This window comes from Oryctolagus cuniculus, chromosome 15, assembly GCF_051225735.1.
Source record: "Oryctolagus cuniculus isolate XC-2025 breed Fujian yellow rabbit chromosome 15, ASM5122573v1, whole genome shotgun sequence".
NCBI lineage: Eukaryota > Metazoa > Chordata > Mammalia > Lagomorpha > Leporidae > Oryctolagus > Oryctolagus cuniculus.
Genome location: NC_142881.1, coordinates 79573122 through 79642411, shown reverse-complemented (window position 1 = coordinate 79642411; position 69290 = coordinate 79573122). Strand labels below are relative to the sequence as shown.

The 69290-nt window shown below is 56.2% G+C and overlaps 2 protein-coding genes across 8 annotated transcripts; one reads left to right on the top strand and one right to left on the bottom strand.

Annotated features, from left to right (window-relative positions):
• Positions 1-32067: 32067 nt before the first annotated feature.
• GPRIN2 (G protein regulated inducer of neurite outgrowth 2) lies at positions 32068-48543 on the bottom strand. 5 transcript variants are annotated; one of them, XM_051823751.3, is made up of 3 exons: positions 41801-42027; positions 40829-41001; positions 32068-36507 (listed from the first exon to the last, which is right to left on the bottom strand). In XM_051823751.3, exon 3 carries the CDS (start codon positions 36499-36501, stop codon positions 35122-35124), a length of 1380 nt encoding a protein of 459 aa, XP_051679711.2. In that variant the 5' UTR covers positions 36502-36507; positions 40829-41001; positions 41801-42027; the 3' UTR covers positions 32068-35121. The 5 variants fall into 5 exon arrangements, with proteins under 5 accessions (XP_051679711.2, XP_089170258.1, XP_008268117.3 ...); XM_089314132.1 differs by having other exon boundaries at positions 40885-41001; XM_008269895.5 differs by lacking the exons at positions 40829-41001; positions 41801-42027 and adding an exon at positions 46760-48543.
• A 5469-nt stretch (positions 48544-54012) lies between these two features.
• SYT15 (synaptotagmin-15) lies at positions 54013-63090 on the top strand. Of its 3 annotated transcripts, none has more exons than XM_008269894.5 (8): positions 54013-54177; positions 55006-55216; positions 56879-56980; positions 58180-58475; positions 59741-59911; positions 60448-60568; positions 61275-61454; positions 62220-63090. In XM_008269894.5, the coding sequence occupies exons 2-8, from the start codon at positions 55195-55197 to the stop codon at positions 62360-62362; spliced, it is 1035 nt and encodes a 344-aa protein (XP_008268116.3). In that variant the 5' UTR covers positions 54013-54177; positions 55006-55194; the 3' UTR covers positions 62363-63090. The 3 variants fall into 3 exon arrangements, 2 of the variants coding, with proteins under 2 accessions (XP_008268116.3, XP_069914111.2); XR_016221048.1 differs by having other exon boundaries at positions 54045-54177; positions 56838-56980; positions 58180-58429; XM_070058010.2 differs by having other exon boundaries at positions 54045-54177; positions 56838-56980.
• The last annotated feature ends 6200 nt before the right edge of the window (positions 63091-69290 follow it).

The following is a 69290-nucleotide window of genomic DNA, read 5'->3' as shown; positions in this document are numbered from 1 at the left end:
GGGGGCAGCTTAGCTCACTGCACCCCAACACCAGCTCCAGGCACACAGCTTTCTAATTGGTTATCTGACAGACAAGCTCAGTCCTTGGAAGAGATGAACCAAAAGCCACAAGGAGAAGTAGACATTTAGCTTGTGGGTAGGACACCTGCATCCCACATCAGAGGGCTGCTGTTTGAGTCTAAACTCTGGCTCCTGAACCCAGCTTCCTGCCAATGCAGACCCTCGGAGGCAGCAGGGATGGCTCAAGTCATCAGTTCCTGCCATTGACATGGGAGGCCTGGAGTTCATTTCTGGCTCCTGGCTCCTGGCTCCTGCCCTGGCCCCAGCCTTTGCAGGTGTTTGGAGAGTGACATAGCAGATGGAAGCGCGCTCTCTCCCCCACCCCCCATTACATATGCACAAGCTCACACACACAGTCACCGCTGCACTCACACCCATTTGCAGAGTCACATTTGCCAAAAATGCACAAAACTGATTAGAACCCAAAGTGCTTACATGGTTGATTCCTCCAGCGCCGCACTGGCTCAAAGCTGAAATATCTCGTGTGGGAAATCGTCAAAAGTAACCCTGACCTGTTAGCAGTGTGACGCACTGCGTAGTTATAAAAAGTGATCCAAAATCCACGTAAGAACTAATGGAGAAACTGCTGGGGGGGGGGGGTGGTATTAAGCACTGTTGTTAGGGAGAAGAGAGAGCCAAGAGACAGGGGCTGCAGTGTCCCCCATGGAGACGGATCCAGAGGAGCAGACAAAGCCCACACTCCAAGGGTCTCGGACATGAAGATGCTGCTACAGCCTGTGCTGGGCTCATTAGAACTGTGGAAGGATTGTGAAACCAAAGAGCTGCCCTGTGCATTAGCATCATATTGGCAAAACATTTTCATAAATTGTTCCATTTTCTTTAGCGTTTTAAACCCAATGAGTTGTTATCAGTAAACATTGCAGACAGAAAAATCGCCGCAAAGTCTCTCATGTCACATTAGAGCTGATGTCCTTTGCTAAAGTCTTATCTTTATGACGATGCACAAAATAAAAATGCACTCACTGCGATGCTGCTCACAGTCCCAAAAGACAATCCCAAATGTACCATTTTTTTTTTTCTGATGGAATTCTGGCTTTCAGGATTTCAATCTTTTTGGATTGGGATTTGGGGAGATGTTATACTTGAAGGGTTTTGCTCTTTCCAGTCTCCGCACTGGCCATTGTGTTTTTGTGATTATGATGGGCAGCAGTCACGAAGCCCCCACTCACATAAAGACACGCCGTCTGCCCCCCTTGCCACTGAGAAAAAGGCACAGAGATGGGTGGTCCTATTCAACCTGAGGGAGCGACAGGTGCCCCATTCAAGGGCTCCGCCCGGAACTCACTGAGTAACCACAGAGGGCAGCTCTGTAGCACACTCTGGTGATGAAGCATGTCATGTGTGTCTACCATATCATAACTCAGCACACCCCAGGAAGCAAGGAGCCCGTGGCAGACAGAAGTGCTGGATGGAGCCTCTGACAGACCCTGGCGGGAGAATCACAGCCCAGACTCCTCAGAGATTCTAGCAAAACCACACCCTCATCTGCAAATACCCACTCTCCTTTTGAGAAATAGATTCCGCCTGGTGACTTGGCCAAACCAAGTGGCCACAGGTGAGTAGCTGAGCTGCTCGCCGTGGAGTCGGTGTCAGCTGAGTCTCATAGCAAAGGTGGGGCTGGGCAGCACGCCGGGACATGAGGCAGTGATGCAAATGAGGTCAGGGGAGCAGATTCCACAGCCACAGGCAAATTGCAGAGCAGCCACACTGATCCCGCCCCATGGCTGCCTCTCCCTTGACCTGTACTGCAAACTGCAGAGCGAAACACGCCGACCTGGGTACGCTTGGGGCCGGAAGTGGCTGCTGCAGCTTGCACTTCATGCATGGATCACCTCAAAAGTCAGTGGGACAGAAGAAAGCCCCCCACCGAGGCAGAACTGGCAAGTGCACATCTGATATCTGCTCTGCCAGGATGGGGATGAGAGCAAACCACCCCTAAGTAGCCAGCAAAGAAATCAAGAGGAACACCTGCTGAGACCCATGAGCAGAGAGTGCAGTGCTGTCCCCCAGCTCAGTTTGGCTTGGGGTCCTTTCATCTTAGCTTCTGGAGCAACATCACACAGCCCCTTTTATTCTTTTTTTAAGATTTATTTATTCATTTGAAAGTCAGAGTTACAGAGAGGCAGAGAGTGACAGAGAGGTCTTCTATCCGCTGGTTCACTACCCAGATGGCTGCAATGGCCGGAGCTGGGCTAATCCAAAGCCAGGAGTCAGGAACTTCTTCCAGGTCTCCCACGCAGGTGCAGGGGCCCAAGCACTTGGGCCATCTTCTACTGCTTTCCAAGGCCATAGTAGAGAGCTGGATACAAAGTGGAGCAGCCGAGACTCGAACCTGTGCCCATATGAGATGCTGGCACCAAAGGCTGGGGCTTTACCTGCTACGCTACAGCGCCGGCCCCAGCCCTTTGTCCTTTACATATACTTTCTTTTTTGTGTCTGTTCCCAGAAATGTCCTTAAAATTAATCAGTCATCTTCTTTCCCACATACCCTGTCTCTGAAGATGTTTGTAGGCAATCACGCTCTAAAAACAGTCATCTCCAGCCTGCGACAAAACGACTCCTGCTTACCTAATGCCCGCGTGCTCAGGCCAAACCAGTATGTGTGCAGTGTGTAATGATAAAGGAATGCTGGCTCTCGTGGAAGACATAAATGCTGATGAATATCTGACCACTTTAAGATTCTTTAGAAGTCACTGAGAATAGGTCACCCGTAGTCTGTTCTGAATAAACCTCATATTAACGTTTTCTGTTGTGGTTGATCCTGAGTATTTTCATGAACAGTGCCCTGGGTGGAGGCAGGCGCTACTCCAGTGTGTGGACAGTGGTTAGCCTGATGATACCTGCTTGGGAAAAGACTAGAGATGCTATAGCTCTCACAGGAGACCCAGGGTTGTATCAGGGCCATTGAAAAGTTCAAGGAAGGGGCCAGTGTTGTGGTGGAGCAGGTTAAGTCACCACCTGCAATGCTGGCATCCCCTATGAGTGTAGGTTCAAGTCCCGGCTGCTCCATTTACAATCCAGCTCCCTGCTAATGCACCTGGGACAGCAGCAGAAGTTAGCCCAAGTACTTGGGCCCCTGCCACCCATGTGGGAGACCCAGAAGAAGCTCCTGGCTCCCTGCTTCAGCCTGGCCCAGCTCCAGCTGTTTTTGGCCATTTGGGGAGTGAACCAATGGATGGAAGATCTCTCTCTCTCTCTCTCCCTCTCTCTCTCTCTCTCCACCCCCATAACTCTGCCTTTGAAATAAGTTTTTAAAAATGAGTAGATAAATAGTTCAAGAAAATGCTTATGCTAAAAAAAATCTGTGCATGGATTTCAATTTTTTTCTTGGTACCGAAAAAATAAACCCTTTAATTCCAAAAAATCCCACAAATGTGTTTAGATGCTCTCACACTTCCAGAATCAGACAGAGCGAGGATGTGTGAGTCCCGAGGAATGAAATCCACCACAAAGGCATGAGGCAGACACAAGGATCCCCTCCACGGGAATCACTCGGCCTCTCTCCCCAGACACGAGGCTTGCTCAACGGGTCCATGGAGTGAGAGATGGGGGGTTTATGGAGATGATGGTGGGCTCCAAAGATGACCTCATCCCTGCCCTGCTAAGCCCCCATTCTAACAATGGTCTCCTGAGTCCCCAGTGTGGCACCATTCCCCAGGGAGACCCACAGCACGTGTTGGCAAGCCTGGCACACAGCACCTTTCACTTCATGATGCCAGTGATGATCTGACACTTACTCTGCATAGACCAGGCATTAGGGAAGCCTAGTAGAGAAGAGCAGGGCATTGGAGCCCAAGGGGAGGGAAAAGATGTCCAAGCCGGGAGCAGATGAGGCAGGCGGGGCCATGGAGCCTCACAGAGTACACCTGCAGGGTGGAGGCAGGAGCTCCCAAGCCCAGGTCCTGTCTGAGCCGAGACAGTGGGGACGGCAGCCCTGGGCAGGGTGGGTGCTGGGGCTGGCTTGGGAAGTCACAGCCAGAACAGGGCAAAAGGATGCAATGGGGCAGGGGCTCAGTGGCCTCAGTGGGTGTTAGAGCCTAAGAACCGTGAAGAGACAGTCTACACAGCAAAAGAGAACAATGGGGTGTGGGTGCCAGAGGGGCTGCTGGAGTCGGGGTGGGGGATGGGGGCCTTGGCTGTGGGAATCAGGCATAGGCAGGGGCCTCAGCAGAGCAGACACAAGGGAAACAGGACACAGTTTTCTCCAAGGTGGAAAAGGCCACAAAAGGCAGAAGAATGAGCCCGGGGGCTTTGCCTCAGAATGGAAAGTCCTGGCCTGACTGTGTTGTTTTCAAGATAAACACACAAATGTTGATGTAATTGTGTGTATACATCCTTGCTATGTCAACCAAGGAAACCCAGGAGCAGTGACACCCCAGAAGCAACGAACACCCCCAGGGCCTTCATCCTGGCCTCTAAATCCCACTCTCCTTGCAAAGAATCCAAGGCTCTTTGAGAGCACGGTAGATCCTGGGCCAGGGGCAGGGCAAGCCCGGCAGGAGTGGGGGCCTGGGAAGGGAGGGAGGCTCTTAGAGTGGTGGGTGCAGCAGGAAGTCCACGTCCAGCTCGAAGATGACCTGACACAGCACAAGCATCAGAAGAAGTAACGGCAGCAATGGCTGAGAACCCACAGAGGAATCCAGAGTCCGTTCTCATACAAGTAGGTGAAGGAGGAAAGGGTAAGTCTGATGAGAAACAGAATGTTTGCATGACTTCGGGGTCTCTCCCCCAGAAAAGACTGATTTGGCAAAGAGAGGAGTTACTTTAGTGGGGAGAAGCCTGGTGGGCAGCACTTTAACCAACTGAACAGAGCAAACGCCGTTGCTAATCCTACGCGTTGAAATGACGCGCTGCCAACAGGTTGCAAGGACACGCCGCTGCTTCTGTGATAATCCTGCTGAAAGGGTTGGAGATGAATCCAACCCCGGAAACCTCAGGCTCACCGGAAGTGAGGGAGCACACCAGAGGGTTACCAGCCAAAGCCAGGAAAGACTGGAGAGATGTTCCAGGTTGAGGAGGCAACACAACTGTACATGAGCATCAGAGAACCAGAATGAGAGGGGCTTTTGATGCAGCAGGTTAAGTGGCTGCTTGCAATGCCAGTGTCCCACGTGAGCACTTGTTCAAGTCCCAGCTGCTCCGCTTCCAATCCAGCTCCCTGCTAATGTGCCCAGGAAAGCAGCAGAGAATGCTGTAAGCATGTGGGCCCCTGCCACCCATGTGGAAGACTCAGATGGTGTTTCAGGCTCCTGGCTACAGCCTGGCCCAGACCTGGCTGTTGCAGCCATTTGGGGAGTTCACCAGTGAGATAGATGATAGATAGATAGATAGATAGATAGATAGATAGATAGGAGAAAGCCAAGCCAGAATGAACTCTGTGGGAGGCTGAAGCAGCCCAGGGCAGCCTGTGGATGCATAGAATAAGTAGCAACACTAACTACCTGAATCATGATGGACACATCTGGGTTAAGGAGGAGAACGGTTTTTTTCTGCGAGAAATACACAATCCAAACAGGCTTTGGAAGGGATTTTGTTCACATGTTATTTGCAAATGGTGCAGAAAAAGTTGTTCTTTGTCCTCGCAAATTTTTGTAAGTTTTGTATTGTTTAATGATTTATTTTGATGTTTTGAGTAATGTTTAATTTATCTGAGAGGCAGATAGACAGTGAGACAGAGGGAGACAAAGAGCTCTCTTTCACTCACTGGTTCACACTCCAAATGCCCACAAAGGCTGGGGCAGGATAGGGTCAGAACCAGGAGCTGGGAACTCAGTCCGGGTCTCCCACAGAAGTGGCAGGAACTCAGGGATGCAAGCCACCACCACTGCCTCCTGGGATCTGCACTAGGAGAAAGCTGGAGTCAGGAGCCAGACTGAGACCCAAGCCCAGATAATCCAATATGGGACACAGACGCTCCATCCAAACCAAACGCCTGACTCTAGATCACTTTAAAAGAGTAACAAAAAGTTTTTTCACCTTCATGGAATAGAACAGAAACAAAAGTTGAAGGTAGGAACTTTTGGGGGCTGGCGCTGTGGCACAGAGGGTTAAGCCACCACCTGGAGCACCGACATCCCCTATGGGCACCAGTTCAATTCCCTGCTGTTCTGCATCTAATCCAGCTCCCTGTTTATGTGCCTGGGAAAGCAGCAGAAGATGGCCCAAGTGCTTGTGCCCCTGCACTCACATGGGAGACCTGGAGGAAGCTTCCGGCTCCTGGCTTCAGCCTGGCTCAGCCCTGGGCATTGCGGGCCATTTGGAGAGTGAACCAGCAGATGGAAAATCTCTCTCTCTGCCTTTGCCTCTCCCTCTCTGCAACTCTGCTTTAAATAAATAAATAAATCTTAGGAAAAAAAAAAGGATTCAAGGTCAAGTGTTTGCATCCTTCTCTAAATTTCAATCCACTAAAAATAATTAGAAAGTATAATTTTCCAAAGAAAATAGTCAATAAAAGTGCATCCCATGGCTCAGAAGGTCGAGAAACCTGGTAGCAAGCCTTCCAACCTCAGTTTTATCACCCATGAAATCAAGCCAAGATTGGATCATGCCCACTCTGAGCTGGCTAAGGGCAAAGGCTTAGGGGCTAGGTCATAATCCCAAGCCTTTTTCAATGCCACAGGGAAAGGCAGTGCGGGCGAGACACCCCAGGAAGTCAGTGTGGGGAGGCAGAGCAGGACAGGCCCCCTCGTGAGGCCTGCAACGTCACTGGGAGGGCGCACCTGCTTTGTCGCCCTGACCCTGAGCCATCGCTTGCTGTTTGTTAGCATTGGCTCTCCGCCTGGGCCATAAAGAGGCCGGGCTGTGCAGTAACCCACGCTGGCCACGGAGATGTCAGCTGGGCAGCCAGCGCTTTCCCTGCCCCCACCTCAGACAGCTGGCCCTGCCCGGGGGACTTCCTTATAGCCTTCTCCCTTCCCTGCTCAATAAGGCCTGGCCTGCTCTCTACTCTACCTCAAGGAAGTTGCCCTCTGCCACCAAAGCTCCACCCCCAGGGTCAAGTCCACAACCTTGGATCTGACCTGCCCAGAGCAGTGTTTGCCCTCCTTAACAGACAGCAAAGGAAAGACAAGGACAAAGGCACGCCATTCCCCACCAGGGCCTCCCAGCCCTCTGTGGAAGACACCTGCCTCTCAGCCTGGACCCTCCCAGCCCTGTCCCTGCCTCCTGGAATGACAGAGACTCACGCACACCATCCCTCGCCCCTCCATCCATGTACCAGTGACTGCATGTACTGCACACTGCGTACAGAGTCCTTCCCGCCCCCAGACATGTTCCAATGGATGCAGATGGAGTAGTGAGTAAAACATGGACCCAGTCAGCAGATACCTTGAACAGAGAATTCATTCAGGGCAGCTGTTTGTTGCGGTGCTGAAGATGCCACCAGGAGGGTCCTGGGTTCAAGTCCTGGCTCCACTCCTGATTCCAGCTTCCTGCCAATACACACCCTAGGAGGCAGCAGATGGTGACTCAGGGGGTGAGTTTACGCCACCCCCCTGGGAGACCCAGAGGCGCTCTCGGCTCCCAGTTTCAACCTGGCCCTCTCCCCGCTGTCAGGGACTTTTGGGAAGTGAACGATGGGTGGGAGATTGCTCTCTCGATCTTGCTGTCTCATTCTCTCTCTCTTCTCCTTTCAAATAAGATCAACCTATTAATTAATTTTATTTTTTAAAGGATTTTATTTTTATTTATTTGAAAGACAGAGTTACAAAGAGAGGCAGAGAAGAGAGAGGTCTCCCATCCGCTGGTTCAGTTCCCAAATGACTGCAATGCCCAGAGCTGTGCCAATTTGAAGCCAGGAGCCAGGAGCTTCCTCTGGGTCTCCCACGTGGTGCAGGGGCCCAAGGACTTGAGCCATCTTCTACTGCTTTCCCAAGCCATAGCAGAGAGCTGGATTGGAAGCGGAGCAGCCAGGACTGGAACAGGTGCCCATACGGATGCCGGCACTGCAGGCCAGGGCTTTAACCCGCTGTGCCACAGTGCCGGCCTCTCCTATTGAATTTAATAAAGAAAATGCCCCATCTTCCATCATCAAGGCCAAACCTCTCAAGCAGTTTCACTCTGGAATAGATTCGGTTCCTGGACCCTCCCAGCTCTGGTTGTGTAGGCTTTGAGGACACACAGACACATACTCACTAATCCCCTTTCCGTATCTGTACACACACAGGGCATCTCACAGGAGCTGGCTCCCAGGGCCAGACGAGACAATGACGGTGCCTTACAGTTGAAGTAACAATTCCATCATACAGAATCCTTCCCCTAAAAGGTACAGCAGCCAGAACCTCGTGCATTCTTGATCCAGTTCTCACACGTTACCCACGTAAAGCCTTACGCAAGTATGACTGTCACGCCTTCCACATTCATCACGTAAACTCCACTTCGAACAGCCGCCTGTTATCTTCTTCATTCCGCTCATTGTAACTCGCTCTCGAATTTTACGGAGACAGTACTCAGCTGCACTTGGGATTCTTACCTAATCCAAATCTCATTTTAATGAAGTGAATTGATTCATTCACAGTTATAATGATTATTGATATGTTTGGGTTTACCCTAGTGGTCTCATTTTATGCATCCTATGTATGATGCATACTGTTTTGTGTAGTTTATTTTCCTATCTTTTGTTGTATCGATGTGCCTGTTTGTTCCTTTTTTTCTCTAAAGTGTGAAAATATACGTATCACATTTATTTTTCTAGGGTTTTTTTGCTGTCAATAAGAAATTTACTTGTTTTAAAAAATCCGAATGCTGGCATTGCATTATTCTTATATTTGCTTTTTAGGATTATTGATTTACTTGAAAGGCAGTGTGACAGAAAGAGAGGTGAGAGACAGAGGGAGGTCTTCCATCTACTGGTTCCCTCCCCAGTGCATTAGCAGGAAGTTAATTGGATATAGGATGCAGGCGTCAAAGCCACCCAGTGTACCACAAATTTGTTATTTTTGAGAAATAATACAGAATGATTCTTTGCTAACTTGACCCTGATCTCCCAAGGGGACATCTTGCAAAGCTGTAGCACACAGCACAGCCAGGATGCCAACAATAACACAGTCAGGACCAAAAACCTTCACCGCCTCTGTCGTCCGTTTACAGCCGAGCCCGCTTCTCTCCCACTCCGTCCCCTCCGTAACCCTGGCAACTATGTCCGACTTGTCTCCCGTTACGTCGCTTGGAAAAGAACACAGAGATGGAATCACACCATACACAGCTTTGAGGAGCCTCTTTCATTCAACACAGTCCTTTGGGCATTCATCAATACTTTCCTGCATGTACTGCACGCACGGCTGTCCCATTAGGTATTTAACCACACACTTGCTGAAGGGCCTCCAGGTATTTTCCAACAGTTTGAAGCTATTGTGAATACAGGTTCTATGAAGCTGGGGAATAAACTTGTGTATAAGTGCCCGGAAGCACAACACGTTTTGTTCCTAGGCTTTGTTGTTGTCATTTTTAAAAAAAATTTTATTGATTTATTTGAAGCAGAGTTACAGAGAGAGAGAGAGAGAGAGAGAGAGAGAGAGAGAGAGGTTTCCCATCAGATGGTTCACTCCCCATATGGCCACAACAGCCGGAGCTGGGCTGATCCGAAGCCAGGAGCCAGGAGCTTCTTCTGGGTCTCCCACATGGGTGCAGGGGTCCAAGGACTTGAGCCATCTTCTACTGCTTTCCCAGGCCATAGCAGAGAGCTGGATGGGAAGTGGAGCAGCCTGGACTAGAACCAGTGTCCACATGGGATGCCAGCACCGCAGGCAGCGGCTTTACTGGCTATGCCACAAGGCCAGCCAAATATTGTTGTTATGTTAAAGAAATGGCTCCCTGCTTTCCGGGGGACTGCCCCGTGTCACGCCCCCACCAGCCTGGCAGGAGTCGCCGTTTCTCTGCGTCCTTGTTAGCATTCGATATTGCCATGGCTAATGTTTCCTTAGCATTTGTTCTCACTCAGATTTGTTACACAGAGGTAGCAGGGAGAACGAGGGAAATAACACTGTGGGAAACAAAGCTGCCAACCAACCCCGGCTCTAGGCAGGCAAGAAAATGCACCAAGGATGCCTGAGTCCTTTTCAGGTTCAGTTTTAGTTTTTCTGCTTTGGTTTGGTTTGTTAAAGATTCATTTATTTATTTGGGAGGCAGAGACACAGAGAGAGAAGGAGAGAGACTCTCCTCCACCCACTGGTTCACTCCCCAAAAGGCTGAGCTGGGCTGATCCCAAGCCAGGAGCCTCCTCTGGGTCTCCCATGCGGTGCAGGAGCCCAAGCACTTGGGCCATTCTCCCCAGCTCTCCCAGGCCACCAGCAGGGAGCTGGATTGGAAGTGGAGCAGGCAGGACTCAACCCGGAGCCCATATGGGATGTCGGCACAACAGGTGGAGGCTTAGCCCACTACATACACCACAGCGCTGGCCCCACTCAGGTTCAGTTTTTACATGGCCACACTCTCCTTTGTCAGGTTTTACAGAATTGACTAAAACACGCTTGAAGCGCCTTGGGGTGCGTGCACGCTCAGAAATTAAGGAGCTGCATTTTTGGTCATTCCAGATACGATCTACAGGAAAACAACTGGATCTTAAACAATGTGTTTACGTTGGATGTCAGAAATGCAGCCAGGAAAACCTGATTCATGCCAAGGTTAGAACAAAGTTTCATCGTCAGTCTGATTTGTCAGGAAACTGACTCCATGTTTTAGTTCAGCTTACAAAGTATTTTCATAGCAGCACAGAGAAAGAAACTTCCATTCCCTGAATGGGGAAAGCACTTCCAGGTCAGAGTGACTTGCGTCAGTGTTTCTCTTAATTAACTGTGAGTCCTCACTTCAAAAAAGATATGCAGGCCCAGTGCTGCGGCATAGTGGGTAAAGCTGCCAGGTGGCCACCTGCAGTGCCAGCATCCCACATGGGTGCTGGTTTGGGTACTGGCTGCTCCACTTCTGATCCAGTTCCCTGCTAATGGCCTGGGAAGGCAGTGGAAGATGGCCCAAGTGCTTGGGTCCCTGCTAGCCACTGGGGAGACCCGGATGAAGCTCCTGGCTCCTGGCTTTGGCCTGGCCCAGCCCTGGCCTTTGTGGCCATCTGGGGAATGAGCCAGTGGTTAGAAGATCTCTCACTCTGTCTCTCCCTGTATCTCTCTAACTCTGCCTTTCAAATAAATAAATAAATCTTAAAAAAGACTTGTATTTCTGAATTCATGACTTTTTCTTTCTTGACTAGGAGGGCTTGTTATTATCTCCATTTTTATTTTCTCCATTCACTTCCCCCAATGTTAAAATTCCAATCTGGGGGCCAGCACTGTGGTGCAGCAGGTAAAGCCCCAGCCTGCAGTGCCAGCATCCCATATGGGCAATGGTTCGAGTCCCAGCTGCTCCACTTCCCATCCAGCTCTCTACTATGGCCTGAGAGAGCAGTGGAAGATGGCCCAAGTCCTTGGACCCCTGCACCCACATGGGAAACCCAGAGGAAGCTCCTGGCTCCTGGTTTCAGATCAGCTCAGCTCTGGCTGTTGCGGTCATTTGCGGAGTGAGCCAGCAGATGCAAGATCTCTCTCTCTCTCTCTCTCTCTCTCTGGCTCTACCTCTCTCTGTAACTCTGTCTTTCAAATAAATAAAATAAATCTTTAAAAAAGTAAATAAAATAAAATAAAATTCCAATCTGGAATCTTAGTTCTAGTTTGTTACAATTATATGTAATATAGCTAATACATTTTACTGATGATTTCTTCACACCATTTTTTTGTACGGCATGTCTTTGTCTTGGATTCATGTTTCATTTTTGCTGAAGTACATCCTCTGGTAATTCTTTCAGACAGGATTTACCTTCCAGGGTGTCCTGGGATTCCACACCTTCCGAGACAATGTTGCATGATGATATCTGGGACTGTGGGAAACAGGCTACGAGTCTGGGCTGCCCCTGGATTCAATCTCACCCTCACTTGTCCACAGTGTTGGACCAGCATCCCTACTGCCAGCCAGAGGCCTTGGTAGACATGTGGTACTGTTCCAAGACAGGATCAGGCAGAGGCAAGGAAAGTGACTCCCTGGCTCAGCCCCGCCCACGTGCTGGGGCAATGCCCAGCAACTACAGGAAGCGCAGCAGCCGCAAGCTCAGAGCTCGGGTGGGCAAGTGTCCCGTGGGGAGCATAACGGCAGCACCGCCTTTACCTGGAGGTGCCTTTCCCCTCTACCCGCCCGCGAGCAAGCATCTGGAAAACACCAGTGCATTAAGCAAATTAGGAACCCGAACACTGCTGCTCTCAGGGCTCCTTCTTCCCCTTTGTGTTTGAGAGCTCTGGATTTCCCTTCCGATGCCTATAGCTCTGGTTTCTGGCACTGTGGTCCTGTATCCAGCATGGGTCACCCTCACCCATGGCCATAGACACCGGACTCACTCCATTCCTCCAAGCCTGCATTGCCCAGTCACACAGTCTCCTCTCAATGTCCTCACCCCCAGCTGCATACCAGGGCTTCCTGAGCCCAGTGCTGTCACACATACGCCTTAGAGGCTGCTGCTGCTCCAGCCACTGCCTGTCCATTCCGCCTCCCAAGGCCATGGCCTATCTTGTCCAGCCCCGACCACCCCAGCTGGCAATAGCCCCAGATCCACAGGCTAGCTCAGCACCCAAACATTGGCCATGGAGCCACCTCACTTTTTCCCTGAAATCCACAAACAATCCCTGACATACATGGCTCTAACACACCTGTGTGCCCTACAAACCCGTCCGTTTATTTTGCAACCGCAGAACACGGCTGTCCTGGTGTTTCCAGGATGCATTACAGGGGTGGGGTGGGAGGAATCGGGGGCTGCACAGAGGCAAGGGCTGGGTGGAGGACTGGGTCTGGCTTATGTAGGAGCTTCCTGAGCCGCCTTCTGCTTCTGGGGCTTCCCAGGCCGCTTCTAAAGCAGAGACTTTCCTAGCTCACTTCAAATGCCCTGTGGATGTTTGTTGGGCTGAACACGGTTTGCCTGTTTCCATGCCAACACTCATTTCCAAGGTCATTTGTGATCACTGAGCTGTGTTTACTTCCCTCCCCTCCCCCCCCAGGCTCCAGGACAAGCTGGATTGCTCATGTCCACTGTCATGTCCTGAAGAATCCTCCCCCCACAACTGTGACAGAACCCAGAGCCGGGTCTGAAGGTCACACCATGACCAGTGTTTTCTGGCAGGTGCCTCCGCCCCACCCTTGCATAGCTGATTGGTCCCTTGAGGTCACATGACTTCACCTTGGCCAATCAGGCCCCAGCCCAGGAGTCTTCCATGGAGCTGGAAAGATTCTGTTCTTGCCAGTGACTGGTGGCCGATTCCCTGCCCTGGGGAAGCCGGCTGAGCCGAGCCACCACATCTAGGTGTCCGTTCGTGCATCGAAAACCACCCTGAGCTTAATAGAAGCAGCATCCCAACTCCAAGAAGAAGGAAGGGGAGTGAGAGGGATATTCCCTGGGAAGGGGCTGGCGGGAGAGACATGGAGCACCCTTCAAGGATGAGTCTCCCACTAGCCCCAAATGGGAGTCCAGGGGAGCGTGGTGTGCCCTCCTGGGTAGGGCGCACGCCTGTGAGTCCAGATGTGCCACATGCCACAGAGGCACCCACGCCCCTGGGAGCCTCTCCCCCTGCCTACCAGGGTGCACACAGCCTTGAGGGAGATGATTCCCAGGCTGGGGATGGGCAGACTCTTCCAGTGGGAGGCTTCATGGAGCACAGGGCTCTCCAAGGACAGCGGAGTGGAACTTGGAAGCAGCCGGCAGTGGCATCCCGGCAAACGGTGCTCGTGGTGGCCGCCCCTGCCCTCCCCAACCCCCCGGCCGCCACACACACACACCCAGCCCTGAGACCCAGGGCCCTCATTTCTCGGCATCTTCCTGCACCAGCTCGTAGCACCGTGCAGTCTAGGATACAGCCAGCCAGTCCTCAAAGAGCACAAACGCATTGTGCAAAGGCTAGAACAGGGGGCATGGCAGACCGGCACATGAGCCCAGGACCCACGGGGCGACTTCGCTCCCTTCCTGGTTAGATAGCAGCTGACTTCCCCTGCGGAGGAGAAGAGATGAGGCCAGGGAGGAGGCCACAGAATGTGGGTCTAAGCTGGGGCTGGGCAGAGCTGGATTAAATCCCAGTTTTGCCTTGGTCTCTTTTTCCATGAAATGAAGATAAGGCTGAGGGGTCAGTGGCTGACCGGATGCAGTGTTCTGCAGTCAGGGTCACACAGCAGGTACATGGGCCGCGCTGTTGGTGCCTTCACCTCACCAACTGCAAGGCTCTCCAGGGTTGCACCAGGGCCAACACCCATGCACAGAGGGCCCCATGTCACAGCCGGGGGACAGCTGTTCAAGGAATGACCATGCTGCAGGCCAGGGGACTCCAGTGAGAAGGAGGCATCACACTTTCGGAGATGACAGCTGGTGGAGCACTTGGGACCAGGCCAGAGGTGGAGGTGGGATGCATTCCAGTGGCTGCAGCTCCCAGAGAAAGGGGGTGCCCCTTGTGGCATCAGGAGTTGGGGGGTAGGGGCCGCCGCTGTGGAGGAACAGGTAAAGCCACCACCTGTGACACCAGCATCCCATATGGGCACCCATTCATGTCCCAGCTGCACCACTTCCAATACATCTCCCTGATAATGGCCTGGGAAAAGCAGCAGAAGATGGCCCAAGTGTTTGGGCCCTTATTACCCATGTGGGAGACCCGGATGAATCTCCTGGCTCCTGGATTCAGCCTGGCCCAGCACTGGCCATTGGGACCATCTGGGGAGTGAACCAGCAGATGAAAGACCTTTCTCTCTCTCTCTCTCTCTCTCTGCCTCTGCCTCTCTATAACTCTGCTTTTCAAATAAATAAATCTTTTTTAAAAAATGTCTAAATGTTTATTTTGCAGTGTAAAATAAATGTGGCACCTTTTCCCAAAGATAAATGTGTTACTTGTTTGAAGTGCAATGTAGCACATTTATTTTAAGTACAATATGTATCCTATAAAATTTCATACACAGTATCAACCACAAAGATGTGCAGAGGTATTTTTCAAGCAATAGAAAACTGATGGGAAGGAGAGCATCGCAGAGTGTGTGTCACAGTGAGTGGTGGTCCCACATACTCACAGCTCACCCCCAGCGTCTTCGGAAGAGCCCTCAGCTGTGGGAGAAAGGGGATGACTGAGCCCTGAACTACTGAGCAAGCTCAGAGTATGGGTTCCAGTGTCCGAGCAGAAAGAATCCTGCAATGAAGAGTGATGACCCTGGGCTGGCGCTGTGGCGGAGAGGGCAAAGCAGCCGCCTGCGGCACATGCATCCCATATGGGTGCCAGTTTGAGTCCCGGCTGCTCCACTTCTGATCCAGCTCTCTGCTATGGCCTGGGAAAGCAGTGGAAGATGGCCCAAGTCCTTGGGCCCCAGCACCCACGTGGGAGACCAGGAAGAAGCTCCTGGCTCCTGGCTTCAGATGGTTGCAGTCATTTGGGGAGTGAACCAGCGGATGGAAGACTTCTCCCTCTCTCTCTCTCTCTGCCTCTTTGTAACTCTGCCTTTCAAATACATAAATAAATCTTTAAAACAATAAAAGACAGAACCGGTTTAAAACAATAAAAGACAGAACCGGGCAGCGCCGGAGTCTCCCCCACTAGATGGTACGTGTGCGATGGGAGAGTGTGTGTCTCGCTCCTCTTCCTATCCCAGCTCTGTCCCCACAAGGTGCAAAGTAAACCCCAGCCTAGCAGTGGGGCTGCATTCCCTGGTGATCCCCACTTTAAGTATGGGGGCCAAAGCAAACAGAGGAAGGATGTAGTGGAGACCAGAGCAGACATCAGTGACGTGGAGAATTGAAAACAAATGCAAAGCTGATGCTTTGAAACACTAACAAAATCGACAAGGCTTTAATACCCTGTTGAAGAAAAAAGGACAGGCAATTAACAATTAAAGAGAGAACATCACCATCAACCTCATAAAAATAGAAAAATAAATGATTACCATGAACAATTATGTGGCAAAAATAAATAAATGAAATGAGAAAGCTCCTAGAAATACACAAAAACCAAAGCTGACTCAAGAAGAAACAGGGAATCTTTAAAAACAAACAAAAAAAAAAGTAATAAGGTGATAGAATTAGTGACCAGCAAACTACTCAACAAACAAAAGCCACGCCCAGCTGCCTTCACTGAGGAATTCAAGTATTTAAAGTGGGATTCACATTTAAAGAACATTTGCAGACATTTCAAAAATAAGTATTCCAACTCTTCAGAAACTTCCAACAAGATAGGAGCAGTCAGAGCACTCTCCGAGGTCGTTATCCCGACACTGAAACAAGACAAAGACATCCCCAAACAAGAGAAAGAAATAGCTCATATGAATATGATTCCCTTAATCCTCAACAAAATCCGAACAACCAATTCAGCAACAAACAAACAAAATTATTTTTTTTTTTTGACAGGCAGAGCGGACAGTGAGAGAGAGAGACAGAGAGAAAGGTCTTCCTTTGCCGTTGGTTCACCCTCCAATGGCCGCCGCGGCTGGCGCGCTGCGTCCAGCACACCGCACTGATCCGAAGCCAGGAGCCAGGTGCTTTTCCTGGTCTCCCATGGGGTGCAGGGCCCAAGCACTTGGGCCATCCTCCACTGCACTCCCTGGCCACAGCAGAGAGCTGGCCTGAAAGAGGGGCAACCGGGACAGAATCCAGGGCCCCGACCGGGACTAGAACCCAGTGTGCCGGCGCCGCTAGGTGGAGGATTAGCCTATTGAGCCGTGGCACCGGCCAACAAAAAAATATTAAACAATGACCAAACAGTGATTTGTCCCAGGCTGGTTTAATAGCCAAAAATCAATTGGTGTGATGCACTATATGAACAGCATGAGGGACCAAAACCACAGGATCATCCCAACAGATGCAGGGGGAAAAATTCAAAGCTCTTCCACTGATTAAAAAATAAATTCAAGGGAGCCAACACTGTGGCGTAGCGGGTAAAGCCACCGCCTGCAGTGCCATCATCCCATATGGGTGCCAGTTCGAGTCCCGGCTGCTCCACTTCTGATCCAGCTCTCTGCTATGGCCTGGGAAAGCAGTGGAAGATGGCCCAAGTCCTTGGGCCCCTGCACCCATGTGGGAGACCTGGAAGAAGCTCCTGGCTCCCAGCTTCGGATCGGCGCAGCTCCGGCTGTTGTGGCCAATTGGGAAGTGAACCAGCAGATTGAATATTTCTCTCTCTCTCTCTCTCTCCCTCTCTCTCTCCCTCTGCCTCTCTGTAACTCTGCCGTTCAAATAAATAAATAATCTTTAAAGAAAAATTCCAAATGAATAGATAGAAACTAATGAAGGGTATTTATCACAAAAACCAAAATGGCCGACAGGGCACTTAATAGTGGAAGACTGGATCCCCAAGACCAAGAAGAGGACAGGGGTTCACACTCATTGTTCCCTTGTTCCCATTTGACACCGGACTGAAGGTTTCAGCCTCAGCAACCAGAGAAGAAGGCAGTGTCATCCACATGGGATCAAAGCAGCACTGTGGTGCCGTGGGTTAAACTGCTGCTTGCGACCCCAGCACCCCAAATTGGAGCCTCAGCTTGAATTCCGGCTGCTCTACTTCCGATTCAGCTTGCTGCTAATGCACCTGGGGAGGCAGCAGAAGATGCCCAAGTGCTTGTACCCTGATGCCTACATGGGAGGTGTTTTTCAGAAATCCGTCAGCTGATCGGCCAGCCCGCATGGAAAAGTCAAGGTCGCCCACAAGAGCCTAATCCACCTTGGAAGAAAGGACAAAGCTGCAGAACCACACATCTACACCATCTACCATCTCCACATCTACCGTCAACTGGTTCTCCACAGGAGTGCCAGCGCCGTCCAGTGAGGGAAGAGTGGCTGGGACAACCAGATATTCACACATGGAAGACTGGATTTGGACACCGCCCCAGCCTCACAGCACCTACGACAATTAACTCAGAATGGGTCAGCAGCCTAAATATCAGAGCTAAAAGCATAAAGCAGTTAGCCGCAGACACAAGAATATATATTTATAACCTTAGATTTTGCAATAGATCCTTAGCTACAACATCAAAAGCATGAACAACAAAAGGAAAAATAAATAGGACTTTATAAAAATAGTCAGCTTTTGAACAGCACAAGAAATTGTCAATAAAGTGAAAAAATAGTATACCTGTAGAAAAAGAAATATTTGCAAATCCTATATCTGATAAAGGTCTGGTATCCAAAATGTGTAGAGAACCCTTCCAACCCCACAGTAAGGAGACAAGTGACTCCATACAAATGGGCAACGGACTTGAATCAGCATTTCTCCCAAGAAGAGACACGAATGTCAACGAGCCCATGAAGAGACACTCAGCCCCATGCACGGTTAGGAAAATGCAGATGGAAACTTAAATGAGGCACCATTTCACTCCCCAAAAGTATGCATTTAGCTTTCAAAACAGAAAACAACAGTGTTGGCTGGTGAGAATGGAAACGTGACAGGGCTGCTGAGAAAACACTTGCATGATTTCTTGAAAAGCCAACTAGGGAATCACCATCTGGTCCAACAATTCTATGCCTGGCTGTAGACCCAAGAGAGCTGACAAAACCCAGTGAGGCTGCCGGCTAATCCCATAGCATGTACCAGAAGCAAACTTGTTAACACAGATTATTTTTCTATTTTTGGGAACCTCTGTTATGACGGTAAAAAAGTGGCTATTTGGCCGGCACCGCGGCTCACTAGGCTAATCCTCCGCCTTGCGGCGCTGGCACACCAGGTTCTAGTCCCGGTCGGGGCACCGGATTCTGTCCCGGTTGCCCCTCTTTCAGGCCAGCTCTCTGCTGTGGCCAGGGAGTGCAGTGGAGGATGGCCCAAGTGCTTGGGCCCTGCACCCCGTGGGAGACCAGGAGAAGCACCTGGCTCCTGCCATCAGATCAGTGCAGTGCGCCGGCCGCAGCGCGCCGGCCATGGCGGCCATTGGAGGGTGAACCAACAGCAAAAGGAAGACCTTTCTCTCTGTCTCTCTCTCTCACTGTCCACTCTGCCTGTCAAAAAAAAAAAAGTGGCTATTTTTCAAACAATAACATCTTTTAAAAATCATAAAGAATTGAATAAAGTGGGAAAAAATGGACAAATACAGGCACACGCATGTTTCTAGCAGCATGGTGCGCAATAGCAATGCTTCTCCTTGTAGGAAACTCAGAGGGCCGGGAATCCACGGCTCAGCGCCCCCCAGCGCAATCAGCAAAATCCAGACTGTGGGAAACTCTTCCTGACAGGTGCCTGGACCTCCAATAAAGAGATTACAGGGATGAGAAAGAGAAGGAGGGGCCGGCGTGTTAGCTGACAATTAAAATAGGAAAGATTTACCTGTAGGGTGTAGGAATCCACACCTGGGCAATAATTACGCCGCAAAGCCAGGCTGGGCAGAGGGCGTGGTTAAGCCGGGACCTCGGTGACTTTGAAGAAGGCTGAGGGAGGTGACATCAAGATGGGACTGGAGGTGTGGCCTCTGAGCAAAGTCTGCTTCTCTGTCCGGGTGGTGGCTGCGAGGAGTTCCCCTTACGGAACGGCGTTAAGCCTCACGTTTGTTTTATGGGACTTGCACAGCTCTGTTGTGTTTCGGCAAGCAGTGCCCGGCCCAGGTGCAGAGCAGGCCGAGGACCGCAATGCACAAGCAGGGCTGAGAAGGACAGAGCAAGGCCGGCCATGGCCACCTTCAGGAACGCGCTCGCGAGACTCAGCAAGACCCAGAGCCCGACAGCGTCAAGTCAGCAAAGACCCACGCGGTCCCCAAACCACACCTGAGTCTCTTCCGTGGCTGCACACAGGGGCCTAAAGGGAGCGGGCGAGGGGAGGATGGAGGCGCAGAAGGCTTAAGGGATGGCAGGCACAGGGTTCCAACAGCTCCCGGCCCACGACAGAGGAGAGCCGGAGGGAGGCAGAGAGAGGCAGGCAGGTCCAAGCCTCGTCCCAGGGGTGGGAGGACCTCGCAGCAGGACTGGGAGCAGCAGGTTGGGCGCGCTCTGGCCACAGTGTGGAAGGCAGCTGAGCAGTCACAGAGCGAGGCTCAGGGAGGAAGGGCAGGGGGTGACCGTGTCCGTGGGAAAGAGGTGTTGCATCCACTCATGAGCTAAAATAGAATATTACAAAAACCAGTGGCTGTCACACATGGATTTTATTGAAAAGGAGAAGCAAGGCAACTGATTGGAACCACACTCCTTACCAGAGTGCGGCGCCCAACAGCAGGTTACACAGCTTTTTATAGTATTCTGTCCACTAGGGCTCCCAATGTCAAGCCCCCGGGATGCAGTGAGCAATAAAAAACCCAGAATGTGGTTGTAAGATAGCAGTTAACAATAACAAACCCAGGAACAGTAACGAACCCAAGATATGGTTGTAAGATAACAGTGCAGGGTGTATTTCTGTCAAGTTAGGCAGAACACTCGGTTGTGTCCTTTCTCAGTTCCTTGGAATTTGGGCGCGTGTAGTTTCACAGGATGCACCCTTAGCCATTAGCCAGCAAAGCTAATATGTACAGACACAAGAGATCTGCAATTAGCTGTTAGCCACACTCACTCCATTTTTTTTTTTAATTTTTTGCCAGGCAGAGTTAAATAGTGAGAGAGAGACAGAAAGAAGGGTTTTCCTTCCTTTGGTTCACCCCCCAAATGGCCGCTACGGCCAGTGCTGCACTGATTGGAAGCCAGGAGCCAGGTGCTTCTTCCTGGTCTCCCACGCAGGTGCAGGGACCCAAGCACTTGGGCCATCCTCCACTGCCCTCCCAGGCCACAGCAGAGAGCTGGACTGGAAGAGGAGCAACCAGGACTAGAACCCGGGGTGCCGGCGCCACAGGTGGAGGATTAGTCAAGTGAGCCGTGGCACCGGACCACTCCATTTTGATTTTGACAGCTGCAGTGGAGGGTGCAGAGGAGGAGGGAGTGGAGGGGACCAGCAGGGACGGGACAAGGCAGGGAGGGTACAGGAGGACTCGAGTTCTGGTCGGGGCTCCTGGGGAGGTGGTGGCAGTGCCTTTCAAATGGGGGACAGGTTTGTGGGGTAAGGGACCTGCCTGCTGCCTCCTGGCCCTGGGGTGCTCCCTGCAGAGAAGCTAGACATGGGTGCTCCAAAGAGGAAAGCTGCAGAGCCCAATCGCTGTTTTGGCTGCATTTACCTGCACGCCCGTGTGTGCCCGCTCCCTCCCTCCCGCACTACTGAGGGCCTCCCCTGCCCATCTTGAGAAGGGGCCCAGGGAGGGGCGGTTGACCCCAGAGTGTGCTCAATGCCCCAGGGGGCCACTGACGTCACTCAGCCTGGCAGCTGTGCTGAGAACCTCTGCAGGTGGACCCAGGGGACACAGAACCCCACAACTGCTGGACCCCAGATAGCATGCAGTGGGACTTGACTATGCACACAAGCAAGCACAAAAAATTCACCGCTGTCAGGCATAGGCAGGTCGAGAGCAATCTCCAAAACGAACCCCAGGACCCACCACGCTCTATCACCCAAACAGAGCGTGAGTCCGCCTCCTGCCAGGGCACCCACCACATCCTGTCTTTCCTTCCCTGGTGCCCCACACGTCTCGTGTTAAGCAGCACCCTGCAGGTAAAGTATGCTAAGAGGAGGAGACTTCAAAACACACTCGTGGCAAAAACATAGAATTAAAAAGTAGGTTTAGTCTGATGCAAAGAAAACTTGTGAAATCCTGGAATCAGAATTCAGCCCAGCAGCTCAGATGGCCACAGCCCATGCTGGAAAACCTGGGTTCTATTCCCAGCTCTGCGTCGCCAGTGCAGGCTCTGAGAGCCAACAGCCATGGTTCAAGTAACTGCAGGGAGTTCCAGGCTCTCAGCCGCGGCCCCAGCCCCGTTGCACCTGTTGTAGGCATTTGGGGAGTGACTCAGTGAATGGGAGAGCTCTCCCTAGCATTCTCTGCCTCTCAAATAAAGAACTTCTTTTCAAAACTGAATTGCATGATACACGTTGTGCGTGACATTTCTTGAAAACCCCTTCTGCCGATCAACCATGGAAGTCCCGTCTGTTTCAGAACCTGTATACAGAAATTCAGCCCCTCACTCAGGAGCCGCGGTCTTAGGAGGCAACTGCTCCAATAAATAGGTTATGGTGAGCTTCATTCCTGTCACAGAACTGTCCACCCTATGTGGCTTTGCTGACCTCACGAGGTTGTTCTTCACGGCTGGGGTCTCCAAGCAGCCTAAGGCATACAGAAGGCACACAATAAATGTTTGCCGACCGAGTAGTTCACAGGCAGGTCAGGTGTTGCTTTGATGAACGAATGTTCTGGAAACACAAGCTGTCATCAACTTGCACGTGCTCACTTCCGAATGAGCTGCCCTGCCCTGCCCTGCCGTATCTCGCGCACAGTCTGGGGTGCGCCTGATCCTGCCTCTCACTCACAGCTTCAGGGAGAGGAGTTGATACACACCGCTGTCTGTACAGGTGCAGGCCATGGCTGTGCGACGGCTTGGTATGGTTTTCTCTGGTTTTGTTAAAAACCACTTAGGCTCAGGACGACACGACCGAAGCTAACAGAGGTCCCCAACCATGCCCAGGTAGGTGCCCGACTGTCATGACAAGGAGAAGCCTTGAATGTCGTAGTACAAGGCCATGGAAGAAGCAGCAGGGGTTGTACCGCCTTCTTCTCTGAGACAGGACCCTCCCCCAGGGTCCCCCAAACACACGGCTCACCCAGGCACGCTCTGTGGAGCTGGCCCCAGGGACCCTACTCCAAGTTTGGAGATATTGACATCGGTTTGTGCCCGGGAGGCTGTCACGTGCTTTCGCTGTACGGCATGCGTTCTTTAGTTTCTCAGCAACTCTGTTTCCAGAGAACAAAGGTCATCAGTAGCCCAACCTCTGCCCAGACCAGCAGAGGCAGGGCAGGTGCCTGGGAAGGGCCCAGGAGCACGGCCAGAGGCCACTGCCCAGAGCCCTGGCTCCATTCCCTCGGGAGCACAGGGACCTTCCAATTCCAATTCCTCAAACTGTTTCTCAGTCTACAAAACGGGTACAGGATCACCATCCTCTTGGGCTGTGACAGGAGGTGGACGATAGAACTAATGCGAAAGCACTCTGGAAGCCATAAAGTGCTGTATCAATATTGGCTGATGGTGCTGTCACTGAGGTGCGGTCATTAGTAGCTCATCCCGATGGCACATTTCTGGAGAATGTTTGCACCTCTCCTGCGCCAGCTGCTCTCCAGGACAGGAAGCCAGGAACAGCTCACAGAGAAGCTGGTTCGGAAATTTCCCTCCTTTGCCGGGGCTGAGCCCACCAGAGCGATCTTCTCCCAAAGGATCCGCCAACCTTGTCCCATCGAGCACAAGGGGGCTACCATGGGCAGTAATGTCGGGGTCAGCTGCCCAGGTCACTGACATAAGTAAATGACATGCGTGTGTCATTTGCACGCTTTTTCTGTGATGTGTGCATGGGCCAAGTCCCATTAGGGATGGCTGTCAAGGGCACATAGGGGTTCTGCAGGTTTGGGGTGGTGCCTCAGGGGATCAGAACCCAGGGCTTGGAACAACTGGGAAATGATGGGATTAGAGAGGAGGCGTGAGGGGTCCGGAGACTGAGACCAGAGAAGTAGGCAAGATACAGGATTTTGAGACTTATCCGTGATGTTAGGAAACTTGGAGAGCCTCTGTGGCGATAGAGTAACACGGTAAAATTCACATCTGGGAAAGAAAACCGGGGGCCCATGGTTGAATTGTTGGAGGTGAGACACGGCCTCCTCCATGTTCGGGAGGTTTTGCTTTTAAGTCATGTTTATTCATTTATTGCAAGGTGGAGCAACAGAGAGAGAGAGAGAGAGAGAGAGAGAGAGAGAGAGAGATCTTGCATCTGCTGGTTCACTCCCCCAAATATCCACAACAGCCAGGGCTGGGCCAGGCGGAAGCCAGGAGCCAGGGGCTCCATCCAGGTCTCCCACATGGGTGGCAGGGACCCAGTGCTCGAGCCATCACCTGCTGCCTTCCCTGGGCGCATTAGCAGGAAGCTGGATCAAAAGCAAAGCAGCAGGGACTTGAACCAGCGCCCTGATGTGGGATGCTGAACCAGCGCCCCGATGTGGGATACTGGCATTTTTGTCAGCAGGAGGCAGCCTGAGGGCTCTAGGAGGCTACATCGAGAGATGACAGTGGCACCAGGGCTCTGAGGATGCCCTTTCCTCACTGCACTTTGTGGCTGGGCTGTTGGCCATGGAGGACCTGGGGTGGGGACTTTCCCACGCAGAGCCATAAACAGCCTCGGGACAAGAACCTGGGCAGGGATGGTGGGTGGGGACAGGAGGGCCTGGGACAGGACAAGCTGGGGCAGAGGCCAGTGAGTCAGGGGAGAGAGGGATGTGATGTGTGCTCACTCCTGGTCCTCAGTCCCTTCTTGCCCAGGGCTGCGCACACCCACCCTCCCCACCGGGCCTCGTGAGGCTGCTGACCCCTGGATGGCTGCGTGCTGGGCCTGCTCAGGGCGGCAGGGCTGCCGGGGGCGTTCAGGGCGGAGAATCCGGAATCCAGAGCTGGAAGAAAGAGGGAGGCAGGGACAGGATCGATGACCTCAGGCTCGGCAGGAGACGGGGAGGCCCGGAGCAGGTGCCCTCAGAGACTGCCTGGGCCCCACCTGCATTTGAAGGACCAGGAAATGGGCACAGGGTAGGCAACACTGTCCAAGCCCCCACCCCTCTGTCCCTCCCTGCCTGCTGACCTGAGAGCTAACCTCACCCCTGGACTGGGCAGAGGGACTGTGGGAGTGAGGGGGACCTCTGGGAAGTAAGCTGGAGGCCATCAGACCTTCCCTACATTCTGTCTTCCCACTGGTCAGGGCCAGGCCAACAGGCCTCCTGCATGCAAGAGGGAAGGCCCTGGGTCAGCCTCACCCACAGAGATAAGCCCCAGAAGCTGTCCTGAGAGGGGGGAAGGGGGCAAAGGTGACCTTTCTAGAACATTCTAGAAAGCCTCCATGTCCAAGCCTCCCCCTCCCCATGCCTATGGTCATGCACGTGCAGTCTCCTTGGTCCCCACCGCCGCTGCCCCGGCTGCACCCCCACCAGGACCACACCCACCCTTCTCAGGTGCCCCCAGGATTGCCTTTTCCAGCGGGGAGATGTCCAGCCCCCTGCCTGGCTATCCCTACCCCCGCAGGCTCTTCCCCACCCCTCCAAACCCTCCCTCTGCCCAGTGCCCCAGATAGCCCTGTGGGCCAGGGCTCTGGCCAGTAGGATTTACTGCAAAGTTGCCGCAAGGCCCCCTGGTTAAGCCTGACCTGCTCGCCGAGTGACCCCAAGCCAGCTAACCTCATGCCCCCACCTCACTTAATGGAAGCAAGCTCGCACCTGCCTGCTCTGGTGGCAGTGCCCCCGCAACAGCTCAGGGGGAGGCCCCACCCCCCTCGCTTGCCATGAGGTTCTAAGAGGGTGGGAACTAACTAGGCCAGAAGATGGGTCCCTCGTGCCACGGAGGCACCCGAGCTGGGACACCTCTGTTTCATCACAAGGTGCCCTGTGCGGCCTCGGGACTCCACAGTCCCCAGGCCCAAAAAGGAGCTCACCAGATGAGGCTCCCTGAGCCAAAAAAACCCTTATTCTCCATACGTTCCGCGGGCTGCGGAATTCGGTTACAGCAACAGAGCGCAGACGAGGCCTGATCCCGAGCCGTTGTCACGAGGATTAAAGGGGACAAGCACAGAAGCGGCCCGGGAGATAAGGAGCCCCTCTGTACAACCCACCCTCGTCACCCATCCTGAGTTAGAGGGAAGCTGCCGCAGGGCTGCTCACTGGCTCCCTCACCTGGAAACTTTGGGAATTGCTGTGGGCTCCCGGGGAAAAGTCCCGGCCAACCCCGAGATGCACAGGGCCCACCCCAGCCCACACAGCCACTCTTCCTCTCCCTGGGCAGCAGCAGCGGGGCTGCTTACGGTGTAGACACAAGGATTGAGTACCTGCAATGTATGAGGCACTCGCTCAAAGGGAATACATTCCCATTCGACAGGCATGCAACACAGCTGCGAAGGAGGACCCAAGACCACGGGGTGAGCTGGCCAGTGCAGGAGCCTCCGCTGTTCCCGCTGATCTGCTGATTCCCACGGGGGATGGAGAGGGGCGATGCCAACCACAGCCTGTTCTCGGGGTGGGGTGGGGGGTCTGCCCCGGAGCAGGGGCCGTGACGAGCTGGGCGCACCACCCGTCGGCTGCATCTGGACACACACACGTGTGGGTGCTTCCCCTGCCGCAGGCCACACCCACACTCACACGTGGCGGTTTTGAGGCCACTCGGGAGACCCAGATGAAGCTCCTGACTCCTGGCTTTGGCCTGGCCCAGCCCTGGCTGTTGCTACCACCTGGGGAGTGAACCAGCAGCTGGACGAGCTCTCGCTCTCTCACTCTCTCTCTCTGCAATTCTGCGTTTAAAATAAGATAAACAAAAAAAAATAGTTTAAAAAGCCAGAAAATAAATAAATAAATAAATAAAAATTTTTAAAAAGCCAGAAAATACGAACTCTAGGTAATAATAACGTATCTGTATTGGCTCAAGGATTGTAACAACCATATCCTAATCTACACCATGCACAATGTTAATGGGAAAAAATTGCCTAAGAATGAGAAAGTCTGGGGCTGGGGCTGCAGCATAGTGGGTAAAGCCGCTGCCTGCAGTGTCGGCATCCCATATGGGCGCCGGTTTGAGTCCTGGCTGCTCCTCTTCTGATCCAGCTCTCTGCTATAGCCTGGGAGAGCAGTGGAAGATGCCCAAGTGCTTGGGCCCCTGCACTTGCATGGGAGACCCGGAAGAAGCTCCTGACTCCTGGCTTCAGATCAGACCAGCTCTGGCCGTTGTGGCCAGTTGGGGAGTGAACCAGCAGATGGAAGACCTCTCTCTCTCTCTCTGCCTCTTTATAACTCTGCCTTTCAAATAAATAAATAAATAAATCTTGGCAATGTGCCAAGAAAAAAAAAGTTTTTCTATGCATCTAAAAAATAATAAAATCTATTCATTTAAAAACTATAGGGGGTGTAAAATGAAGTCCCACAAGAAAGTGTTGATTTAATAATAGTAAAACTCCTGCCTGTGAGGCATCACGGTCCCCGCACGAGAAAGCAGCCGGAATCCAGAGCCAGCCCTGTCGGCTGTCAGCAGCACCACGTGTTTACAATGGGGGACACTTTCTAGGCGGGATCTCCCCCCAGGGCGCGACCTTGCAGCCACACGGGAAATTTGATCTACAGTGGTCACCCGTGGGGAGCTCCACAGGGGAAGAAGACCAGACTCTCACGCTTTCTGAAATTCTCATCCTGAACCTGTGCAACGTTTGAAAACAAAAGGCCCATAGTGTCTTAGACTCTTAACATGCATAAGCATCACTTTTGTGTTTTTGAAAAGACACACGAAGAGCCAGGCTGGAGTCACGCAGTCTGGGGTTGGGATTCCAGCTCCTTCAGGTCCTGGCTGGGGAACAGCATGAGCCACTTGTCCTCTGTTGCCACGGTGAAGCTGGGCGGTCTGTGCAAAGTGAGGAGGGTACTATGCCAGACACTGCCAGTGCTCCATGTGTTCAGCGCCAGGATATATCAGCAGTCCCTATGGTCACTGGCCTTATTCCCTGACAGGCAGTGAGAGCTGGCATTTTCACTGACTGTGCAAACCTACAACCTTTTGGGGCAGACTGTTGAGTTCTTCCTTATGATAAGATGTCTGGAGGTGCAGCAGCCATTCTGTGACCATGAGGACAACCCTCACAAACACCTACAAGATGGCAGAGCAGAAGCGCAGAAACAGGGCGACCCCCTGAGCCACTGAGCCTACCCTGAGTTCTTAGGTAGGAAGTAAACATCCTAACTTCCGGCTCACAGCTGAGTTACTGGCAGGTAAAGTGTCCCAAGGGAGTCAGCCCCAGGGAGAGGCCATGGAAGCCTGCAATGGAGACCAAAGCCACACTTCTGTCCAAGACTCCCAGCCTTCGGCACCTGGACCCTCTCTTGGCTACCACCACCCCGGCGCCTCCTGGGGCACCGGATGGAGACCCTGCCAGCCAGGGCGTTGTGGGCAAAGGCCCTGAGTCTCAGCCCCACTCCCTCCGTCCCCATGTGCAGTGAGCCCCAGCTCAAACCCAGGAAGGGTGGGGTCAGGGGGAGCTCCTGGCTGTCCACACCCATTCCCCCTGCACCCCAGCCCCAGGGAGAAAACCCTCTAGGGATGGGGCCAGCAGGCAGTCCAAAGGCCCAGGTAAACTCACAGATGAAGGCAAACTGAACTCCCAGTGTGGGCAGGAAGGAGGATGACGCCAGCCCCAGGGGTGCACCGCCCACACCTGGAGTCCCAGGTGTAGCGAGAGCTGCCTGCACCACCTCCAGTGACTCTGCCGGAACCTTCGGAGCATCCATGGAAGGGGAGGGCCACGAGGGAGGTGTGGGCACCAGACTGGGTGCTGAAGGCCTTTCCTGGGGCCTCAAGACCCCCCCCCCAAGCCCAGGGCCCCACTGTGGGGCAGGGGCAGAGGGGGCCATGAGTCCTCCCGCGGGCCACACCACAGGGACCCCCTCTGGGCCTGGACTCCCTCCTGGGGCCACCTGAGCATCCACAGCCCACTCTCCCCACCCCCGCCCCCACCCTGGGCGCCCTCCTCCCCAGTGCCACCCAGCACGTGCCAGGGGGGTGGGGAGGAGGCGGAGAGGCAGGGTGCAGGGGATGCTGAAAGACAGCATAATCGAGATAAATCGTATTTTAATGCAATACTTCTACATCAAGATTAATGATCAGATATCAAAAATTCCAATGAAGTAGGATCCGACTTCCTCCCGACAGTACCCTGGCACCAGCCCCTGTGGTTGCAGGTTCCTGCCGCACCCTTCTCCTCGCCCCCCCGGGGGGGTGCCGCCCCAGGGAGGGACAGGTGCCCAGGGGCTGGGACTTCAGCAGGAGCCCTTTCTCCTGTCTCTGGGAGGACAGCTGAGCTCACAAAGCCACCAGGCTTGCCTACGAAGTGACCCCCTTGGCCACGGCCTTCCAGACCCTGGGCTCCTAGAACGATGGGACGGGGAGGCAGGCAGGTGGCTACGGGAGAGGGCCCAGCCTCAGGACAGTGTAAGGGACCTGGGGCCAGGCTGCAGGTACACCCCTCCTGGCTGGGCTCATGAGGCAGCGCGTGGAAAATCCCAGCCCCAGCAGAGGCTCCCTTCTTGCCCCCACCCCATTCCCCGCCGCTCTGCTCAGGCCAGGCAGAGAGATGCATACATAACTCAGTGTCAGACAAACGTCTCTGTCCCCTCCTCTTCCCCAAGCCTGGCTCCTGGACACAAGGCCAGCTGTGCACAGAGACGGACACACAGACAGGACCAGTGCAGAGGCTCAGGCCGCACCCCAACCTGTCCAGAGGGTGGGCACCACCCACCCAGTGCGCCCCTCCGGCGCCCCCAAGGAGGACCAGCAAAACACAGGACTGCTGGGGTGCCCTTCCAGTCTGGGCAAAGGGTTCCATGTACGCAGGGTCCAGACCACGGGCTGCTGCTTTCTCTTCCTGGGCAAAAGCCATGGAAACCAGGCAGGGCAGCCCCGGTGAGGCCTCCCTCTTCAGTGAGACACTCAGAAGCGCACGCATTGCAGTGGGTGTCAGAGACAGCAATGCCTGGACCTGTGAACACCAGGAAAGTGCCCAGAGCCAGGCCCGGCTGTGGTCGACCCGGGGTCCAGGGCCGGGGCCGGGGGCAGGGGGCGCAGACCACAGGAAGAAAGAAGCTGCTGCGTGCAGTGGCAAGGCTGTGGCAAGGCAGACCCTCGGCATAAAGGGAAGCAGGAGAGGGCCAGTGGGAGCAGAAGGCTCCAGGGGGACAAGAGAGACAGGAAATGGGGCCTGGGGGAAGGGCCGCCAGGGTGCTCCCGCTGTCCCCGGCTGCACACACCTGCACAGGCAAGCATCCTAGCCACGAACCTAGGATGCAGCAGGCAGCGTCCTCAGGAGGATGCTCAGAAATGAAAGGCCCCAGGGGCCGGCACTGTGGTGTAGTGGTGAAGCTGCCGCCTGTAGTGCCGGCCTCCCATATGGGCGCTGGTTCGAGTCCCAGCTGCTCCATTTCTGATCCCACTTTCTGCTATGGCCTGGGAAAGTAGAAGATGGCCCAAGTGCTTGGGCCCCTGCACCCATGTGGGAGAGCTGGAGGAAGCTCCTAGCTCCTGGCTTCAGATAGGCACAGCTCTGGCCGTTGCGGCCATCTGGGGAGTGAACCAGTGGATGGAAGACCTCTCTCTCTCTCTCTCTCTCTCTCTCTCTCTCTCTGCCTCTCTGTAACTCTGTCTTTCAAATAAATAAAAATAAATCTTTAAAAGAAGAGGCCCCAGGCCAGGGCAGACAGGGGACGTGGACCTGGCTAAGCCATCCATCTTAGACAGAACACAGCGTCCTGCCCAGGGCCCCGGATGTCAACAACATTCACGTTCCCTCCTGTGTAAGAGGCGTGGCAGGATGCTCACCTGGGACCTCCTGTCATGAAGCCCAGATCTACCTCCTTGCAGAGCCATTCTGGGCTTGGAGGGGGAGAAGTGAGTCAGAACCAGACCCTGGGGGCCAGCGCTATGTGCAGCAGGTAAAGCCATTGCCTGCAATGCAGGCATCATATGGGCGCCGGTTTGAGTCCCAGCTGCTCCACTTCCCATCCAGCTCTCTGCTGTGGCCTGGGAAAGCTGTAGAAGATGGCCCAGGTCCTTGAGCCCCTGCACCCACGTAGGAGACCCGGAAGAAGCTCCTGGCTCCTGGCTTCGGATCAGTGCAGCTCCGGCCATTGCGGCCAACTGGAGAGTGAATCAGTAGATGAAGACCTCTCTCTCTCTCCCCTTCTCTCTTTGTGTGTGTGTGTGTGTGTGTGTAACTCTTTCAAATAAAATAAAGAAACGTTAAAAAAAAAAAAAAAAAGATCCAGACCCTATTCATGCCACTTTGGCTTGGTGTGCTTGTTTGTTGTTGTTTTTAATACACACCCAGTTTCCTCTGCCTTTCTCCCACAGCAACAGAGCATGCCCCATCTTCTCCCAGTGCTCAGGCAGCCCCTACTCAGCTTTGGAGGGACGTGCACTGGCGGCGGCAGCAGCAACATCCGGGGAACATACGCAGGGAGGGGCTCCATGTGGAAGGTCATGAAACCTGGCTGACCTGGAGTCTCTGGCTCCAAACCCCGCACGGTCCCCATCCAGGCCAGCCCCTTTCCAGGGTCCAGGGCAAAGGGGAGGCCTGGTGGGGGAGTGGCAGCCCCCAGGATGCCCGGGGAAGGAGGTAGAAGCTGCAACTTGAGTTCACCGTGGACCTCATGTTAAACAGAGGCGAGCAGGATCGTCATCAGGAGGCAGCAAGTGTGAGAAGCTGGGCTGCCGAGAAGGGACACTTCCCTGTTGGAAGGTGAGCAGCCCGCTCCAGGTTCAAGACCAGCACTGGTAGCCGGCGCCGCGGCTCAGTAGGCTAATCCTCTGCCTTGCGGCGCCGGCACACTGGGTTCTAGTCCCGGTCAGGGCGCCGGATTCTGTCCCGGTCGCCCCTCTTCCAGGCCAGCTCTCTGCTGTGGCCAGGGAGTGCAGTGGAGGATGGCCCAAGTGCTTGGGCCCTGCACCCCATGGGAGACCAGGAGAAGCACTTGGCTCCTGCCATCAGATCTGCCGCGGTGGCCATTGGAGGGTGAACCAACGGCAAAAGGAAGACCTTTCTCTCTGTCTCTCTGTCTGTCTACTCTGCCTGTCAAAAAAAAAATAAAAAATAAAAAGACTGGCACTGGTGACCACCGCCGAGACGGCACCGCTTCCGGCAGTGTGCGTGGAGACTCTGCAGGGGGTTGGTGGGCCCCAAGCTCCCCCTGTGTCTCCTCGGGGATGGGCTGCTCTGGACAGGGGTGCAGCCCCAGATGCCTGTGTGTCCCTTGGCTCCTGTGCACACCTTCCTCTGGGCCAGGCCCTATCCCCAGGCTCCCAGAGCCGCATAGCACAGAGCCCCACCCCAACAGCTCTTACTCTAAGGGGGGAAGTCGCACCCTAGTTCGTCCAGGAGGTCCAGCGGCTCTCTGCTCTCTCCCTCACCACTCCAGAATTCCCACGGGAGCTTAGTGGTGGGGGAGGGGCCAGCCTCTTCCACGCAGCTCTGGGAACTCCGTTCTCAGAAACCCACAAAGAGCGTCAGACCCCAAGCAGAGGGTCCAGGGACCGGGCAGAGGCATGTCTAGGGACTGCCGTGTGGGCTGTGACCACGGCCACGATGGCAGGGCAGGAGCTAAACCCCTCCTGTGGCCGTACAGTGACCCCCATCATCTGCTAACTCCTGTCACTCAAGACACTGAAGAAGGCACAGCTATCATCCCATTTTACAGATGGGGAAGTTGAGGTTCAGTGAGGCAAGTAATTTGCCCACAGGATCTCGTGACCGTCAATGTGGCTCCAAGTGTGACATCCCATGGAGCAGGCCCACTCCCTAGCACGGTTGACCTCAGGGCAGTGGTAGCTTCCCCCTTAAGTGTGGATTACTGGTTTCTTGTGAGGGCAATGGCAGCCTGCGGCACACCCATGTCCTGGCCACAGCACAGAGGTGACAAGCCCCAGGAAGCCAGCCTGCCCCGGACAGAGACCCAGCGGGCAGAGCAGAGTCCCTGGAGAAGGAGGGCAGGGAGCTCTCCAGGACTCTGGGGTTACGCTCCCAAGAACAGAACTCACCAGAATAGACCAAGGCCAGCCAGACAACGCCCCTTCCCTGCTGGGGCCTGGCAAAGCTCAGAGCTCTGCACTTGTGTTTATTATGAATTCAAAACAAAACAAACATGGAACAATGGGATCCAGCGCCTCCCAGAGTGGGGCTGGACAGGGACCCGGAAGTCTGGCCAGAAATCTGGGATCCCCTGGAGGAAGTTGACAAACAGCCATGCCCTGGGCCGGAACCCCTGGGGGAGGCATATCCCAGGGGAGGTGTGGGGAAGGGGCTCCTGATCAGATTAGGAAATTAAGCTGCTGCTTTCTTTCCAAGAAGCTCAGGCTATGAGGCCAGCACCACCCTGCAAAGCCAGGTCTCAGGCATGATGAGGTGGGTGGGTGGCTGGGCTGGCCCGTCCCACACTGGGCCCAGCCCAGCCTGTCACCCTGGAAGGCCCGGTGCAGCCGGGAGGTGACACAGACTGGCATGCATGGGCCAATCATAGCGTGAGACTCTGCATGTGACGAAGGAGAAAGTCTCTTGCCCAGTGGGTTTCACTGGTCCCGGCCAAACCCTGTGGCCCGTCCCCTGCCCACCTGCCTTCCCCTGTGCCAGGGAGTGGCCTCGCCCTGCTCTTGCTCAAACTGGAAACTGAGGTCTCCTGGAACTACTGCTTCCTAAATTGAGGTGCAGGGTGGCGGGGGCGGGGCCGGCCCCAGGTGCCAAGTCCTTCCTTTAACAGCCTCCTCCCTGGCACCCACCACTTTCTCCTGGGTTCCTGCCTCTTCCACACCAACCTTTCCTCCACGGGCAGCAAACGCCTATTTCCATAGCTCCTCGGAAGTCCCATTCCCTGGTCACACCAGGACCTTGACAATGGGGCCCCTTGTCTTGCCCCCAACCTGGCAAACACCCCAATGGGGCCTCTGGGCAGGATGGGCACCCCCAAGCCTCCAACCAGGCTATTCCACCTGCCAGGCAGGTCCAGCCTCGGTATCCTCAAGCCCCTGCCCAGCTGTGGCCCTATGAGAAGGCGCCCCACCCCATGTCCCCACAGCCCCTGCACGCCAGGCTGCCAGGCACAAAGCAGGCCTGGTGCCCACGTCACTCCCAGAACAGGAGGCGCCCACCCTGCACCACACACAGGACAGCCAGTGCCCAGGACCTCCGAGCCAGTTACACTACCTGTGAGCAGTTGAGGGAGGTGCTGGGACCTTAGGCACACCCGTCCTTCCTTGCTCCCTGGGCCTGGGAGAAAGGCCCTCCGAGTTACACACTAGCCCACCGCTGCACCTGTCACTCCCAGCTCTGTGAGCACCTGGTGCTTGGGAACAGGGAAGGGTAGCCCAGCTCCCAGCTTCTGGGTTTCCAGGTAAAGGAAGGGTCCCAGGAACAGGGCCAGGTCATGGACCCTGATGCTACCTTTTTGGCTCCATTCTATCCTAAGAGCTTGGGCTTTTTAACAACAGGTCCCAGGCCAAGAAGAGCAGCCCTCCCCAACTTCCACAGGCCCTGAGATAACCTTGGGTGATAAAGTCGGGTGTGCCTCCCTCCCCTCCCCAGACCCCCTGGTCCCACTGTCAGGTCATGTGGGCTGGACTGGGTGGTCCAGCCTGCTGCTGTCCCTAACCCCCCCAGAGCCCCCTAGTTCCAGTCATTTCCCACCAGGTGAGAGCCTCTAGCCTGGGGTCTCCTTCCCTGCCCCTAGCCTCCCCAACCAGGAAATAAATTCTTAAAGCCCAGAGAATGAGGTGAAATGGTGCGATTTCAGGCACTGCGATACATCTGGGGGCAGGCGGGCCCCACTCTCCCCTTCCTGGTGCCTTGATCGGCGAGGAGCCCTGAAGCCCAGCCAGGGCAGGGCAGGCAGCCTCCGTTTCCTTCCCCACGGAATCCACAGACCCTGCCTGTGCCCGCCTGCCCCGCACTGGGCAGGGCAGGTGCCGCAGAGGAACGCCAGGGCTCAGCAGTTCCAGCTGTCCAATCCAGGGGCACAGCCACCAAACGCCCACTGTTTTGTCTGCGCCAAGGCAGCGGGATGAGGAGCAGCGTCTGTGGGGCCCAAAGGCCGCCTCCTGTCCACGCTTCAGTATTTCTCAGTTCTGCTTGAAAAGGAAGCGACGGCGTGTGCCTGGGGGTTGGGGGACGGGCAGGGTTTGGGGGTTGGGGCAGACTGAACAGGAGGTGGAGTATTTAACAGAAGCTGCGGGATCTCACTGTGCAGAGCTGAACCCTGTCCCAGCCCTCAGAGCCGGGAATAGGCAGCAATGCCGCTCTGGGAGATCCAGCCCTTAACAACCAGCCCCGCCGGGTGGAGCTGCAATCCTGTGGTCCCGACCCAGCAGTCTTCAGGTGAAGGATGTACCTGCTGGCCACAGGGCCCCCTTGCCCGTCCTGGTCCTGGCCTGGGGCTGAGTCCGTGGACCCAGGACGGCTGCGGAGCCACGGTGCTTCACTCAGGGGCAGCACCACCAGAGCAGCCGCAGCAGCTGGGGCGGCGCAGGGACCGCATGACGGCCCGCAGCGGCCCCATCCGGCCCTCGGAACACAGGCTGTCCTCACTGGCAGGCGCCCGCTGCAGCTGCACAAACTGCATCTCCAGGTGCCTCTGGATGGCCACGCCGAGCACCTCGGGGTCCACCGCAGCACCGTACACCTCCCAGGTCATGCCCTCAGCATCCCAGCGCACGTCTCGCACCGGGGACGGCGCCTCCTCCTGGCCGGACTCCAGAGTGACCTCTGGGAACACGTGCAGGGCCCTGGGGGCTTCCAGGGAAGGGCTGGTGGCCACAGCCTTGCAGGCTGCCACGGGGGCCACCTGCACCCCAGCATCCTGGGCTGGCGGAGGGGACATCAGTGCTGGGGCCAAGTCACTGGCAGAGGTCATGGTCCACATGTCTTTGGTCCTGGAGCCGGGCTCGGTGGCTACGCTGGGGGGACCCCAAGGGTGGGCACAGCAGTGCGAGTGGCCTGGGAGCCCCACGGGCAACCTACAGTGGAACTTGACTCCGTGCTGAGCCTGCAGACCAGATTCACTGACGGACGCCACAAGCTTGGGGAAGGCCAGGATCCCTGTGGCGGGCAGTGCGTGGCAGCAGCACCCGGCTCCGGCTTCCCTCATGCCGCAGAGGACAGCTGCAGGGGACAGGGTACGGCAGGACGTGGCAGCCGGCTGCCCGGTGGCTCGGGGCTCAGCCTGGGCACTGCCGCTGTGGGGAGTGGTACCTCCCAGGGCTCGAGGCAGCACCCACGCCTGACTGCCCCCCAGCACCCAGGCTGAGTTAGAAGCCCCATCCTCTGCAGCCAGGTCCCTTTCTGGGCCTCCAGGGACGTGGTCACCTTGGGCAGAAGTAGCGCCAGGCTGTAGCTGAGCCCTGCTGACGGACGGGCTGCCAAGGGCCGAGCAGCTGAGGCTGGCCTTCCGAGCACCGCCATGACCCCGGGCCTGGGTGCCGCGGACCAGATCCGAGTGGCTCCTCTGCACGGCGGCAGCACTGGGGGCTCGCAGGCGACCCAGGTCCCCGCTGCCCATGCTGGACACGTTACCCACGGTGCTGCTGCGCCACTGGCCCCCCGCAGGAGGTGACGGCCGGGGACTGGAGGCCTGGGCCTGCTCTGTGCTCTCGGTGTGACAGCTTTCTTCCTCCGGGGCCTGGGTTCCGGCGCCGGCCTCACCCGGCTGGGCCCGCCACACGGTGCTGCTGGCGCTCTTGCGGAGCTCCAGCCTCTGCCCCCGGCCCTCGCCCAGCAGGCTGGAGGAGCTCCGGGACAGGGGCTGCAGGCGGGGGCTCTGGGGTGCCTGGGCCCCTGGCTCAGGGTGGCTGGAGCTCATGGCTGCCTGCAGGGGAGAGAGAGCAAGAGAGGAAAGTTTGAGTGGGGCGCCAGCACCTCCGCTTCAGTCCCAGCCTGCCTGACTGGTCAGAGCCTTTAAGTCCGACAGCAACCAGACAACTTCAAGTCAAGGTCACGACCCAGTACACACAGCGATGCCACTGCAGATCTGCAACAACCGGCACTCAGCGGCCGCAGGGGCCTGGAGGCCACCCACGGCGGGGGTGGGGGGTGGGGGGAGCGGTGCTCTAGGGAGAGGCTCTGAGGGTGGGACCCCAGCCCTGGGGAGGGTGCTTTGGGACGAGAGCTCTGAACCAGCCAGCAGGAAGCAGAATAGGCCTTTAATGACCGGTGCTGGACAGCTGAGTACCAGCCTGCTTCCCATCCCCACCCACCTGGGGCTGGCGGAGTCCACAGAGGCTCCTTGGTTCTTTGATACAGAGTGGGGCTCTGAGTAGCTCTGGGATAGCCCACACTGGCCATGCTGTCACATCTCTAGGCCTCCCCTCTCCAGCTCCGGGGCCCGCAGGGGCAGGGAGGGGCCCCCAAAGCCACTCTTGATGCATACAACTGACGCAGAGTCATTCATTCATTCATTCCACAGCCAGCTCCCAAGCCCCTCCTGTGTGCCAGGCTCTGCAGCTAGGCCCCACGGGGCTCATCCAGACCTGGCGGTGCCCCTGGAGATGCCAGCACCTGAGCCAGCCACCGCCTCCATGAGACGTCAGCTCTCTGCCTGTGAGCTCCCGCTGCTGCTGTCAGTTCTCAGGCTGTGCAGTCTTGGCCGAGAGTCAGCAGGGTCCCCTGCCCCGCAGGGAGCTGCATCCACCCATCCCATCCTCTGCACCCCCTCCGTGGGACCAGTGCCCTGGGCTGCCCTGACTATGGCGGGTACTCAGAGGTCTACTGCAGGCTTGAGAGAAACAGACCCACAGAGGGAAGGCACAGAGAGTCCACCATGGGTCTGCGGGACGGCATGGCCAGGCAGCAAGCATGTCTGGTGGCAAATCAGAACAGGCTTCCTGGAGGAGAGAGCAAGGCCGGGCCGGGGTGGGGGATGGGGGTGCACAGGAAAGGAGGAGGGTGCCCGGATGGAAGGAACAGGGCAGGCAAAAGGCAAGAGGCCAGTGTTCGGGGCAGTGGTTTGGAGTCGGGCAGGGGGAGTATGGGGGGAGGCTGGCCAGGCTATACATGAAGATCATGCCAGGTCTCCCTGCCAGGCAGGATGAGCTGGAGAAACAGGGCAGGGGTGGCAGGCAATCCCGGCCACGCCCTCCCACCCCGGGGCGGATGAGGACTGCCGGAAACCAACCACCCTGGCCAGGTGAGCCAGGCCAGCCAGGCCAGCCACGAGGCAATGTGGGAGGGGCTTCTGTGTCACTGCAACCTTCCTGCTGCCCCAGGGCTCTGGGGACGACAGTGGCCTCTGGAGCCAGCAGTGAGGACGGCTCGGGAGCCACAGTGCCCTGGGAGCCCAGGTCTGCACAGCTTCCAGCAGCGACACAGAGGTTCTACCTTGCCCAGTCCAACAGGCAGGCCCTGGTCCCAAGTGGCATCTGGGCATGTGACAAGCGGCTGCTGTGACTAGAACTGAATCTGTGGCTTTATTTTAACTTAGGGAACTGCAATTCAACTAGCCATACCACGCCATGCAGCTCTGAACGGGGAGTGCCCTATCCCAGCTGCTCCCTGAAGAGACAGGAAAAGGATGAGTGGCCAAGGGACGCCTCTGGCCCAAAGGGAGCCCTAAAATGAACCCAATAAACAGAGAAGGAAGCCGATCACAATGACTGCCCACCCCATCAGCCACCACGCGCCAGGCACGGGCCACTGCCTGACCACTCATGTCTCATTTATCTGTCAGGGCAACCTCGTGAGATAAATCCTCCCCACTCTACAAATGAGAAGACCAGAGCTCCGAGAAGTTCCTGGACTTGCCCAAGGTTCCATGTCTGGGGAGGAGCTAAGCCAGGAATCGGGCCCAGGAATTGGCGGCGGGGGCGGGGGTGGGGGTGTTCTGCTCCTCCATGCACCATGCATGCAGACCCCATCCTGGCAACTGCCACCCGCCCCACGCCCTGCCTGGGTCTGGCACTCGCCATGGTGCCGTGGCCAGGGGGATAAACGAAGGAGTGGGAGCAGAGCCCGCTCCACGCCCACCCCACCCTGACCAATTCCTAGCCGCTTCTCAGGCTGCCCACAAAGGGGACGATCACCAACAGCCCCAGGAGGCTGAGGCAGCAGGTGGGACGAGACCCAGTGACAAGCCACCAGTGCGGCAAGGGACCCGCTGTGCCTGCTTCACCAGACAGCTGCCCCATGCCCAAGGCTAGGCACCCCAGACAGTTCACAGATGGCAGAGATCTCGGTGGGGGGGGAGGGTTGTGTATCTGCTGGATCCCTCCCCCCCCTCCATCCACAAGGGGCAGGTGTCAAAGCCAAGGCCTGGAGCAATTCAGAAATGTCACAGAATCTACAGCTGAAAGTGGCTGATTCAGGACCCCTGCAGGTACCCTCCTCCATCCTGGCTTCCCCAGCTCCAGGCAGGCAAGGGCTCTGTCCCAACAGAAAGGTGTCTTCCCCCTCTCCCTGTGGCCGGCCCGGGGGACTAGGCTCAGAAGAAGAGGAAGCTGGTTCCACCCTTTCCTACTTATGTAATCTCAGGGGGAAACCTGACTTCTTTGAGTCTGTTTTCCCAATCTGCAAAATGGACCCACATCCTCCCCTGCAGGTGGCTGTGAAGACCAGACATGATGGCATGTGGACTGTTCACAGAAATCTTCTTTCAGGGGCCGACGCTGTGGCTCAGCGGGTCAAGCCACTGCCCGTAACGTCAGCATCCCATATCAGAGTGCTGGTTCAAGGCCCGGCCACTCCACTTCCAATCCAGCTCCCTGCTAATGCTCCTGAGCACCAACCAAACCTGGCCCCAAGTTCTTGGGCCCCGCCACCCATGTAGGAGACCCGGATGAACTTCTGGGCTCCTGGCTTTGGCCTGGCCCAGCTGCAATCACTGTGGCCATTTGGGGAATGAACCACCTGATAGAAGATCTGTTTTTGTCTCTCTGTCACTCTGCCTTTCAAATAAATACATCTTTTAGAAAGGAAGAAGGGGAGCCAGCACTGTGGCTCAGTGGGTTAACGTCTTGACCTGAAGTGCCAGCATCCCATATGGGCACCGGTTCGAGACCCAGCTGCTCCACTTCCAATCCAGCTCTCTGCTGTGGCCTGGGAAAGCAGCAGAACATGGCCCATTTCCTTGGGCCTCTGCACCTACATGGGAGACCCGGAAGCTCCTGGCTCCTGGCTTCTGATCGGCACAGCTCCAGCCATTGCAGCCAACTGGGGAGTGAACCAGCAGATGGAAGACCTCTCTCTCTCTCTCTCTCTCTCTCTCTGCCTCTCCTCTCTCTGTGTGACTCTGACTTTCAAATACATCAATCTTTGAAAGAAAGGAAAGGAAAGGAAAGGAAAGGAAAGGAAAGGAAAGGAAAGGAAAGGAAAGGAAAGGAAAGGAAAGGAAAGGAAAGGAAAGGAAAGGAAAGGAGGGAGAGACGGATGAATCCTCTCTTTCTCCTGCCATCAGGGTTGGCTTGTGCTCCAGGTACTGTAGGGACTACCAGTGGGGGCACAGGTCCCTTTAAGAAGCCACCAGGACACCCGCAGTTCAGCCTAGCCTTGCTTCCCAGCCTTACTCCTTCTCGTCCTCCTCGGACTGGTCACCACTGGGTCTCCAGTGTCCCTGTCTACATAGCACATCTCCCACAGCCTGTGTGAAACTTCCGCCCTGGGGGATGTACACTCACGTTCAAGCCCTCTCTGTTGGGAGAACGCTTCGGCACGAGACAAAGCAAAGGCAGCTGGCGGTCTCCAACACCACTGGGCGTCCTGCACTGACAGTGTCCAGCCCCGTTATGGGACAAGGCTGCAGTGGCTCTGCCAGATGCCCTATGGCCAGGGGCCTGGGGCCATCGCAGCTACAGTGTCAACCAGCCAGCGTCATTTGGATGAAAAGCCCTCCGCTCTGAGATCCTTTGAGAGTGGAGCAGCCAAAGGCACTGTTGGGCCAACCCGCTCAGGGGTTCCAAATGCTCCCTGCCCCCCTGGCAGAGGGGCCCAGCCCTCGGCCCACGTGCAGGGGCTACCAAAGTTTGCCACAGGTGGGTGCCGCGTAAGTCACCTCCCGTTAAGCAACAGGCCTTTGGCTGTCGACTGCGGCAGCCAGCAAAGCCAACACAGGAGAAGCCAACCCAGCTGGGCAGCAAGGGGAACTGGCCACGGATGGAGACGCAGCCCTGTCCCCTCGGACAGCAGGTAGGGAGACGCACTCTTCAAATCCCTCACTGCACAGTGGGGGCGTGGCAACCTCCAGCAGGTGGCTTACTCTTCCCAGAGCAAGGCAGGCCTCGGGAGCACTCCTGAGAAGGAGCGGCTGGACCACAGAGCCTGCCCATCACAGAGAGGATGACTGTGCCTTGCAGACAGCACGCCCAGGTCACACCTGCACCGAGAATGGGGGAATGGGAGGGGGGATAAGAAAAGGGCACAAAGGATGAGCCCCCCTCCCTCCAACAGCTCCTGGGTCTCTTCCCCTGGGAGGATCTGCCCACACAGGGGAACGGAAGCCTCTGGGCCAGCGGCCCCAGCCTAGAAGCAGCCCAGGTGGCCAGGGCGCCCCTGCCGGCACGCTCACGGGCACCGGCTCCACCATAGACTACCAGAAGCCAAGGGGCGAGCCTGCAGGAGGTAGAGACATCTCCACTGCGAGTCCAGGCCGCCCCTGCCGCCGCGAGGCCAAAGGCCTGAGCACAGCGCAGCCAGCAGCCTCACCCCACCCCGGCGCCCTCCCCACCACCCACCCGGAGCTCTCCTCTCCGCCCCGCCAGGCAGAAGGACCCCAGAGGCCCGGAAACGCGCTCTGTCCCCGCACCCCGCGCCCAGCACCATGGCAGTGGCCAAGGAGCCACGGGGCTGTGGGCTTCGGGGTGGAACCGTGGGGCGGGCTGGGGGGCGGGTGCTGGCCGTGGGGGATGGGCAGCGAAGGGCTGAGAGTGGTGACGCCGGCGAACAGCCAGCGGGTGGCCGAGGGGGTCCGGGCAGAGGCGCTCGCATCGGGCCGGGGCAGGGCCAAGGGGCGCGACGCGAGGGGGGTCCAGGCCGTGGGCGCGCCGGGCATAGGCGCGGGCCGGGAAGCCGAGGGGCTGGGCGCGGGCAGGTGCGAGGAGTGGGCTCCAGTAGGGGAAGGCCGCCACCCCCCACCCCCTCCGCCCCCATGGGTACGCCCGGGGCCGGCCTCTCACCCTCTCGCCCGCCCGGGGCCGCGCAGGCCGGCGGAAACGCTGCTCCTGCGGCCGCCACAGGTGCCCCGCGCCGCGGCCCAAGATGGAGCCCGGGCCGGACCCGGCCTGGGCCCGAGACGCCCGTGGAGCCCGCGCCGGGGAGGGGCGGCAGGGGGCGGCAGGCGCGGCCCTAGAGGCAGCAGGGGGCGGTGGCCCCGCTCACCTGGACCCGCCCCAGGCTCCGCCGCCCGCTCCGCGGCCCCGCCCCCGCCCCGCCCCCACCTCGCGTGCCCCGCCCCCAGACGCCCACCTGCCCGACCCGACCCCTCGGTCTGGATCTTACAGGCCAGGCTCCCCGCTATCCTAATAGCCCCGCCCCGAGGGCTGCAGCCCAGACGGGGACCCCATCCTCCCGGCCCGGCCCCCGTCTTCCAGACCCCTTCTTCTAGGTCAGGGTCCCCTCCTGCTGTCCGCCCCTGGCTATGCCCGTAGAAGGGGTCTGTCCTATGTTTGGACACCAGTTTCAGGAGATGAGGGACTGGTGTCAGCTCCCCCACCCCGGGGGACCCCCCCTTTGCATGCCTGCAGGGAAAGATCTGCACTCCTGGGGTCCAGCCCAGCCCCTGACCAATGCCATCTCTGTCCCTTCCCCGGTTTGGGGCGTCCTGTCTCCGTTTGCAGAGAGACTCAGACTGCCCGTTGGTGTCCCTTCTGGGAGGACACAGGGCACTGTCAGACTCTGGCATGTGGTTGCCCCAGCTGGGCTGAGCTCCCTGGGCAAGTGTCCAGGTGGAGCCTCGGGGGCTTTGGCCTCCCCAGCGCCCACAGGCCAGCTGGGGATCAGACCCAACCAGGCCAGTGGGGTGTTTGTGCAGACCACTGCCCCTTCTTCCACATCTTGGGGTATTCCCCTTTTAGCAAAGTCAGCTGAGCACCAAGAAAGGATGAGCCACGTGTGGCTACACAGAGCATTAGGGGCAGCCCCGCACCCACCTAGGTACCCGAGTGCCCTCCTGGGAGCTCACTGCCTGTGAGCAAGAAGTGTGCCCTGGCTGGGCCGCACCACCAGGACCCCTGGTCCGACTGATGCCCTTTGCCCCGACAAAAAGGCTCCTCTGGCTATGGCGGCTACCCGGGGAAAGCCCAGGCTGGGGAGTCAGACCTGAGCCCCAGTTCCAGCTCCTGCACATACTCGCCTGCCCTGTGATCTCACACCCGAGCAAAACCGCTCAGCTGCCGGCTCTCGGTTTCCTCATCGGTGGAGTACAGGTGAGGACAGCGGCGGCAGGGCTGCGGGCAGATGGCGGTTATGCGAGTGCTCTGCCCATTTGATCAAATACTTATGGAGCATCTCCTGTGTCTGGTTCTGGAGGTACAAGCTCGCACTGGGGTGGGGATTCGGAGGCAGTTCTGGCTTGAGGAGCACCAGGCCAAGTGCCCTGGCCGAGACTCTGCAGTCCGAGAAAAGAGGAACACCCGGGAGCTCAGGGACGAGGGCCCACTGGGGCGACTGGGACACAGCACGGAGAGGCCTGGAGCTTCCAGGGACACCTGTGTGTCATGGGTAAAAGGATGATCCCTGGGGCTGGTGCTGTGGCATAGCTGGTAAAGTTGCCACCTGTGACACCAGCATCCCATATGGGCACTGGTTTGAGTCCTAGATGCTCCACTTCCAATCCAGCTCCCTGCTAATGTGCCTGGGAAGGCAGCAGAAGATGGCCCAAGTGCTTGGGCTCCTACAACCACGTGGGAGACCCAGATGGAGCTGCTGGCTCCTGGCTTCAGCGTGGTCCAGCCTAGCCATTGAGGCCATTTGGGAAGTGAACCAGTGAATGGAAGGTTCTCTCTCTCTCTCTCCTCTCTCTGTAAATCTGACTTTCAAATAAATAAATAAAATGATCCCTGAGTCATGGGGTGTGTGAGACTTCAGGGAAAGAGGGGAGTGAGAAGAAGCCCTGGGGGCTGTGAGTAAGCAGGTGACAGGGCCTGAGGAGGAGCAGCCAGAAAGGAGAGAGGGAAACTGGGGCACCGTGGTGATGTGGGGTGCAGAGAGCTGGCAACCCAGGGCGGTGACAGAGGCAGAAGCCATCGGCTGGGGTTGCGCTAGATGAGTTATCTGGAGACAGCACGTGGCCATTGGAGGGGAGAAGTGATAAATGTGTCACTTGGAAAGCAGTGTGGGGTGGAGAGTGGTGTTTTGGGTGGACGGTTGTGTTTGTTGTTGCTCATCTGTCTGTGTTTGAATGGGTCATATTCCCTTGATTTCAGCCAACAATCAATGTGGCTCCCCAAGCCAGGGTAGGGGTGGGGGCCATGGGGGAAGCCTGCAGGGAGCTCAGAGCGGAAGCCCAGGCTCCAGAGCCCACCTGGGGTCTCAGCCTGTCACCACCTTGGAAGGAAGCCTTCCAGTCCTTTGTCCACATGTCTCCCCTGGAGCGTCTCCTGCCCCTCTGAGATTGCACATGTTAGGGTGTCACGGCTGAGGTGGGGGTTTTAGAAGACACGCCGAGAGCTGGCACGTGCCAGGGTGTTGGCAGTGCCTGGGGGAGAGAGAGCTTTTACTGGGTTGAGCAGGGCCTATTTTTCTGACAAATTTTCCTGCAGAGCAAGAGGCCCTTGTAGCCGTAAGATCTGTGAGTGAAGAAGACGCTGACTCCCCAAGATCTGACATATAGAAGATGCTGGGTGGATGGATGGGAGAGAGAGGGAGAGGGAGAGAGAGAGAGGAAGGGAGGGGCGGAGGGAGGAAGGGAGAAAACCTGGATGGACGGATGGATGGATGTGTGGGTAAGCAAACTGATGGATGGAAGGATGGAGGGATGGGTGGGTGGGTGGATGAATGGGTGGATGGATGGATGGATGGTGGGATGGGTGGATAAGCAAACTGATGGATGGAAGGATGGGTGGATGGGTGGGTGGGTAGGTGGGTGGATGGGTGGGTGGAGGGATGGATGGACAGATGGAAGGATGGATGATGGTCTGATGAAAGGTGGTTTATCTGGGAATACCATTACCATCTCAGTTCAGTTCCACAAACCTTTTCCTGAGCCCCTAATCAATGCTGTCCCACAGTGAGAGTTGGGAGCACAGGCTGAATCAGAGGCGCCTTGGCCCCAAGTCCTGTGTAATGGGGGATTCAGGACGGATGGTGACAGACACAGACAAGTTGCAGTGATGGAAGGGAACAGAAGAGGCTAGCACATACAGAAGAGAGGCCCTATAGTAGACATGTGTTGCTTTTAAGCTCCCCACAATCCATCCCCCCTTTCATTCAGGGTCACCCCAAGAAAGAGTCTGCTAATTGCCACCCGATACTTCCTCCCTTCCTCTGGAGTGATCCAAGTCCTCTAGCCAGGAACACAAGTGCCCGGGCTGTCAGTCCCTCTTCCCAGGCATCATGCAGCAAGTGCACTGCTGGGCTCGGCTCTGGCCAGTGAGAGGCCAGCAGAAGTGACACGTTGTTCACAGTGCTTAGCAAGCCAGGTCCATTTGTGCTGAGGACAATGGTTGAAAATTTCAGAATCTTGGTGTATGCTGGACACCTGCTGCCTCTCTCCACAAAGGAAGTCCCGCACCAGTCAGAAGAATTCGGAGCAAGGGAGCCGACGAGCAGGCAGAGAAGGAAGGAAATACGGTGGTGCTAAGAGAAGCTTTTTCTCTCTGGGCTGAACCTAAGCTCGGAAGTTTTCAAGGTTGAAACTTCTATTGTGGGAAGCAACTCGGACTAGACTAAGTTACTGGAATTAAGACTTATTCTATGCATCTGCTCTCCCACAATATGGCGCTGGGAGTAAACAACCTTTACACAGCTGCCTCCAGTTCAACCAACAACCTGCAGGAGCTGATCCTGCTCCTGATTGGAGGAGAGCAGCGTACTCGGAGTGTGGGTAGCAGAGTTGGGATTGGTGGAAGAGGACTATAAAGGAGGAGAGAGACAACATGCACCGGGAACATCTAAGGGGAACATCCGAATAACATCTGAGCAGCCCCCGAGAGAGCCGGCCAGCGGTGTGCCGCTCCCCGGCGGAAGTGGGGAAAGTGGCAGGGGGAGCCACCCTTCCACGGAGGTGGAGGGACGGCAGCCAACCCGGGAAGAACCAGCAGCAAATCCGGGAAGGGCCGAGCAGACAAAAGAACAGCGCAGAGTCCTGTGTCGTTCCTCCACGAAGAGGGGGAGCGACAGTCTATGACGTAAACCAAGGCAGAGAGAGAAGAGTCTGAAGCCCTTGTATTAGCAATGTGGGCCTAACCTTTCTCAGGCACTTTTTAAATATTTTTATTTACTTATTTTATTTGAAAGAGAGAGAGCACTTCCATCCTTTGGTTCACTTCTCAAATGCCCTCATCAACACAGGTGGCTGGGCCAGGCAGAGGCCAGGACCCAGAAACTCAATGAGGACACCCACTGCTCACCAACTAGTCTCACCAACTCCTGGACAGTGGGTGGGATGCATAGAGTTTGAGGGCATTGCACCATGAAAAACCACTCCCAGACCTGATGGTGCAGACCATCCCCTGCCCCCGCCCCTCGCCCCAGGGTGAGGTGTGGTGCTGGATGCAGGCACCCGGTGGAATTTGGGGGCTGTCATCCTTCCCCTCGCCACAGGCAGACATTGGAAGGACATACAGGACACACAGACAAACAGACACCCAGGAGCTTAGACCACTCATTGCCCCCAAACCACCTTCATCTCCTTCCTCGTCTAAAGAATCCCTGTTTTAGCTAGAAGGCATGAAAATCTAGAAGAAAAAGGATTGTATTTCCTCATTTCCCAGAGCTGCACTGAGTCACGTGGCACAGGACTGCCGTGAGGACGGGAAATGCCTTTGGGGAGAGGGGGGAGGCGGGAGGCGGGGACTCTCCCTGTTGCCCTTGTCTGTTCCCACTGGCTGAGTGTGGAAGTGGAGGTGCAGCATCGCACTCCACACTGGGGACAGTGAAGCATCAGACAGAAGACTTGGGCGCCCCAGGCCGCTTACCTGCACACAGCAGAGCGAGCAAAGAAGCTGCTGTCTTGCTTCGGCCAGTCTTCCCGGAGCGTCTTCCAGCAGTTCGACCTTATTCTAAAAATTACTCAGCCTGTCCCCTCCCCTCCACCCAGGTGCTGTGGGTGGGTCTCTGAGGAGGGGCGGGTGACCAGGCCTGAGCCAAATGCTGTGTCACCTTGCCCTGGCCATGGAGATCATTCGCGATAAGCTTGCGTTCCTCTTAGAGCCGACGACAAGCACGAAAGGATTTCCCTGGGAGTCCTGAGAAAGATCTCTTTTCCCCCACGAGGATGTGCAGCCGGAAGCTGCTGCTGCCATCTTTTTAAAGTTATATTTATTTGTTTGAAAGGCAGAGTTACAGAGAGGCAGAGGCAGAGAGAGGGAGAGGTCTTCCTTCCACTGGTTCATTCTCCAAATGGCTACAATGGCCAGAGCTGGGCAGATGCAAAGCCAGGAGCCAGGAGCTTCTTCCAGTTCTCCCTCAAAGGTACAGGGCCCCAAGCACTTGGGGCATCTTCTACTGCTCTTCCAGGCCACAGCAGAGAGCTGGATCAGAAGTGTAGCAGCCGGATCCTGAACCGGTGCCCATATGGGATGCTGGCACTGCTGGCAGCGGCTTTACCTGCTACGCCACAGCGCTGGTTCCCTGCTGCTGCCATCTTACCAAAGCCTGTGATACCAGAGGCAGTCCCAAGGGTACCAGAGCGAGGATGTTCAGAGAAGCCAGGGCCTGAGCCCATCCTGGGAGCCTTGAATCCAGGGAAGAGGAAACCTGGGCTCATCCCTTGATGCCTCAGATAAGGAAGACAAGAAATTTCCTGTTGTTGACGCTCACTTGCGTTAAATTTTCTTCCCTTGCTACTAACAGTGTGCTCGGTGACACAGGTGCCGGCCAACCCTGGGAGTGTCTGTGCAGGGCTTCATGGAAGGAAGGAGGCTCAAGTTCAGCCTTGGTTGGTAAGTTAGAAAGCACCTGAAGCTTGTTCGGGGAGAAAAATGGGTTTGCATGCAGATTGGAACAAGAACTGGCACTGTCCTTGGGATCCGGCAAGACAGCTCCAGAAATGGCCGCTGCCCTTCACTTCCGCCCTGAAGCCTTGCAGACCAGCTCCCTCCAGTGGCTCTGCCAGGCTTTCCAGCAGCTCCTGCCCTCTGCTGATGTTGAATTCCTGCTGCTGCGACACCTGGAACTGCCACCATCCCAGCTCCTCCTGGTGGCTTCTTTTGAAGCATCCTTTACACACCTTCCCGGCTGGCTCGCTCCTGCCGTGTCTCTCAACTCTCCATTCATAAAAGGGAGGTCATCTGTAACGCTGGAAGAAAACACACAAGTCCTGGCCAGCAGACGGGTTCGATGCTAGGGTCAGGGGCCCTCTCCCACCCGCATGGTTGAAAGGAAGACGGCCTCGTGGCTAGTCCCTCTGCTGGGCTATCCTGCTCTGCTTAATCGTTAGCTAGCGCTCTCCCGATTTCAAGAAGCAGAAACCCAACCCAAATTGGCTTAAGCACCAACAGGGCTTTTATTTGGCCCTTGTAAGTTTGGAGTCCAGAGTAGCTGGTCTTGACCGGAGCCATCAGTCTAAGCAATGACATCAAACTCTAGCGCTTTGCCATCTCTTCTCACCGGGATCTCCCTACATTGCAGCTCTTCCTCTTAGATGATATCCTTATGGCTCTAAGTGCATGGCAAAGAATCTAAGGAGAACAATGCCAAGTGATTACATCAACTGTCACTGTATCGCCCCCAACAGTGGCCTGCAAACCCTATGTCTGAATCTGAGCCACTGCCCGGTTCTTTTTTTTTTTTTTTTTTAAGATTTATTTTATTTATTTGAAAGGCAGAGTTACAGAGAGAGGTAGACACAGAGAGAGAGGTCCTCCATCCGCTGGTTCACTCTCCAGATGGCCACAACATCTGGAGCTGCTCCGATCTGAAGCCAGGAGCCAGGAGCTTTTTCCAGGTCTCCCACGCGGGTGCAGGGGCCCAAGCACTTGGGCCATCCTTCACTGCCACAGCAGAGCTAGATCGGAAGAGGAACAGCCAGGACTAGAACTGGCGCCCATATGGGATACCGGCACTCCAGGCCAAGGCTTTAGCCCGAGGCACCACAGCGATGGCCCTGCCCAATTCTTAACTAACAACGGACGCCTAAGGGATATGATATGTGACTGGCCATGTCTGGATCAAGCCTAGCTTTGGAGTTAAGCGGAAGTGGGACGCCCTCCCGCAATGGCACGACGAGACAATTGGGGAGCACACATGGATTTTGTCACCAAAGAAGGTAGATGGGCAAGAACAACAAATGCCTCCTGCAATCTTAACCTTTGGCTGCTCACTATCTGCACGTCCCCTTCCTGCCACAGACACAGCTGTTAAAAGCTTCTTGCTCACAATAACACAGGTACAGCACAAGGTGTCCAACCCTACTCATGTCCACTGCAATGGAAGACAGCACAGGATTTAGGAGCTCACCAGTGGCTGCACCCAGCACCAGACCCAGAGCTCTTGGTTGAAGGGTGGTCCTTTCAGTCAGCCTGGAAAGAATTGTAGTAAAGCAAGGCTCTGAGCCCCACCCCCACCCCCAGCTGTGCCAGGACCTAAAGAGCTGCCTCTCCAGAGTGCCGTCACTGGGGGTAAACTCCCAAGTAGTCTTCGCCTGGTCCGGATTCCTCCACTCCTAAGTCAGGTTGCAGAGTGAGAGCATCTGGTTGGTCTAACTCGCATCCTGCACCTACCCCCTGATGTGGGAATAGCAGACTGCATCTTTTTTTTTCTTTTTTCTTTTTTTTTTTTTTTTTTTTTTTTTGACAGGCAGAGTAGACAGTGGACAGTGAGAGAGACAGAGAGAAAGGTCTTCCTTTGCTGTTGGTTCACCCTCCAATGGCCGCCGTGGCTGGCGCACTGCGCTGATCCAAAGGCAGGAGCCAGGTGCTTCTCCTGGTCTCCCATGGGGTGCAGGGCCCAAGCACTTGGGCCATCCTCCACTGCACTCGCGGGCCACAGCAGAGAGCTGGCCTGGAAGAGGGGCAACCGGGACAGAATCCGGTGCCCGGACCGGGACTAGAACCTGGTGTGCCGGCGCCACAGGGGAGGATTAGCCTAGTGAGCCGCGGCGCCGGCCTTGTAGACTGCATCTAATAGAAGACAGAGCAGGGGTCTGTGACTGCGAAAGGGAAGCCAGGAAGCTAGGCTACAGTGGGAAATCCCCCCACTGCATGTTTTCAGAGACGCTGCTGCTGAGCCAGCCCGGGTGTGAGTGGCCGCCTCACCAGGCTGATACGCAGGAGCAGGGAAGCGACAGAGAGGAAGGCGTCCCCTGTGCCTGGGGACTTGTGGACTCCCATTTCTCATGCCAGGGGCCACTCAGACAGCCCTCACTCTGGACCCTCTTGGTGTCCATGCAGGCATAGCTCCTCACCAGCCTGAGGACTGTGTACAGGCGCTGCTGGCTGCCTACCTGTGTCAGGAGGGGCTGCACGGTAGCAAACTGTGCAAAAGTCCCAGTGGAGCAGGGGCAGTGTTGTGGTGCAGCAGGTTAAGCTGCGCCTTGCAATGCCAGCATCCTATATGAGTGCTAGTTCAAGTCCCAGCTACTCCACTTCTGATCCAGCTCTGCCCACTCAGCCTGCACGTGTACTCCCTCACATGGGAGCTCCTGACAGCCTCAGACTGAGTTCCTGCAGCTCAACAACTCCTGCCCAGAACAGGAGTTGAGACACTCAGGAGATGGTACAAGACTGTCGGGGTTGGGGCCGGCGCTGTGGCGTAGCAGGTAAAGCCCCTGCCTGCAGTTCTGGCATCCCATATGGGCGCTGGTTCGAGGCCTAGCTGCTCCACTTCCAATCCAGCTCTCGGCTATGGCCTGGGAAAGCAGTAGAAGATGGCTCAAGTCCTTGGGTCCCTGCGCCCATGTGGGAGACCTAGAAGAAGCTCCTGGCTCCTGGCTTCAGATTGGCGCAGCTCTGGCTGTTGCGTCCAGTTGGGAAGTGAACCAGAAGATGGAAGACCTCTTTCTTTCTTTCCTCTTTCTGTGTAACTCTGACTTTCAAATAAATAAATAAATCTTAAAAAAAAAAAAAAAAAAAAGGACTGTCAGGGTTGCTCTTGGTTAGCCTGTCTGGGATCCCACACCCACTCCTGGACTGACTGCTGTAGCCAGAGAATGAAATACACTGAGTGGGCAGGCCTGGGTCAAGTGCAAAGCCCCCAAACAGGGGTGAGGCGGAGACCAGCTTCACAGGGACGCTGTGCACAAGGAATGGAGGGAGACTGGGGGGGCAGTATAGGGGGAAAGGCTGTCAGACGGGGCCCAGGAGGAGGGGGCAATGGAGCAGGAGGACAGAGTATGCTCTGCGAGGCAGGAGTGAGCCACAGGCCTCGGGCTCCATCCTGGCACCCTGGGCGTGTGTGCACAGCATGGGAGCATCTGGGACCAGCAGGTGGCATGGGGGACAAGGAGAGCTTCCGGCCCAACAAGGAAAGGTATCCTCTCCCAGAGCCTCAAAGTCAGGGCCCTGCCAGCAGAACCAGGGCGACGTGAGGATTCGCCCCTGAGAGGGGGAACTAGGGTGACCTGGGGTATTCACATAATCGCGAGACACACAGTCTTGAGCGTATTTCTCAGCATGGCCTTTATCCTGCTCCGGCCTCTCTGTCCCCATGTGATGAGAGGCGACACTTCCTTAGACAGGGACTGATTCTTAAGGTTAATTGAAAGTGGCCTTTCTCATGAATCATCTGCACTGAATTATTCATCACCTGCCAGCATTTGCAGGCTTTAAGCTCCTGGGCTTCCCGCACCCCTCCTTGGAAATGTTCTCGCCGGTGAAAATATGACTTCCTTCTGGCCAGGGAAGAAAGAAGCCGTGTCTGCCGCCCTTCCCGGGTTGTTCCAGCTCCAGTGATCCAGTAAGGAGCAAGGCCTGAAAACAGGAAGCAGAGTCGGGGCTGCAGCCAGACCTGGGTGGCCTTTCCGTTAAGTGGAATGGGGCAGTAGACAGACAGGAGACTGACCACAGGGCCCGGGGCTCTCAGCCTGGCTCCTGGGCATCTCCACAGGAAATGGGTTTATGAGCCCCTTGCACGGGCCCCTCAGTGGGGAAGATAGAGTTGGGGGAGCAGGTGCAGGGTCTAATGCCACCATGCATTGGGTGGGCACCCCTTTTGATTAGGTTTGCTCCCGACCTGCAGGGCTGACATGAGGCTAGGCTCACGGCATCATGTACATCTAGCCTGCACCACGACACCCAGGAATCAGGAGCAGCAAGAAAGGGGAGCGTCCTCTGCCACCTGCACAAAATGACTCAAGGCTCAGGGGGCTGGCTGGGTGGGGAAGGGGCTTACGAACAGCACAGGGAAGCACCAGCCACTGGTCTCCAGGGCAAGGAGCTGGGGTCTGGCCTGGACGTGTGGCCCAGGCTGTGTGAGACGCATGGACTATGCTGGCAGGAGCCTAGGGCAGCCCATCCAAGGACACCTCTCCTTCTCCAGTCACTCACGGGAGATGCCAAGCTGACTAGGATGTGGCCCTGTCTTCATGGAGGTTAGCTGGGGAGACAATCACAGGCAGGGTAGCTGCCGGGCCAGAGAGGACACTTAGGGTGGCGGAGGGCTTCGTGGAGGAGGAGCTGCTGGAGGAAGAAGAGCTGGCGGGACTTGGCAACTGCTTAGCAAGGGAAGGGCACAGAGAGGGTACTGGGGAGGCACAGCACGGGGCCAGGTACCTCCCACAGGGCACAAGGCAAGGAGCACACACCTGCCCACCCCTGGGGAGAACAGCTCAGGTCCAGCTACAGGGCAGCCGGTGTGGACAGGGCCGTACCCATCGGGGACAGTCAGGCCACAGTCACGGTGCAGGGCAGCTGAGCAGAGGAGGGTCCGAGCAGACGAGCGGTCATCACAAAGGGTTCACGGGGGTCTTGCTAGCTGCCTGAGCCCAGCCTTGTGGTCAGCACAAGGTTTCTCCCAGAGGCCGGGAGAGACAAGGAATTGGAGTCTCCTGGGAGCAGCCTTGTAGCCCCATTGGGACTTCAAACCCCAGAACACAAAGATGGTGAAGCTGGGTTTTGCAACACTGAATCTCTAGTGATTTGTACCCTCCTCCCCCTGACCCCAGCACCCAGTCACTCCACTGGGTCCCAGGAGGGCAGCTTTGTGGGCAGATGAAAAGGTGGGGGGTGGGGGGGAGCTGCTGCCCTGCCTTGCCTGAGCAAGTTGCCAGGGGAGCCACAAAGGGACCCTTACCTCTCTCCTGGGTACAGGTGTGGGGGTCCTGCCTTCTCACCGCCCCTCCTCCACACCGCCCAGTCCCCAGCAGAGGCCACTGCTCCAGCAAAGGGGCAACAAAGGCCCCCAGACCCCGTGTCAACGTGATGACAGGGACCCCAGCTCATCCCCAGCACGCGTGATCCAAAGTGCAGGCAGGATCCGAAGCTCCGCCTGCCCCGCCACCCAGAGGCGCAGGTGCCACAGGGGAGTTGGGATGGGGGGAAGGGCTTGGTCGTTGGACACAACCCTCAAGACTGTAAGACAAGCGCCCCCCCCCCCCCATCACCACCGCCCTGTTCCTTTCTGTTCCCTCTTGCAGGGGCTGTGCTGGAGCGCCCTCCACCACTGGGGACCTGTGCCCGCGCTGCGAGGGTGTGCAGGACCCCACCCCGACCCCTCATCAGGGCGGTTTCCACCAACCTTGATGGACGCGGGCCCCACCACAATGGACGCCCCAATGTGAGTGTGCAAGGAACGCAAGAGACGCTGCCCTCTGTCAGGGACTCCTTATTAGCGGCCGGTACGCGCCACTCCCCCACCTTACGTGCCCCCCACACGCAAGGTCGCCGTCCTAAGATCCCTTCGCTACATCGACCCTAGCCCGAGAGAGAAGAATCCACAGGACGGAGAACCCAGAACTCCGGCGGCGGCTCAAGCAGGCAGCGGGGCACTCGGGCCTGGGATGCCGGGCCCTGCCCTCGAACCCAGGTCCAAGCCGGGCCTGAAAGACAGAGCAGTTTCAGCCAAAGGTGCTTGGCAGCCACTGGGTAGCACCTGCCAAGGCCACCAGGTACCAGCGGCCGGGAGTGGAGCCCCGTCGGACCCGGCGCCGGGACAGCTTCTGTGCTGCCCTCGCGGGTGAGGGATCCTCGCCCCACCTGCAGCGCTGGGAGCCCCTGCGTCCCTGGAACACGCGCCCTGCGGTTTTCGTGAGAGCAAGGTTGGCTCCGCGCCCCTCCTGGACCTCGGCCAGGGCGGGGCGGGGGCGGATCTGTGGCCTCCGGGCGCTGGGTCCCTGCCCTCGCAGTCCACCGCGCAGGGCAGCAGCGCCCCCGCGGAGCGCCGGGCGCGGCGCTCAGAGACCCGGCCCCGGGGCGGCGACCTGCGAGACAGAGCCCCGGCCGCAGCGCCCCGATGGCGGGTAGGTGCCCTTGCCTCTCCACCCGGGCCGCAGCGCAGCGCCCCTCTCCTCCCCGCGACCCCATCCAGCCCATCTGGGCAGGACGCAGGGGAGGGACTGCAGGGCAGTCCAGCCGCTCGCTGGCAGCTGCAGGCTGGGCGGGGGGCAGGCTGGGGTTTTTTGGGGGGGTCTCCCCTTGCCACCCTGGAGTCCTGGGGAAACCCGAAGGAGGCACAAACTGTCCAGGCTCCCAGCAAACGTGGAGTGCGGGTGCCAGCAGCCTAGGATCCCTGAGCCTCCTCATTCATCCCCGCCATCGGCTCCCACCGGCTCCCACCAGCTCCCCTAAATGTGGCCTCCCCTGATACAGGCTTGGGGCATGGTGGGTGAGGCTTAGAGACGGCTACAGAGCCCAGGCAGGCAGGAGCCAGGCTCACAACAGGTTCCTGGACCGTGCTTGAGAGAGCTCTGAGTGCAACTCAGGGTTCGGTTCCCTCCTGGGCTTTCCTGAGTGCATAGTGCCCAATCCCAAGCCCACCCTCACATTTCCCGGGAGCCCCTGGGGTGGGGGGACGGGAGGAGGAGGGAAGGATTGATTTCCACCTAGAGGTGCAAGGAAGTGGTGTCAAATGCAGGACCAGCTGTTTGAGCCAGGGCACGGGGACCCCATGGGAAGTGGCTCTCCGCTAGGTGGCAGGCCCCTGGGGCAGCCAGCAGCTGCATCTGTGTCACTCCCCGTGTCCATCCCAGGGGCTGGGGTGGCTGTGCGGGGCCTGTCCCAGGACCTGGGGTGTAAACGGAAGTGGCTTCCCAGTAGCTGACCCCAGTCCTGGTGGTTTCTGCCCTCAGAGCCGCTGACCCTGCTGATTGGGGGCCTTGTTGGGGGGCTGCTGCTGCTGCTGCTGCTGATCTGGGCCAGCTGCCGTCTGTGGAAGCGGCTCTGCGCCACCCTCTCCTACGAGGAGCTGCTGGAGACATCTGCCCAGGCCACCCCCGCAGCCGCCGCCAGCCAACAGGGGGACAGGCTCCGCCAGCCCCATGCCAGGACCCACGCGAGCAGGTGAGGCTGGGAGTGGGGCCAGCAGGGCTTCTAGCCCAGCTCCAGTGCCCTCCGTGTGGTTTTCCTTGGGAGGAGTGGGAAGGAAAGATCTGTTTAGGGAGTGCCTGCTCGCCCTGCCTTCCCTGTGCTGGGAGCTGTCACAAAGGAACTCCAGAAGGCAGGAGGCAGGCATTGTGAAACCCATTCTCCAGCTGAGGGAGCTGAGGCTCAGTGGGCATAAGGAACAGGTGCAGAAGCACAGCGGGGAAGGAATTAGGACAGGCATTAGAATGCACAGTCTGACGTCACAGGCTGGGTCTGTTCTGCGACATCCCTTGTTGCAGACAGATGTGTGTATGTGTGTGTGTCTGTGCGTGGGTGAGTGTGTGTGTGTCTGTGTCTGGGTGTGCGTGTCTGTGTCTGGGTGTGTGCGTGGGTGTGTGTGTCTGTGTGTGTGTGGGTATGTGTGTATGTGTCTGTGTCTGTGTGTGTGTGTGTGGGTGGGTGTGTGTCTCTGTGTGTGTGTGTCTGTGTCTGTGTGTGTGTCTGTGTGTGGGTGGGTGTGTGGGTATGTGTGTGTGTGTGTGGATGTGTGGGTATGTGTGTGTGTCTGTGTGTGTTGGTGTATGTGTGGGTGTGTGTGTCTGTATGTGTATGTGTGGGTGTGTGTGTATGTGTGTGTGTGTCTGTGTGTGGGTGCGTGGGTGTGTGTGTCCATGTCTTCTGTGTATAGGTGTGTGTGGGTGTGTGGGTATGTGTCTGTGGATGTGGGTGGGTGTGTGTCTCTGTGTGTATGTGTCTGTGCCTGGGTATGTGTGGGTGTGTGTGGGTGTGTGGGTATGTGTGTGTGTCTGTGTATGGGTGTGAGTGGGTGTATGTGTCTGGGTCTGGGTATGGCTGTGTGTGTGTCTATGTATGGATGTGTCTGGGTATGGGTGTGTATGTGTTTGGGTATGTGTGTGTCTGGGTATGGGTGTGTATGTGTGTGTCTGTGTATGGGTGTGTGTGGGTGTGTGGGTATGTGTGTGTGTCTGTGTGTGTTGGTGTATGTGTGGGTGTGTGTGTCTGTATGTGTTTGTGTGGGTGTGTGTGTATGTGTGGGTGGGTGTATGTGTGTGTGTCTGTGTGTGGGTGTGTGGGTATGTGGGTGTGTGTGTCCATGTCTTCTGTGTATAGGTGTGTGTGGGTGTGGGTGGGTGTGTGGGTATGTGTCTGTGTCTGGGTGTGTGTGGGTGTGTCTGTGTGTATGTGGGCATGTGTGTCTGTGTGTGGGTGTGTATGTGTGGGTGGGTGTGTGGGTATGTGTGTGGGGTGTGTGTGTGTCTGGATATGGGTGTGAGTGTGAGTGGGTGTGTGGGTATGTGTGTGTCTGTGTATGGGGGTGTGTGTGTGTCTGTGTGTGTCTGTGTATGGGTGTGGGTATGTGTGTCTGTGTATAGGTGTGTGTGTAGGTGGGTGTGTCTGTGTGTATGTAGGTGGGTGTGTCTGTGTATGGATATGTGTGGGTGTGCCCTGATAATGGTGCTCCTGCATCCCCTTGCCTCCCAGTGGTTTTTCTTCCTCCAGCCCCTGGCACTCGGCTCCTTGATGTAGCCATCTGAGGCCACATCATTCCCTTACCACCTATATGTCATCTTCCCAGGTCACCAGGTATGCCATTCATGGTGCCCCCTTCCCTTGAAGGCCGAGACTGGATGCCCCTGGACAGCAGAGAGTGGCTCCAGGCCCCACGGAAGCCCTGCCCGGCCTTGGAGCCCCTGCCCACCCCCTGCAGCCGTCCCCTCGGTGAGTGCCACCACCCCCCCCCCCCGCCCAGGGCCTGCCCAGGATCAGGATCTGCGGGGCCCAGATGGATCCACCTGCTTTCCCCAGCTTGGCTCCGGAGCACAGCCTTCCCTGGCCCAGGGGTGGCCGGGTCGCCCAGGGCCCCTCTTTCTGGATACTCTCACCACCAAGTGCCTGCTGCACCCCATGCCGAGTGGGGTGTGGCCCCTGGACCATTTTGGAATCAGACCTCCCCACAGCTGTGTGGGGGAGGAATTCCTACCCCATTTCACACTTTCACAAACAGAGGCCTTTTTTTAGATTTATTTATGTATTGTGAAAGAGTTATAGAGAGCAAGGAAGAGACAGACAGATCTTCCATCTGCTGGTTCACTCCTCAGATGGCCACAATGGCCAGCTCTGGGCCAGACCAAAGCTGGGAGCCAGGAGCTTCTTCTGGGTCTTCCATGTGAATGCAGGGGTCCCAGCCCTTGGGCCATCCTCTGCTGCTTTCCCAGGCCATTAGCAGGGAGCTGGATTGGAAGTGGAGCAGCTGGGATTCGAACCGGTGCTCATATGGGATGCCAGAGTCTGAGGCAGCGGCCTAACCCACAATGTCACAACACTGGCCCCAAACACAAGCTGTTGAAGGTTAAACAGTGCCTGGGCGCAAGGTCCCAGAGGCAGAAAAGCAACAGAACAGGTGTTTCCAGGTGCAGAGCCTGTGCTGGGTCCGGCATAATGGCCAGGGGGGTGGCAGAGTTATAGTTTTCTGGCCACCTCTTTATGCTGACGATATCCCAGGAGACTTCGGGAACCACCCAGTCAGCGGCCTGTCCTAATCTGAAGAGGAAGAAAGAAAAAAGGCAGCACTTACTTACCTGGGGATTCTCTAGACACGTGGAAAGGAGGCAGGCAGGCCAGGTGGCGGGCCCTGTGTCCCTCAAGCAGGCCCTGGCATCGGGGACGGAGGCTGATGGATTGGATGCTGTGAGGGGCCCAGGTGTGGCTGTACAGTGCCTTCGCTGATCAGGCTTCCTGGAGCAGCTGTGTGTGTGTGGGGGGGGGGGGGGTTTGCGCTGGTCTGGAGAAGAGAATGAAGTGTTTGAGACTCAGCTGATGGGAGCAGAGCCAGGAGGGAGGGGCCCCCAGAGCCTGCTGCCGCCCCCACGTGCCCACCTGCCCCTGGCCTGCCGCACTTAGCAGTCCCTCTGTTGCAGGAGAGGCACATGGACTGGGGGCCCTCAGCCCAGAGCTGTACAAGCTCCCGGAGGACAAGAGTGAGAGCGACTTCCCCTCTGGCTGCCGGGGGCGGCTCTGGTTCTCCCTGGAATACGAGCAGGAGGCCGAGAGGCTGCTGGTGGGCTTGATCAAGGCTCGGCAGCTGCGAGCCCCCTCGGAGACCTGCAGGCCCCTGGTGAAGCTGCACTTGCTGCCGGACGAGCGGCGCTTCGTCCAGTCCAAGACCAGGTGCGAATCTGCCGACCCACAGTTTGATGAGCACTTCGTGTTCCAGGTACAGCCCCTGGAGCATCGGCACCTGGTGCCCGCCGGCCTCCTGGGCAGGGCAGACCTTGTGCCAGAGAGCCCTGGCCTCCTAGCCAGCCAGCCCTGAGTGCCACCAGCGGGGTCAGGGCCTACAAGAAGGGCAGGAGAGAGGCTTGGAGAGGGGTGGCCAGAAGGCTGGGCTCCTCCAGTGCTGGCTGCATGGAGACCAAAAGGAGAAGGCGTGGCTTTGGCGCACTGATTGGGTGCCGGGCCCTGGCCCCTGGGACTTGGAGGAGCACCCCTGGGCCCTGGAGCTCTCTGGGATGCTGGGATTCTGAGAAGGCAGAAGGTGGGATCTTCCTGCTTAGAAACACCCCACCCCCAGGACCCCTTGGAGTGGCTGTTTTGTGGCATCCTAGGGACAGGGACGGTGCCTTTGCTCACTTCAGGCTGGCTGGCTCAGGGTCTGGGGGTGGAGAGGCTGCCAGGCCACAGAGCCAGGCCCAAAGAGGCCTGGGAGCCTCCACAGGTGACCTGAGGCCCTAAGGGGAGGCCGGCAATCGCCACCTGCCACGAGGCCTTTGGGCAAACGTTCTCTCAAGAACTGGGCAGCAAGCCAGCCCGGGAGGTGAAGAGAGGCCGGGCAGCTGCTTGCTGGGGCCACCGTGCACGCCTCTCCCCCAGGGCCCCTGAGAGCTGGGGAGAGCGGGTGGCCTGGGGCGTGGCCCCCGGCTGTCCTGCAGAGGCCATGGCTGTGAGAATTCACAGGTGAGCCTGCTCTGCAGGACATCAAGATCCCAGGTGGCAGCCGCACGGTCCCAGGTCATGCCTGTGCCTTCTTGCCTGTACTGCGCCACCCCCGCCCCAGCCGCCCTCCCACCAGATCCCGGCCTCTCCTAAAGAGGGGAGGGGAGAAGGAGAAGGAAATTGGTGAGGATTGGCCATCAGCTCTAAGTCAGACTGTCAGTCTAAGTGATTGGCCAGTCTCTTAGGGGTCTGTGCTGGGGCCCAAGACTCCGGACGCAGCTCTAGCAAGGCATCAGGCGGCAGCAGCTGCTGCTGGTTCTGCCCCGCACTGCGCATGGCGGGCTCTGTGCCCATTTTCATTTCTTGGGGGCACTTGGCCCCACTGTAGAGAAGGTTCCCCCAAGGATGTCTGTGTTTGGTGGTGGTGGGTGTAGACTCCTGCTTGAGACAGCCCTCCCCAAAGCACCTGTGTCCAGGACAACGTGTCCCATCGTCCCACCTGCTGTCTCCACACCTGGTCCCTGGCCCGGGTCCTTGTCTCCCCAGGTGTCCAGCAAGAGCATCACCCAGAGGGTGCTCAGGTTCTCCGTGTACCACGTGGACAGGCAGAGGAAGCACCAGCTCCTGGGCCAGGTGCTCTTCCCCCTGAAGAATGAGACCCTGGCAGGCGGCTGCCCACGCACCATCTGGCGAGACCTGGAGGCCGAGGGCCTGGAGGTAAGGGCCAAGGTCACCAGGTGTGTGCCTCCGGGTGCCAGCGCTCCTGTGGGCACAACATCAGCCCTCAGCCCTCGGCCCCCGCTCAGGAAGGTGGGACCAGGCCCCGAGCTGTGTGCAACCAGATTGTGGGAGGGGGGGTGGGGGGGCAGACCAGCTCCTGGCCAGTGCAGGACCACCTGAGACCCTTCACTCTGGGTCAATCTGAAAAATCCACATTTAGGTTCCCACCCCCAGGTCAAACAGCGGAGACAGGTGCCACCATGGCTGGACCAGTCCCACCATCCCCCATCCCACCTGGGTCCACGTGACCCAGAACAGTGTGTGGCATCCCACGGGCCTGGATGGGCATCCTTGACTATGCTCCACACCACTGTTCACCAGTGCACGAGCTGATGCTGGGCTCCAAGGAGCCTCACGTGGGTGTGTCATGTGCACCCCCCCATGCCAGGCCGCTGGGAGGGTGGAGGGAGGGGGAGGCCCCACGGCACCTGCCAGAGTGACCAGGGTGGGGCACGTCCCGCTCCGCCTCGCAGCCTCCCTCAGAGCTCGGCGACCTCCAGTTCTGCCTCAGCTACAACGACTCCCTGGGCCGCCTGACGGTGGTGGTGCTGCGCGCCAGGGGCCTGCAGCTCCGAGAGGACCAGGGCGTTGTGAGTAAGTCACCTCCCTCTGCCTCCCTGCTGAGCCGGAGTCCAGCCTCCCCTCTGCCTCCCCAATATCTGCCTGCACACACCCCATCTCGGAGCGCTCGCTACCTGCTGCCAGTGTCTGCCTCCCTGGGGGGCTGTAAGCAAGCCCAAGCCCTGCCTCTGGCCTGCCACCTGCCCCCAGAGGGAGGGCTCCCATGCTCAGAGGCTCTGACACAAGCTGATGCTGCACCTGCTTCCCCCAGTCTCTCAGAACACCAGCGCTGACTGGCAGTCCCCTGTGTGGGTCCCCCAGCCACCTACTGGTCTTTGCCTCAGGGCCCCTACACAAGCCAGAGTCCAGACCTTCCTCATCTGAATCCTACCCCCAAAAGGAGACTGAGGACCCCGCAGGCCGTTCCTGTCCCCGGGAGGGGATGATGAACGGGGCAGGGGGGCTGTGCACATGGCGCCAGGCTCGGGTGCACAAAGGCAGCCTTTGCTTATGCTGGCTCGCAGTGTAAGCACGCTCCGGAGACGGAGGAAGGAAGAGGAAGAGAGCCAAGCGTTTCGCACACCCCAGGGCCTTCCACTAATCAACCCCGTTTCCTCTGTGTGAGGGCTGGAAACCTGGCACCTGGTTGGGCCATGTGCCCTCCAGCCAGGCCTCCTGTGGGCTCTAGGCTCCTGCCCGCCTCTCCCAGCTCAGCAGAGGGGTGCACTTGTCTCTCTAGGTGTGTTTGTCAAAGTGTCTCTGATGAACCACAACAAATTTGTCAAGTGCAAGAAGACTTCAGCTGTGCTGGGCTCCACCAACCCCGTGTTCAACGAGACCTTCAGCTTCCAGGCCAGCGCTGCGGAAATGGACACTGCCAGTCTCAGCCTGACCGTGCTGCAGAGCGTCAGAGGAGCCGGTGAGGCCAGCCCCCTGCTGGGCTGTGGGGCCACGGGGGCAAGGGAGGGGCTGCTGAGGGCAGTCAGAGCGAACCCCTGACCTCAGAAGGAGCTGTGCAGTCTCTGTTTCCTGGGTAAGATGACCGGTGCTCAGAGAGGCTGCGATTCTTACCCGAGGACACACAGCTTTCCAGCAGGAGGGCTGGGAGTCATGCCCAGCACTAGTCCAGTGGGACCTGGTCTGGGTTCCCCCTAGGACGAGGTGGGGGGAGGGAGGCTGCCTAGCAGCAGGTGTCCTCGTGCCTTCTGGAGGAGCTGGTTGGGTGCCTGGCAGGTAACCGCAGCCAGCTCTGACCCACTGTTCCCCCAACCTGGCGTCCGCTGTCACCGTCCCAAGAGCTGGACTTAAGTCCCTTCTCTGCTGTGGCATTGGGTGGGTGCGTTTTACTGTTGGAAGCACAAAGGGACTTAAAGGTTCGTGGGAAAATGGAATTAAAAGGTAAGTCTATTTTGATGCGAAGAGTTTTTTCATAATTGCCGACTTGTTAAAGACTGTTTGCGTGCAGTGGCTGGTGAGATGCCTTCTTTCTGAAGGGGCTCTTAAGGGGGCTTACCAAGGCCTTCGGGAGGGTGAGGGGCAGATGGGTGGCCGAGCAGGCTCTCCTGGGTGGGGAGGGGGCTCACCGCTTCCTGCCAGCGGAGGACAGCGCACGTGGCACTGGGGACGCTGCTGGGTTGCTGGGCTTCTGCACCCAGGAGCCTAACAGCACTCTCCCTGCCTGCAGAGAGCTGTCCACTGGGCCGGGTCGTGGTGGGCCCCTACATGTACACCCGCGGCAGAGAGCTGGGACACTGGGATGAGATGCTCCGCCAGCCCAAGGAGCTGGTGAGGCGCTGGCACGCACTCTGCCGCCCCTTCCAGGCCTGACCCGGCGGCGGCGGCCAGGACCAGGAAAGCTCCACCCTGGCCAGCAGCTGTGGCCAGGAGACCCTCCCTCACCCAGCAGAGCACGTGTCCCCCAGAATTATTCAACCTGGTGATGACTGTGCGTGCTCCGTGGGAGCCCAGGGTGACGCGACACCCACCCTGGCATCGACAACACGCAGCTCCAGGGACGTAATGTGGAGCAGGCTGAGGGTCGCCCCACTGCTGGCTGGGTGAGGAGGGCCTGTCAGTTTGTCTCCTGGGACTGTAGCAGATCGCACCCACACCTTGTCACATGAGCCGCCCTCCCCAGAGTCCAAAACTGCACACCCCTGCCCCGGCAGGTGCTCAGCTCCCGGTGTTTGTGGCCGCCTTGGCTAGTAGCATTCCGATCCGGCGCTCTCTCTAAGGACAGGAAGAACTCGTGGCTCTAGTATAGCCCACAGGGACCGCTGAAAACCTGACAATTCCCGGAGGATTGCTGCGCCGTGCCAGGTGATGCGTCCGGGGAAACTCACTGAGACGGCCGTTTCCACAAATCCCGTTCATCCACCGTCCGGGGTTTGTTCTCGGGCCATGGAGTGTCCTTGTGCTTCCCACCGGTCTACCTTTGCATCCCAGTGAATGCCACGGAGCTTATGGAAAAGGCGCACTATTCATGCAAAACTGATTCAAAAAAAGCATTGTAACTATTAAAGTAATAAAGTAAAACACCCGAGAGGAGCTAGCTTCTAGAGGGAAAGGTTTGTTTTTGTTTGTGGTTTTGGAATTTCATTAGTCTGGCGGTGCCGGGATGCACAGGGACAGAGGGTCACATGGCCAGCCAGGAAACAGAGAGGCTGTCACTGGAGCACCTTCATCCAGTCACTTTCCAAATGTCCTTTGCTGTGATGGGATTAAATTCCATCCTTAACCCACCGCTGTAAGACGCTGGGTTTCAAGCCCTTAGGTGTCCCTAAACTATTCCCCAAAGCACAATACTGAGAGACGGGAATTCAGGAGCTCGGCTCAGCTGTGCAGGTGTGCTGACAGGAGGAGCCTGCGGCGGCCGGGTCTCAATGTCACCACGGCCAACTGGGCAGCCTGTGATGATGACACAAGGATTTATCCACAAGGTGTGGAGAAGCTACCTGCCGAGCAGGTTTGAATGGATAGCCAGAAAAAATAACGAATGAAGTGGTTTGCTGGCGACGGTCCCTCAGCTTGGCTCTCTCAAGATGGCTGGGCAGAACGCTCTCTCGGTTCAATTCAGTCTACCATGGCCATCGTGGACTGTGATACCTGCCTATTGCGGGGTTTGCTGTTTTTTGCCCAAATCACTGACCTGGTCCCCACCTGTGGCCTTGCTTCAAAGGTGTTGCGACCCTCAGAGTGCAATGTCGGGAGAGTGAGGAGAAAGGCAGCAGCTAGAGGAGCTGCAGGAGGTCTCCGCACATCAGCCTCTGTGACATCCGCACAAGGCCCGGGAGGGCAGGGAGGGGCCCCGGCTCGGGAGGGGATCTGAATCCAACACTGCCATCATGGTTAGCTCTGCCGGGCCCAGTGCAGACCACGCAGAACCTGCGCACCACCGCATCCCTGCAGGTGGGCGAGGGGCGGCTCTGGGGGCTGTGCCGTCTCCACCTGCTCTCTCCAGAAATGACCTGCCGCCAGCCAGGATGGCTGACTGCCCTTTGTTCCTGATCCTCTGCTTGGATCACTCTGCGGATTGACAAACTCCCAGGGAGCAGGTGGGCGGATGCGGCCAGGGCACTGTGGGGACAGAGCCTGGAGTGCGTGGTGAACCTGCCAGGAAGGGGTGGGGCCGTGACTGGCAGGCTGGGCGCAGCACCGCCTGGGTGGCCTCACGCCCAGCCCCAGCCTCCTGTAGCTTGTCTCTGGCGCCCTCTACTGTTCAACAGCGGACTCTCCATGAAGGACCGCGCAGCGGTGGGGATGCTACTTTCTGCCAAGGGCCATTTGGATATTAACATCATTCGTGGACCGTACACTGTCAGCCTTACAATTTGCCTGCTGTAGATTTATCAGGCTGTCAGGTCCTGCCTGCGGTTGCCTCGGCAGGGCCAGACCGAATTATTTTGGGGGCTGGCCGTTCCCCACCCCTGCTCCAGCAGTGTTTGCAGAGTGCGGCTGGGAAGATGGATTTGGAGCTGCAAGAGCATAAATCGCCAGCTGGTGTACCAGCCTTCTCAGCCCCTCAAGCATTACCTGTTCCCTCCCCACCAAAACAACCGCGGCGGGGCGTGCAGTGTGGGGCAGGATTAGTAGCTCCTCGGGACGTCCGCATCCCTTGCCCAGAGTGTTGCTCTGGGCCCAGCTCCTCGGCTTCTGATCCAGCTTCCTGCTAACGGGCACCCTGGGAGGCAGCTCCAGGGCTTGGGTCCCTGCCGCCCACGGGGGAGACCTGGACTGAGCTGTGGGCTCCTGGTCTAAACCTAGTCCAGCCATGGCTGTTGTGACCATTTGGAGAGTGAACCAGTGGATGGAAGCTCTCTCTCTCTGTTCTTTTCAAGCATAATGAAAATAAATTTTAGGGGTCAGCACTGTGGTGCAGCGGGTTAACGCCCAGGCCTGAAGTGCCAGCATCCCATATGGGCACCGGTTTGAGTCCCGGCTGCTCCACTTCCAATCCAGCTCTCTGCTATGGCCTGGGAAAGCAGAAGATGGCCCAAGTGCTTGGGCCCCTGCACCCACATGGGAGACATGGAAGAAGCTCCCGGCTCCTGCCTTCAGATTGGCACAGCTCTGGCCATTGCAACTAATTGGGGAGTGAACCATCGGATGGAAGACTCCGTGTGTGTGTGTGTGTGTGTGTGTTACTCTTTCAAAAAATAAATCTTAAAAAAATTTTTTGAAAACACAGCCTCTGATCTCTTCTCTATGGCAGTCATGTCTATGCTTTTACCACATAACCATGCAGCTCTCAACACTAGCTATATTATTATTAAATAGTCAGAAAGGAGGAATTCTCATGTGTAGCATAATTTGCTCATGTCCGTCACTGTGTGATATTCCATTCCCTAAATAAATACCTGCCTAATGGGCCGGCACCGTGGCTCAATAGGCTAATCCTCCACCTAGCGGCGCCGGCACACCGGGTTCTAGTCCCGGTCGGGGCGCCGGATTCTGTCCCGGTTGCCCCTCTTCCAGGCCAGCTCTCTGCTATGGCCAGGGAGTGCAGTGGAGGATGGCCCAGGTGCTTGGGCCCTGCACCCCATGGGAGACCAGGAAAAGCACCTGGATCCTGGCTCCTGCCATCGGATCAGCGCGGTGTGCCGGCTGCAGCGGCGGCCATTGGAGGGTGAACCAACGGCAAAGGAAGACCTTTCTCTCTGTCTCTCTCTCTCACTGTCCACTCTGCCTGTCAAAAAAAAAAAAAAAAAAATCAAAAACTTGTGAAAATTGAATTAAAAGATATTTTGGTACAAAAATTAAATCAATGCATATGAGAGGTATTCCAAGAGTTCCTTCATGAAAAGTATCTATTATGAAAAAAAAATACAAATTACAAAAGAACTACACATGTATCTCAAAATTTTAGCACCAAAATAGACTTACTTTTTTTCTTTTAAGATTTATTTGAAATGCAGAGTTCCAGAAAGAAATGGAAAAAACAGAGAGAGAGAGAGCTCTTCTATCCGCTGGTTCACTCCCCAGATGGCCAAAATGGCCGGGGCTGAACCAGGCTGAAGCCAGGAGTCACGAGATTCATCTGGGTCTGCCATGTGGATGCAGGGGCCCAAACACCTGGGCCATCTTCACCTGCTTTTCCCAGGACATGGGAGGGAGCTGGATCAGAAGTGGAGTGGCCAGGACTCAAACCGATGCCTGTAGATGCTGGCAGACAGGGACTTTTACCTGCTATGCCACAGACCAGCTCCCCAAATAAATTCATCTTTTAATTCTATTTTGCACAAACTTTTTGTGTCCTATTTAACTTTTCCCATACTTGGAGATCACAAAGATATTCTCCTCTACTATTTTCTAAAAGCTTTGTTATTTTGCTTTTCAAAGCTAGATCTAGAACTTATTTGACATCAACATTAATAAAAGCTATGACAGAGTTTCCACCAGGGTATCGCACTATCCCAGCACAACTGACTGAAAAGAATATCCTCCCCCCACTGTCTGCTGTAATAAATCTGCATACACACCTGAGTCTGTGTATGTCTGGTCTCATTTATCACTTGGCCCGTCTCCATACTAACACCACTATGTCTTCATTATGGATTATGACAAGTCGCTATCTGGTTGAATAAGTCCTCAATCTGACTCTCCAAGAGTGTCTTAGCTAGTGCAGCACTTTGCATTTGCGTATAAATTTTAAAAGTTTGCCTGTTAGGCTCTTCACACCCCATAGAATAAGTAGAAGCCTCTTGTGATTCTGACTGGCACTGCACTGAGCTCCTGAGTCCTCCAACCTGTCCACAGGATTGGTATGCCCTTCTATTTAGCATTTTAAAACATTTTGTTTTTTAAAAATTTACTTATTTATTTGAGAAGCAGAGTTAGAGAGAGAGAGACAGGTCTTCCATCAGCTGGTTCACTCTTCAGATAGCCGAAACTGGGCTGAGCCAAAGCCATGACCCAGGAGCTTCTTCTGGGTCTCCCACACAGGTGCAGGGGCCCAAGCACTTGGGCTATCTTCCACTGCTTTCCCAGGTCACAGCAGAGCTGGATTAGAGAAGGAGTAGCCAGGACTCAAATTGGCACTCATATGGGATGCCAGTGCCAAAGGCAGAGGCTTATTAGCCCATTATGCCACAGCGCTAGCTCCTAGCCTTTCTTTAAATAATGAATACTGTTGCATGCAGATATCTTATACATCTTTCATTAAATTTTCCCCTAGAAATTTTTTTCAAGGTATTTTAAATTTTTTTATTTCTTGCTGTTATACACAAATAAAGTTGGTTTTCCTATTTTGACCTTGTACCCAATCATACTAAACTCACTAACAATTTATCTTTGGATTCTTTTGAGTCTTCAATATACATAATATATAAATTTACATAATACATAAATGATATATGATATACATATCATAGCTTTATACTTTAGTTCTAATACTTTTAATTTTTTTGTTTTGCTTGATTACCCCATCTAGGAACACAGAAAAATATGTACATCCTTATCTCTGTTCTCAGAAAATTTTTCACATTTCATCCTTAAGTAAAATATTTACTGTAGACGTTAGCTCCTTAGGATAAATATTGCTAAAATTTTCTGTGACCTTTTCCTAGTCTAGTGGGAAAGAGGCCCATGTCCCACATGGGAGTGCCTGGACCCGGTACCTGGTCCCAGCTCCTGATGCCAGCTTGTCACCAACACAGACGCTGAGAGGCAGCAGCGAGGGCTCCTGGATTGCATTCTCAGCCATCAGGGCACTGGAGAGGGAACCAGTGGACAGGAGCTCTGTCTGTCTGTCTGTCTGTCTTCAGAGACGCACCAGGAGTCTTGCCAAAGTTCATGGAAAATGTTTTGTTATGAAAATGCTATGTGTTGATTTCAAATTTTTTGTTGCACCAAAATAAACCCACCTTTGAATTCTGTTTTCTGCTCCTAGCTGAGTCCCCGCAAGCTCCCTGGGGCCTCTGTTATGAAGGCTTTAGTCCCATTCACGGGGGCTTACCGTCATGGCCTCATCACCCCAGAGGCCCCGTCTGAAGAGAACCCCCTTGGGGATTAGGTGTCAACCTACGAATTTGTGGGGGACAGATTCAGCCCACAGCAAGAGCCACGGCTTCCTGATCCCCATCAAATGGATCACAACTTCCGGGGTCAGGTTCAGATCCCCCGAGGCAGGAGGAAGGCATTTCCAGCCCAAATAAGGTTTCTCAACAATGAGTGTTGGGGCTGACGTTGAGGCACAGCAGGTAAAGCAGCCGCCAGTGGTGCCAGCATCCCATACGGGTGCCAGATGGAGTGCCAGCTGCTCCTCTTCTGGCCCACCTCTCTGCTATGTCCTGAGAAAGCAGTGAAAGATGGCCCAAGTGCTTGGGCCTCTGCGCCCGCGTGGGAGACCCGGCTTCAGATCAGCCCAGCTCCGGCGGTTGTAGCCAATTGGGGGGAGTGAACTAGTGGATGGATGACCCCCCCCCCCCGCCCCTCCTTCTCTCTGTGTAACTCTGACTTTCAAATAAATAAACAAATCTTTAAAAAAAAAAAAACTTAAAATAAGTGTTAACTCATGAAACATACATCAAAGGCTGTGAGGAGATGTGCCCTAGGGTTGTCTCAATGGAAATGGTTTCAAGATTGCTTATCAGTAGGCTGGGAGGAGCCAGTTCATCCAGGAAATCATTTGGGTGGATGTCTGGTGAGGCCACAGCTTGAGGACAAGGTGCGGAAGGCACACTTAAGGGAACAGCTCTCCTGGTGGGCTTACCCCGGATGGGCAAATTTCATCCAGAATTCTGGTGACACTGACACAGCAGAGATTAGAAGGCTAATCCCAGGCTTGAGCTTCATCACCCATGAGGTGGACGACCCAAAGGAGCCAACTGTGTTTTAAATCCCAGTCTCCCTAGACACTAAATGGGGCAATTGTTTCTCTAATCACCTTTCGAAACCTCAGCGCTAATTCCCTCATCACCCGAAGAGACTCATCAAAGAAAGCCTTGTTCGGGCCTTTCCTTTCTGTCAGACTCCCCCAGCCTTCTACACAGAAAAGCGCATCTGTGTGTACACACGCACACGCAGGCACTTGTGCGTGTTATTTCTCAAAGAACCATAAAACTCCTGAGGTTCATTCCCAGGGAAGCCAAGTTTGAAAACAATGTCAAAGACGCAGCAGGCTCTTTTTTAAACACACACAACATAAACCTGCCCATTTCACCAGGAATGGGGCTGTTTTCAGGCAGTGGTGTTCATCCGTTAACACAGCCTGCTCCAGGCTCAGAGACTTCAGGTTCAGGCCCCCACTGGTGCCCCC

What these genes read in the sequence shown, in the direction of transcription:
- SYT15 (XM_070058010.2), top strand. An exon ending in CCCCTGCAGCCGTCCCCTCG is followed by an intron (nt 56,981 to 58,179) that starts GTGAGTGCCACC and finishes CCTCTGTTGCAG; the next exon opens with GAGAGGCACATGGACTGGGG. An exon ending in TGGAGGCCGAGGGCCTGGAG is followed by an intron (nt 59,912 to 60,447) that starts GTAAGGGCCAAG and finishes TCCGCCTCGCAG; the next exon opens with CCTCCCTCAGAGCTCGGCGA.
- GPRIN2 (XM_008269895.5), bottom strand. Translation starts at nt 36,501, where the DNA reads ATGAGCTCCAGCCACCCTGAGCCAGGGGCCCAGGCACCCCAGAGCCCC.